The 62,400-nt window shown below is 53.5% G+C and overlaps 1 protein-coding gene across 1 annotated transcript; it reads right to left on the bottom strand.

Moving 5' to 3' along the window:
- Positions 1 to 17,521: 17,521 nt before the first annotated feature.
- Positions 17,522 to 54,590, bottom strand: SLC7A5 (solute carrier family 7 member 5). The gene is made up of 10 exons (XM_070397766.1): positions 53,989 to 54,590; positions 38,704 to 38,829; positions 27,793 to 27,898; positions 26,990 to 27,034; positions 26,423 to 26,546; positions 25,327 to 25,430; positions 24,838 to 24,934; positions 23,597 to 23,746; positions 21,593 to 21,770; positions 17,522 to 20,199 (listed from the first exon to the last, which is right to left on the bottom strand). The coding sequence occupies exons 1-10, from the start codon at positions 54,548 to 54,550 to the stop codon at positions 20,144 to 20,146; spliced, it is 1,548 nt and encodes a 515-aa protein (XP_070253867.1). The 5' UTR covers positions 54,551 to 54,590; the 3' UTR covers positions 17,522 to 20,143.
- Positions 54,591 to 62,400: the final 7,810 nt, after the last annotated feature.

Raw genomic sequence — 62,400 nt, 5'->3', positions numbered from 1 at the left:
CCTGAGTCTCCTGCTTCCGGTCCATTATGACTGATTTCCTGGGGATTTCTCAAACCCAGGGCAATCCATGACTCAATCAGCCGTTTTACCTCTTCTCACTATTGTACTCGTACTCTGTTTTTCTTCAAATTGACTCAGTTTACTTACTTAAAGGGAAAACCAGCCATTATTAGAAGGTAAGTGTAAAAACAAGTACAACATAAACGCATATTACACTCTAGCAGGCTTTGGTGATTTGTGAACGGATAGGGACTCCAGGTCAGCTGACAGGAAAAATCACCTGAGAGAGGCATTCCTGGCCCATGGGCCGCTGACTGGGACTTTCTCGACACCACCAAAGGGCTGAGAAGGGGTTGATGAGGACGGAAGGCTCTCACTACGCGATTCAGTGTTTTTCCCGCAGGGTCCTCAGATCCAAGTCTCCTCTGGGGATCGCCTCTGCCCACGCTTTGGGAAGGATGCCTGCACCCACCACACGGCTCACCAGGCTGGAGGGTGGGCGAGGCTCGCTTTCTCTCCAAGAGAGGCCGAGAGGAGTCTCAGGAGGCAGGTGGGGCCGGTAGCAATGAAAGTGGGGTCAGACCAAAGGAAAGCCAGGCGACTCAGAGATTCCACTCCCAGGTACCTGCCCCAAAGACATAAAAATGGCTGTTCGAATCAGCACTATTTGTGACGGCCAAAGTGGCGACAACTCAAATATCCATCTACTGGTGATGGATGAGCCAAGTTCGGCGTACGCACACAATGGCATATGGCTCAGCCACGGAGGAATGAAGCTCTGACACACACACGGATGAACTTGAAAACATTATGCTGAGTGAAAGAAGCCAGACACAAAGGACCACATCGCGCTGATTCCATGTCTATAAAATGCCCAGGATAAGCAAATCCATAGAGACAGAAAGGAGATGAGTATTTGCAAGGGGCTGGAAGGGGCTGGCCTGCTAATGGTTACGAGGCTTCCTTTCTGGGAGATGAAATGTCTTGGTTAAATAGAAGTGGTGGTTGCACAACATCGTGAATGCTCTAGATGCCACTGAATTGCACACTTTAAAATGGTTTATGATGTGTTATGTGAATTACATCTCAATTTAAAATATTTTTAAAAATAAAAATGCTTTTTTTTCGCCTGACCGGTTTGGCTCAGTGGATAGAGCATCGGCCTACGGACTGAAGGGTCTCGGGTTCGATTCCAGACAAGGGCATGTACCTTGGTTGCAGGCACATCCCAGTGGGGGTTGTGCAGGAGGCAGCTGATTGATGTTTCTAACTCTCTATCCCTCTCCCTTCCTCTCTGTAAAAAAATCAATAAAACAGATTAAAAAAATAAATAAAAATGCTTTTAAAAAGGAACTCTTGAAGAGAAGGGACCAAGATGGTGTAATGCCTGAAGCTGAGCTCAGAAAACTGAGCGACGAGAAGGTGGAACTCTGAGCAACAGGTACTGAAATCCCTTTTTCAGTTGGAAACCGTCTGTGCTTGACAAAGTGCACTGGTCCCGGGACATGGGATGTGGACACAGCCAGGAAACAGAGGGGCCCTGAGGTGCAGGGCACTGCACTTGGTGGAGAAAACCCCTCCTGTGTCCCCTCTTGCCCTGACCCCGGCCCCCAGCCCCGAGGATGTGGATGAGAGCCCTGGGACCAGGACTTTTTGCCACTTCCCACCCTTTCCTTGTCTGACCAGCAGCGTCACTCCAGCTCTGTGGCCCACATAGTGAAGAAACTGTGGGCAGAGGTCAGCGAGTCTCCAACCACAATGATGTGTCTGAAGTCATCGTCTAGAAGACTCACAGACGCCTGCAAAACCCGCCTGATATCAGTGAAGTGACAGCCATCTGCTGCATCATCTGAATATCAGAGCTCACTTAATCCTCCTGCCGGTCCGGATATTACCCAATTGGAAATAGTCACCCACATGGAACAGATGAAACAAGGAGGAGGCCCAGGCCCCACAGGGTCTGGGGCTGCCCTGGCCAAGGTTGGATTCAGCAGGGCTTTCCAGGGCTCAAGACTGACCTGGGGCTCCCCAGCGAGTGGACGGGACGACAGACATGCAGGGAGCTGGTGACAAATAGGAGTTATAGTCCTCTGCTGTGGGAAGACCAGTGTCCCTGACAAACTTACCTCCACCCAGAAACTCAGACCTTATGTGGACATGGAGTCTTTGCAGATGTAATTAGTTAGGTTTAGATGAGGTCTTTCTGGACTAGGGAGTCCCTAAATTCAGTGACTGGTGTCCTCATATGTGAGAGAGAAGGCTGTGTGAGGACTGAAGCCGAGGTTGGAGTAATGTGGCCACAAGCCGAGGAACGCCGGAAGGACGCAGGCGCCGCAAGAGGCAAAGGACCCTCCCCTAGAACCTTCGGGAGGAACATGGCCCGGTGACACCTTGACTTCAGACTCCTGAACATTTCTGTTGCTGTAAGCCCCGGGGCGTGGACACGAATGCACTCCTGCCCCAGGCCTATCTGTGGATACTCGGTGTCCTCAGGCCGTGGCATCTTTCATAGGCCTTTTGGCTGATGCTGAGAACTGCTCCAGGTTCACCACAACTTCCTCCAGCCCATCTCTCACATCCTCATGGGAACACCAGGTGTTTCCCCCCGCCCCCCATAGTGGCCACAGCCTGGCCCTTAAGTTTTCCCAAGACCACACAGCTGTGACAGGGACTCTAGTACTGGGGAAAGGCTGAGGGCAGGCCTGTCTGAGCACAGCCCCTCAGAGAAAATGCAGGATGGCCCAGGCCCACCTGCTTCAGGGGGATCAGAGAAAGGTCTGAAGTGGCCTAACTGCCCATGTCCACACTGAGCAGTGAGAGCATGGACAGGATTCAGAGGACCCTCCAACACGAAGGGGCGCCAGGGCAAGGGGGAGTGAGTTTTCCAGAACCTAGTGAGGAGGACTGCTATAGGAGTGTCCTGGGGCTGCCATAACAATGTGCCACAGATGGGGTGGCATTAAATAACAGACATTACCACCGTCCCAGTTCTGGAGGCCAGAAGTCCAAGGTCAAGGTGTCAGCAGGGCTGTGCTACTTTCCAAGGCTCTAGAGGAGGATCCTCCCTGCCTCCTCCAGCTCCCAGAGCCTCCAGGCATTCCTGGGCTCGTGGCCACATCACTCCAATCTCTGCCTCTGTCATCACATAGCATCCATGTGTCTATGTCTCAAATCCCCCTCTTCTTTTTAAAAAAAATATGGTTTATTGATTTTAGAGAGTGAGGAAGGGAGAAAGATAGATAGAAACATCCATCGGCTGCTTCCTGCACACCGCTACCTACTGGGGATGGAGCCCAAAACCTGGGCATGTACCCTGACAGGGAATTGAACCAGTGACCTCTTGGTTCACGGGTCAACACTCAACCACTGAGCCACACCAGCGGGTGAATCCCCCTCTTCTTATAAGGACATTTTGACACTGGATTTAGAGCCCACCTACGTAAGTATGATCTCATCTTAACTTGATGACATTAGATAAGGTCACATCTATAGGTACTAGGGATTAGGATGAGGCCATATTTTTAATTAATTAACTTAAATGTTGGGGTTTTTTTTTCCTTTAATATGTGTTATTTTATTTTATTTTAGAGAGAGGAAGGGAGAGGATGAGTGAGAGAAACAGCAATCAGCTGCCTCCTGCACACCGCTCGCTGGGGATCAAGCCCCATAATCCAGGCATGTGTCTGGACTGAGGAATCAAACCAGCAACCTCTTGGTGCATAGGACAATGCTCAACCAACTGAGCCACAGCAGCCAGGTGGGACGAGGCTGTATTTTTGGAGGACACAGTTCAGCTCATGACAGCAGTGAGGAGCATGGCCACCCGAAAGCTGTGGACAGGACAGTGGAGCATGGACTCCACCCCCTTTCTCTTCCTCCTTTGGGACACCCCCCCCCCCCCCATCTACCCCCGCCGGAGCTGTAGGACAGCTTTTGAGAGGGCAATGAAGGGAAGGGGCAACCCCCTCACACCAACCCCCTCTGGAGCCACCACGAACCAGCTCTCTCCTCTAACACCCGGCCCATCCTTGTATTTATCCTGGAGGTGAAACAGGAAAGGCCTGGACTAGATACGTTTGTCTGTGATGAAAGATGTGAGGATGCTTCAGTGGGATCAGAGAAAGGTCTGAAGTGGCCTAACTGCACACCTGATCTGTGGCCAACCCCAAGTGGCTGAGAGGTGGCAGGTGAAGGGAGACTTGGGGCAAAGCAAAATTCCCACCTGAGCCTGCTCTGCCCACACCACTGGGAGCTCGCAGGATGGGAAGCAGGACCTGGAGCCTGAGGGAGTGGGTTCTAGTACGGCAGAAAGCAGCACAGTGTGAGTGGCTGCACCTGGTCCTAGAGCGGAGTGTGGAACCATGCTCCCAGCTGTGGGGCCCGACACCCTCTGACCATGGGAGATGGTCCAGGATGGCCCAGGCCCACCTCAGGGTGACCTAGACCACGGGTTCTGTCTGGGTGTGTGGTTCTGTAATTAAGTGACCTAATTGGTACTAATCCAGAAATGGAAGCTGCTGAAATATTATTTGGATGCAAAGGTAAGCTGGGTGCCTCAAAGTTTCTGTTACTCTTCATCCACATGGTGGCCCCATGAGGTCACCCTCTTGTTGGGAGGACACAGAGGCTCAGAGGCTCAGAGGCTCAGTGCCGGGGCTGAGAGCCCATGATTAGCCCGGCTCAGCGCCCCTCCTCAGCCTCCTCCCTCTCTCCTTGGGATGTTCCTCTGGAAGTGGGGGTGGGGAGCCGAGAAGGGAGGCCCCCCATATCAGGATCCCCAGGGCCCCATTGGACCTGTCTGCTTTACTCACTGCTTCACATGAGCTGTTGTTTGCAGGGAGGGTCATTTGGCTCCAAAGTTTAAAGACTCTGGTTTAGATGGAGGCCCTTGTAGGTTCCTGAGGTCCCAGCTTCACCCCCCCCCCCCCCCGCCCCCCCAACGCACCAGCACATGGTTTGGTTCGAGTTTCTGGGTGGGACCCTCTCACTGGTGGGTATTTTACAAATGCCAGGATTTCTACAGGATTTCTGCCTTGGAAATGTTCACACTGGGAGAGAGGAGAGGTCGACGCCAGCAAGGAGTGCCATGGAGTCTCTAGTGGGTCTAATGGTGTCCTCTCCAGCAAGAAATAACTCATATCCCCCCTGAACCTCAGAACGTGACTTATTCAGAAGTAGGGACCTTGCAGATGTAATTAAGGTAAGGACCGAGAGGAGGGAGGGCATCCTGGATGAGGGTGGGACCTAAATCCAGCGAGAGAAGAGAAGGGGAAACACGCACAGACAAGGGGAGAGGCCGTGTGAAGACACAGACAGAAACTGGAGTGATGTGGCTTCGAGCCAAGAGGTCCTGGAGCCCCCAGGAGCTGAAAGAGCCTCCCCTAGAGCCTCCAGAGCGAACGCAGCCCTGTCCACACCTTGATCCCAGACTTCTGCCTCCAGAACCGTGAGAGGATAAACATCTGCTGTTTAAGCCCCACTGTCTGTGGTCCTTTGTTACAGCAGCGCAGGACACTGACACAGAAACCTTCAGAACGTATATGCTGTTTTCACTGAGAGTAAAAAAAATAAAATCTTAAGATGGTCACAGTGATGTGGCCTCGTCGCTTAAGAAAACCCTGAGTGCGGCCCCTGAGAGGAGCAGACTCTTCTGGGCAAGGGTTTGCCTCCAGAGCTTCCTCCTGGAGGGCCCACCACACACCAGGGAAAATGCCACCCCCTCAGGCTCCCTCAAGCAAAGGGTCCGCCTATAATGAATTCATTCAGTAGCATTTCCATTAGGCCAACTCCACCCACAGCCATGTGAGGGGGAGGCCCCGGACATCCTGGTTCAAGATGTATCCAAGGCCCCATTGCAATAAAGAGGGTGTTTATAAGCAACATAGTCCTGAATGTTCTTGCTGTACATAAAATATGGCAATATTTTCGCATCTTCTCGTAGGAAACACTTAAACATTTTGCAATAGCTTGAATCCAAACTTATAGCTTTCATCAGCCCCAATGTCCATGCATTGACATCATCCCCCGAGTTTCCCCCACACAGGGGATCAAGCAAATGTCCAGTAAGTTCCCATGGGAAGGCAGCTCTTTGTCCCCCTCTCTGCCCTCCCCCAACTCCCCTTTCTCCCCACACACAGGCCCGCTGGGCAGCAAGGCCGAGTGCTGACTAATCCGCCTGTGAGGAGGCCTCCAGGGATGAGAAGTGGTGGATTAGCCACTGACATTTCACCGGAGCCAGAGGCAGCAGAACCAGGTGATGAATGAGTTGAGGAAACAGGGAAAAGGACAGATGAATCCAGGAGAAAATCTCGTGCGGTGCCTCTGGTGCTAAGAGTGTCCCTTTGCCAGGGATCCTTCTCTTGCGTATCTCTGTCTGCCCCTGGGGGTGGCTGCCAGGCCTGTCAGGGCAGAAACATTGACTCCATGATGAAACCTCAGACTTGAGCCATCTTGGTGTGAAAGTTATGGGGCTAGAGAGTTTTCTATAATTTGAGACCTTGAATAGCACCCAACCCTCTTCTCTCTCTCTTTTTTTAAAATTAAATATATTTTATTGATTTTTTACAGAGAGGAAGGGAGAGGGATAGAGAGTTAGAAACATCAGTGAGAGAGAAACATCAATCAGCTGCCTCCTGCACACCTCCTACTGGGGATGTGCCCGAAACCAAGGTACATGCCCTTGACCAGAATTGAACCTGGGACCTTTCAGTCCGCAGGCCGATGCTCTATCCACTGAGCCAAACCAGTTAGGGCTCAACCCTCTTCTCTTTTGCACCAATCCTAGTCTCCAGGCTGCGGAACCATATAGTCATCTAACCAACAGTTGTGGCTGAAGGGAACGCTTGAATCTGGCCTGCAATCACCCAACCAAACTCCATGCTGCATCCTGGTTCTTAAAACCCACTGTGTCACCACCATTTCAATCCAAGCTACACCATATATCCCACCCCAAGATCCCCCAACGGTTGGGGACATATCCCAAGTGTCCACAGCTTGATGGAATGTCATTGTGGCCACTGCCAGGGAACCAGAACCAGAACACAATCAGCATGACGCAGAAGGCCCCTTGGGAACTCACCTCAGTCAGAACTCCTCTTCAAGTGTATATTGGATTGAATGGCACCCCCCCCAAAATTCACATGTCCTGGAACCTCAGAATGTCACCTTATTTGGTAATGGGGTCTTTGCAGACGTAACCAAGAAGAGATGAGGTTGTGATGGAGTAGGGTGGGCCCTAAATCCAATGACAATGTCCTCCTAAGGGCAGGGAGACTTGGACACAGACACACAGAGGAAAGGCCATGTGAGGACAGAGGCGGAGACCGGAGCGATGCAGCCACAAGCCAAGGCTTGCATAGAGTCGCAGAAGCTGGAAGAGGCAGGAAGGCTCCTCCCCGAGAGCCTCAGGGGGCATCCAGGCCTGCCCAAGCCTTGATCTCAAACTTCTGGTCTCTGAACTGTGAGGGGATAAATGTCTGTTGTTCAAGATCCAATTTGGTCCTAGCGGGTTTGGCTCAGTGGATAGAGTGTTGGCCTGCGGACCAAAGGGTCCCGGGTTCAATTCCAGTCAAGGTCACATACTTAGGTTACAGGCTCCTCCCTGGCCCAGGCCCTGGTCAGGGCGGGTGCAGGAGGCAACCAGTTGATGTGTTTCTCTCTCATTGATGTTTCTCTCTGTCTTTCCCTCTCTCTTCCACTCTCTCTAAAAATCAATGGAAAAATATCCTCGGGTGAGATTTAGAAGAAAAAAAAAGACCCAATTTGTGCTAAGTTGTTGCAACAGCCCCACTACCACCTGCTGTGTCACTCCACAGGTGTCCCCAGTGTTTTTGCTTTCTGGGAAGGTCATACAGCAGGCAGCCCTTGGTACAGGCTTCTCTCAGCCAACACGAGGTCTGTGGCATTCCTCCACATGGCCGTGCGTGCGTAGCCTCGTCATTCTCATCACTGATCACTATCCCGGCATGTGACCACAGAACAGTTTCTCCTTTCTTCAACTTATGAACGTCTGGGTAGCTCCTGACTTGGGCTGTTGTGAACAGCATGACTGTGCATATTCTCAGTGTTCTGGGGTGTGGGTGCACATATATTTCAGTTGGCTCCAACCCCGAAGTGGCATTGCTGAGTCCACTCACTGGATCTAATAAATGCTGCCTGACCGTTTCCAAAGGGGTTATGTAGCCGTGGAAATAGGATTCTTCCATGGAGTCATAGTTTCCTGTGACGTTTTTAAGAAAAGCTTTCAGGGACCCACGCATAGGAGGACATGAGCAATTGTGGTCAGGTTCTACGGAGCAAAGACAGAGGACTGCCCCCAGGTGCCCAGTGTCACATCCAGGTCAGGTGGCTCAGCTCTGTCCTGCTGTAGAAGTCCAGCCTCTGGGGCCACAAGCCCACACACGTGCTTATCAGGCCCAGGAGGGCCAGGACCCAGAGACGCACCACTTCTCTGTGTCTCATTTCCCCACCTGCACATCCATCCCCCAGGTCTGCGCTTGGGCCCAGACGCAGCAGCTACTGAGCGTGTGAACGAACAACGGAGGGACGGGAGGGCAAAGGAACCATTTTGTTAAGCTTTGAGTGCATCTCCTTGGGCTTGGAAAGGGACAAGCTTTCTTTCAAACTCACCAATCTCTTTCCTGGCCCTTTGAGGGCTTGCGCTGGGCCCTCCCCCTAACCAATCCCTTTTCTGTATCTTCTGGCTTTTGGGGTCCCTTATCCAATCCGATCCTTTTCACAGGCTAGGCACCTCCCCTTTAAGGTCACCATCTTGGCTCCTACTGCGTGCACGCCTCAAAGTTTTGCCTCATCAGGTGGTTTCTACTGGGCATGCACTTACCTCCCTCTATGCCATCTTGGTTTCTATTGTGCATGTGCTTACAAAGGAATTTGCCCCACTGTTTTCACTGTTTTATCCCTCCCTATGTTATCCCTACTACCAGGCCAGGTGTGTGTGTCCCCCCCCACCCCCACCCCCACCCCGCTCCGGGAGATAGGAAATGATTCTCCCTGCCTGCTCTGCTCGGGATAGCGTCCCTCAGCAGAGGATGCAGCAGTTCTCAGGGAGCCCGTGATGCCGCAACTTCCTAGTGAATCTGGCTGAATGTTCGATTCAGCTCCCTCATAGGTTAGGCCTAATGTCTAATTACATTTGCTCCCTTCCTTTATTAGTACTAACTAGGTACCTATGCTAATGGTTGAACTCTGAAAACTCAGAACTCTTACTATTGGACACCTCATGTTCTCTTGGCCATCAACCGAGCACAATTAGAGAGAATGGGATGAGAGAGGGCAGGAGATTGAGAAACGTGAGTGATTCAGGGGAGATTTATCCGAATGGAGTTTTGCAACCTGCAAGGTTCTGAAAAATATGCACGGAGCTGGATTAAACTGGTCCAGGTTGTGGAGATGAAAGAGTTTATTTCATTTCTCCTAGAAGAATAAATGATTGCCCACCACACCCTGACTTGCGGGCTTTGGGACTTTGGCAGAAACAAGCTCTGTTATCTGTGAGGTTCTTCGTGGTGGCCCTGAGCACCTCATTGTGATGAGAGATAGATGTTCCTTGAGGAGACACAGAGAGAAAGCAGGAGTGGACCACTGGCGACAGGAGGCTGGGTGCCAGCCCCAGCATCGGGAACTGCGGGCCATGGGAGCCGGGATTGGACGCCCTGTTTTACCAGCCCCATGTTCCCAGGTTTCCTCCAACTTCTGATATGACCTCTGTACAGGGGTTCCAGTGAAGACAGAGGAGAGAGACCCACCCCCTTTCTCCAGAGGCCTGGAGAGGTGTCTGCATGGCCTCTCTTGGGAGGGGAGGGCTGTCAGGAAGCAGATTCTGAGGCAGAGATGTGATGGGGGGCTTCCTGGGGTGGCCCTGAGGGACGGAGGTGGCACTGGGCAGAGGAGACCTTCAGCTGCATGTGGTCACAACTGAGGCTTCAGGCAACCCCACCCCCAGGGGCTCTGGGGCGAGAGGGCTCCAAGAATTGTCCTAAACTGGGGTGAAGGGGCCTCCACACACCAGTCATCATTAGATGCTGGCACCCCACAGAAAGGGGGTTAGCTATGGGCAAGGGGAAGTCCGGGAGGGCCACCGGGCTGGCCAGGCCCAGTCCTGAGGAGGCAGCTGGGCTGGACCTAACAGGGCTCATTCCAGAGGCCTGGACAGAGCCAGGGCCTCCACCTGCCATCCTGAGCAGCTCCTGGAGGGGACATGAGCTTTCTCAGCCATGATGATGACACTTATCTCAGTGTCCTAGGCACAGATGTCGTACTCAAAGCCACGCTAGGAACCTTGGTGCATGACAACTCTTTCCTTCACCCCCTGGCCTCCAGCAGGGCAAGTGGGCTGAAGGAGCTCGAGTAATCTCTGCAGCTGAAGATCCAGAAGGTCAGAGTGCTTCCAGTGACCTTTCCTCGGGCTGCCCTGGGCTCTGAGCCTTGTGTGTCAGCCTTTTTGTCAGCTGCAGCCAGGGCAGTATAGTGGTTTCAGGCCTCATGCTGAAAGAACACATCTCTTCCAGGAGCTTCCCCAGGGCTCAGCAAATGTTCCTCAGGGCTCACTGAGCCTTGCACCTGCAGCTGATAAAGCAGAGCTGCAAAGAGGCGTGCATTTGCCCGTGAGCCAATCTCCACCCTCGCAGCAGGCAGTGGGCCCAGGGTTTCGAGAGAAAGACGGATTCTGGAGTGAAGTTGGGTGTACTTGGTGTGAAGTCACTTCCCTGCACCCTCACCCACCTGGAAGATGGATGGGTCCTCCTGCCATACTCACTTCACGGGTGGGAGAACTGAGGCTTAGACAGGGAGCAACTTGCTCACATTCTCATGGCTGGAGGGTGGTGGGCTGAGATTTCACACAGAAAAGCCAATAGGTGACTCACAGCATTCTATAAACCTCGAGGGGGCGGAGGAGTCCCGTGCTCCTGGTGCCCAGAGAGAGGGGGAGCTCTGCAGTCCAGAGCAGCCACAGTGCCTACTGCAGGGGGAGCAGGGAAAGAGTGGCCAATGAAGAAACAGCATGTGCAAAGGGCCTGCGGGTGTGTCCCAGGCATGGAATGTTCTAACATCTAAAAGAAGGCCATCATGGGTTGACGTGCAGAAGGAAGGGGAGGGTGGCTCAGCGAGGGCTGGTACAGCATCTGGAAGCAAACATGCAAAGTCCTGGGAACATTTAAGGAGGTGGATCTTTGCCTCAAAAGCAACAGCCATTGCATTATGTCCTTCAAACGTTTGCTCCCGGCACCTTGTTTGTGTTTTTTCAAGTCCAGCCTAGAAACAGTGGACAAACAGGGCTGAGGACAGACGAACAGCAATTCATTCATTGGCCTCTGTGGGTGACCTTCCAGTGACCCAGTGGCTCACCTACCAGCCTGAAAGTGCCTTCCCATCGCCGCCAGCCTTTCTGTCTTTTGAGAACAAGGAGTTGTGAAACCTTACCTTTCTACATACAACCCACATACGGGCTGCAATTTTCTGGATCTGCCCATGGAACAAATCCCACAACCCCTACTCCCCAAGAAAATCCAGGCCAGCCTGACAGGTATTTCTAGAGGGCCACTGGCCCAGGGGATCATTGTCTCCTTTTGTAAACTCACACATGGTCCTTCCATGAATCCATTCTGATTGCTTCCCCGGCCGGAAACACCCCAGGTGGCACGGCACAAGGTCTCATCCTTCCCTTCGCAAAGAGCAGCTACAGAGGCTCCTGTCCGGGGCCTCCTGCCTTCCATAGGGGGTGGCATTTCTAGTTCTTTCTGTCCCCTAGGATGTAACTTGTCCAAGCCCAGTGCTTAAGCTCATACAGGCACTTCATTATTGTCCCCCAGTGCTCTGCACCCTTCTGAACAGGCCACAAGACCAGGGACCCTGTGAAGAGAGCTGGGAACCGGGGCAGGGGGCGGGGGGGGGGGGGGGGGGGGGGGGGCGGTTAGAAACCTGTGAACTTTGGGATTCATATCATGATCTATTCTAAAATATGTACTGAATGAAAACGAGGTCATTCTCTTTGATAAAGAAGGCAAAATTTGAACAGGAGTTCAGGCTTTGCACTCTTTTTATCTCATCCGTTGCTCATAGTCTTGCCCGGGACTGAGAGCCTTTCTGTCCCTCTCTCTGGGCCTCATTTTCTCCATCTGTACAACAAAGGTCTGGCCCTGATGATCCTGGTGCAGCCATGTGATCCCAGTTTGAGATTCTAACTCATGGTTGCCTGGAGACACACCTTGCCCTCTGGCAGTCATGTGGAATCTGTGAGTGAGCCCAGTCAGGGCCGGCCAGTCACTCAGCAGGAGCCCAGGGCAGGGAGGTGGGGCCCTGGGTGTGGAGCCCCAAAGGCCATTCCAGAGGGAGCTCCAGAGCTCTCTTTTCTGGGGTGATATCAGTAACGTCCCAAGAGGCCTCTGACACTCCCTCCCAGGGAGGCCTCGGCAAGATGGGAGCAGAGGCACAGAATCAATGAGTCTGGACTTTGGTGAATTCACACATTTGGGTTCCCTGGTTTCTCAGAGGTATCCGGGCCCAAAAGCCTCTTGCAGCTTGGACTTGAGGCTCCAACTGCCAGAGAGGCAGGTAACTCCGAGGGCCTGTGAATGCCCCCATGCTGGCCCAAGTTCCTCACCAGCCTGGGAGTCTTACCACACCAGAGAGTTCCTGGCCCCTCTCCCACCTTCCCCACACCTGGGACTCCTGGTTCGCAGTATGGCTCCTGATGAGCCAGGGGTCCCAGGCCAAAGTCAGACCAACACCCAAGGCTGGAGAGGAAGGGACGGCGAAACCCATCTTCAGATGGGCGTGTCTGCAGGGCACCTGGGAAAAACACAGCAAGATCAGGACAAAGGCCAGGCAGCCAAACAGCTAGTGCATACTTTCAGACACCCACGTAGAAGAGTGTGTAAGTCTTATGTGCACAGCGCAATGAATTCCCACCCGCCTAGATCACATTTCAGGACAGCGCCAGCATCCCAGAGAGCCTGCTGATATCTAAAAGCCAATTTTAAAAGTATGTTTTTTTTCTGAATGCGTGAATCATCCACCTGATTTAAATTCCAAGGGAACAGAAGGTTACAAGGTGAACATACTTTCCCTGCCCCAGGTACTCAGGATCCCTGCTCAGCTCACCTAACTGCGGGTCTGAGGTCAGCAGGAGGTCCAGGGGACAGAGGAAAGCAAGGCCGGGCTCTCCACATCTACAGCCCCGATGAAGGCTGTTCGTCAGTGGAGGGGTTGCAAGTGGCTGGAGTCGGGGCAGCGTGCCCAGGGACAGCAGAACAAACAACCCACATTCATTAGATGGTGCTGGACTTCACCGCACCCTGCCATCCTGGACAACGGTAAGGCTGAGAGCCCCTCCCTCATGTTCTGGGTCGAGCTCACTGCAGAGAAGCCCCTCCCCTTACCACTGCAGGACACTCACCTCCCCTCTGTGCCTCAGCAGTGATGAGCTCAACCACCTGTCCCCACCGATCCATCCAAACAAACTCTGGTTTGGCTTCTCTCCTTCCCCTCCCCGTGAACTTGGCCCCCTCAGCCTGAGCCAGCAGATAGCCCCTCCTGGAGCAGGCTGGCCTGTGAGAAAACCTCTACCCACCCCCTACCCTGTTCATTGCCCGTAGAAGAGAGAACTTCGTCAGCCCCTGAGGCGCTGCACATCTTGCATATCTCACGTCAGAGCATTGTTCTCCCAACGATGGCCCATCCCCTCTGCAACAATCTGTTCCAATAAGTCTCTCTTTACTCCGTCCAGATTTGGTTTACAGTTGACCATTCCCTCCCTGTGGAATTCGCAGCCTAACTCAGGGACTAAGTCGAGACCAGAAATACCAGTAAAACAGGAGCAGCTTCCATGGAACAAGTGGGAACTCCAGGCCTCAGCTCCGTGGCCCTGTGAGAGGGAGGCAGGGCTGTCTCAGGAGAAATGTTACTGCAACTAGAGGAGTGGGGTGGGGACAGCTGTCATGTTCAGGGACACCCAGGAGGACAGAGTGGGGCCCTTTGGACACATTAGGAAAACACTCACTCACTAGTCCAGTGATGGTGAACCTATGACACGCGTGTCAGAGGTGACACGTGAACTCATTTTTTTGGTTGATTTTTCTTTGTTAAATGGCATTTAAATATATATAATAAATATAAAAAATGTAAATCTTTGTTTTACTATGGTTGCAAATATCAAAAAATTTCTATATGTGACACGGCACCAGAGTTAAGTTAGGGTTTTTCAAAATGCTGACACGCTGAGCTCAAAAGGTTCGCCATCACTGCACTAGGGAAATCAGCTTTGTGGTTGTGCAAACACCCTCAAGGCGAAGAGCTGCCCCCTGCAACCTCGGCAGGGAGACCAAGTCCAACCTGAGTCTCCCACGTGCCTTTATCAACCTCCAGTCGGGCGGGAGCTGTCAAAGGGATGGAGGCCTCTCTGGGAGGTTCAGGGCTCCATCCAGCATGGCGCCACCACCGCCTGACAGAGCTTGGAAGGGTTGGGACCACGAGGTGAGCAGATAGGACCCATGCTCTGACTTTGGGTCCTGGAGCCCCACTTGGAGGGGTAAGAGCCCTCGTGGGGGTCACGTGTCATTCCACAGCAGCCTGCATAGAGGTCAGCGAGTGAGAGAAAACTTCCGGAACCTTCTGTGCCCCCTCTTTGACCTAGAGGATTTGTTCTCCAATAAAACTGGTCAACACAGATCTGCGAATGGCCTGTTCACCCAGGGGGTTTTATGTGATTTAAGCATTTAACTTTAATCACAGAGTTGCGTTCCTACTTGCAGGAAGGATTATGTCAGCCCTTGGCTGTGAGAGAAGCAACTGAGTCTTGCTGAAACTGGACCCAAGGGAATGGGCAACACACAGCCTGTTTGGTGTGGGCGTGCTCAGGGGGATTTAAAGTTTCTGGCAGGAGACTGGAAGTTTCAGCCAGGCTTCCTGGAGTTCCAGCAGAAAGTGGATGCCTAGGTAGCCCGAGATGCCACTAGCCTCGGACAGCCCCCACACCATGCGTGCGAACAGCAGCTCTTGGGGTGAGGATCTGCGGCTTCCACTGGGGATGGACCGATGATGACCTGGACTCCCACTGTCCATCTCTGGAGGTTGTGCAGAGATCGACAAGGACTTGTGAACTCTAGAGACTGGAGAAGTGTCATATGTTTAGGATGCATGGACGGGCCCAGAGGAGGGGCATGACCAGAGGAGCTCTCCAGGTGGAAGCATCGATTCCTCCCTGAGGCCCGGGACTTCCCAGGTTGCCGAGCTCTCCCTCTTGGTTGAGATGTCACTCCCACCCCCACAGCCTGCCCAATCCCACTCTCACTGTGGTTCTGGCTAATGCCGTGGGCAAGGGTGGCTTAGCAATGTCAGATGTCCCTGCCTCACTGTTGATGGATTGACCCCACCAACCCCCCTTCACCAGTTCCACACGCATACATGGCAAACTTGGTGAGCCTGGCAGAACTTTCTAAGAATTTGGGGATCACAAGGAGAAGCCTTGTCCTGTTGCAGCCAGCATTCCAGTCTTGCTCTCCCTTCCCTTCTCCTCCGAACACACATTCCTCTCCACTCACAGTGGTTGAGTAATTGCAGGCTGTTGCTTGAATGTGCCCTGGATCCCCACCCTGTGGACATTTTTGCCTCCCCCCACCCCAATCCCTTCCTCTCCACTGTCTCAAGCTCTCTCTGACCTCCATCTTCTCTCTCTACCCCCCTCAAAGAGCTGGAACGGACAGCCCTGCTCTGACCACACGTGTGGGGTCGTTTGTTCGGGTTGGTCCGAGAACTGTCCTTTCAAGTGTCCAGACCCTTTTCAGCAGCAGCAGCGGAGGGAGAGCTTGGCCCTGAGTTGGGGGAAGGGCCGGCTGCTGGGTCCAGCCAGGTCTGCAGAACATTCACGATGAGGTTTCTAATCTTTCACGCCTCTTTCATCATGTTTTCCAAATACTTCCATGCCAACGGAAGTAGAACTTTAACACACTTCTCAGTGCATTGTGACCTGAGAGTCATACAGAGCTACCCCTGGAAGTTTTGTGCAGCCAGGCTTCCTGGAGTTCAGGCAGAAAGTGGATGCTTAGGCAGCCTGGGCAGGAGTGAGAACCATCGTGGGCACATGACCCACTGGGGGCATGGGTGCAGCCAACACTGGCAAGCTTCGATCAGGCCTGCACAGGCAGCCGCCTGCCCACTAGGGCTATGCAGTCCCATCTCCCACCTGTGAGCTTCATCCCCCACCCAGCCTGCAGGAAGGGGGAGAACCCCCCATGAGCTCATTTGGGGGCCTGCTGGCTTTGGGGTTCAGTATGCAGGGTGTACCTGGTGATTGAGACCTGTGTACCATGGCGTTCTCACAAGTGGTGGCAGCACTGGTACTTGGCCCTCAAGGCCTCTCTGCACCTTCTGGGTGGCTCTAGGTCAGAGGTGGAGAACCTTTTTTTCTGCCAACGGCCATTTGGAGATACATATATGGTCAGTCCTCACCTGAGGACGTTTTCCTATTGATTTTTAGAGTGGGAGGGGTAGAGAAACATCAATTTGAGACACATCAATTGGTTGCCTCCCACACGCCCCCTGACCAGGGCCAAGGATTGAGCCTGCAACTGAGAGGCATGTGTCCTTGACCAGAATGGAACCCGAGACCCTCAGTTTGTGGGTTGACACTCTAACCACTGCTCAGCCAGAGCCCATTTGGATATTTATATCATTTTGGGGCCATACAAAATTACCAACTTAAAAGTTAGCCTGCTATCTTTGGTCAAACATTTAAGTAACTCACCCCTAATGCCTTAGCAGGGTCAGACCAAATGATTTCACAGGCTGTAATGGCCCATGGGCCGGACGTTTCCCACCCCTGCTCTAGATGGTACTTTTTGCCCCAAGCCCATCTGGTGGCCCCAATGCCTGGGAGTAGAAGGCCCGTTTGTGGGTACCCGAGGCCTCCAGGTCCAGCCTTCGTGTGCTGGAGCCCCTGGCCTGGAATCACGTGACAGTTACTGCGGTTGGACCACTCACCCTTGCTGTGCCACCCCAAGACACCCTTCCATACCCAGGTCCCGCCTGTCCTCAGGCCCTGGTCAAACACCAACATTCGGAATGGAGTTTGCTTGAATGAAGTGAGAGCTGTCCGTGGTAGAGCTGGTGTGGCACTCAGCCCAGTCCAGCTGGAGAGCAGATACTCAAAGTCCTGGAAATGAGGAAATGTGCTTGCCCCTTCCTCCCAGCCCAGCTGGCATATCTCCTCCCTGACCTCCTGGGACTGGTCTTGGCAGCAACCAGTCACCTGTGGGCCAGTGGCCAAGCTCTTCCCACCTCGGGGCTTGGCCTCGACTTCAGTGTCCCTTCTAAGAGGCAGACTGGATTCTCCCTCCCAGCTGTCACCAGTGAGCATGTTATCAGGGGCTCTGGCCACCTTGTTTGGCCTCCAGGAGGCTGAGTGAGTGAGTGAGTGAGTGAGTGAGATGGATCAACCCTCTCCAAGGGAGTCACACCCAGGCACATTCCTACTCCCAATATTCGGTGCTGAAGGAAAGAACAGGAAGGCCACCAGCAGTAATTATAATTCTGATCATTTTTCTTTAAAAACAAACAAAAGCCCCACCCCACAAGAAAAACAGAACTCCCTACCCCTAACCAGCAAATGTTACAGGTTAGCCATTAACACGAGAAGAGAAAGACATCGAAGCCGCGCGCGTCATTACAAGGTGGGGGTTTGTTGCTGGGCCAATGGCAATGTCACAGTGACAGCACTGCCGTGGCGGGGACACCGACAGGGACACAAAGACAGCAACAACATGCCGGAGAAGCCAGGCTGAACTGGACCTGCAAATAAATAAACACGGCGCCGACAGCATCCTTACGTTACTGAGACCTTAGGACAAACTCGAACAGCAGAACACCTGAACAAACGCTAGCTGGTTACGCCGGGGTTTGGATAAAAAATTAACCCTCCCAAATGCGAACACTCGAGACACTTGTCAGTAGAGTGGTCAGAAAGAGCAGAGACTCTGCCTTCCCAGATGCCAACGTGGCAGGGCCCGGGGTATCTGCAGGCAAGCACCTCAGGATGCAGCCCTGACCTCCCTGCCTCCCCAGGTGGGTCCCTGGGCGACACAGGCCCAGGAATCACAGAAGGGGCCCCCAAGCCACCCTCAGCAGAGGTGGGGAGAGCCACCCTCTAGAACTGCCTTTGACCTCTGTGGCTCCTCTAGCCCTCACCTCCACGTGGGAAGGGAACCCTGGGGCCCCAGTCTACCCCTGCAGGGGTGACTTGCCTTAATTGCCCATGACGCACTGGGGGTTCCCACCCGTTTGCAGGCTGCTGAAGCAGATCACTGTAGGGAGGCCACCCAAGGACCGTCTGGTTTCCCATAACCTGCAAGGCCATATCTACCCTCACAGCATCCCCAGTGCCCCCTGGAGCCCAGGTGGGTGGAAGCAGGCTGGATGGGCCATTCGAAGCTGAGCAATGAGGCCCGATGCCTGAGGGCTCAGTTCAACCTCCCCCTGGGAGGTGAGTAGTCAGAGGCCAAGGCAGAGCCCCAGCACCTACGATGGGGCCTAGAGGACCTGACCTTAGCTGATGGTGCTTCCCAGGATGGCTTTCTGGACAGAGTGACAGTTCAGGAAAGCCAGCCTCAGCTGCCTCCTGGGAGGCGGGGAGCCACCACAGGAGCCACAAGGACAAGGCCTGCTAGTAGCCTCTCTGGAGAGGAGGGCAGGCGTGCTGTGCTGCGAGCCAGACCCCTAGAGTCAGGCGGCCTCAGGAGCAGGTGCAGAGTTGGGGCACTGAGGAAGGCGTGGCTGTCCTCTGCTGACTGGGATCCAGTCTGGAGCAGGCCATGTTGGTGGCAGGAGGAGAGGAGGGCGCCCTGGCCAGGAGCTGGAAGCCAGCCCCAGACAGCCCCTGGGGGTTGCCATCTAGCCATGGAGGCCCATTCTTCGGACTCTGGGAGGGGCTGCCTTGGGGACCTGAATGGGAAGTCCATCAGGGGTCTTGGCATCTGCCTTCCTGTCACATCTCTTTCCAGGCCTCATGCCTGGGGCTTTGTCTGAGAGAACTAGAGCTGGATCCCAAATGATGCAGCACAGGGCGGGAGGCAGCATCTGTGGGAGGCCCTCTCCACCCGAGATGCCCAATCCTCCTGCCTTTGTGCCTTTGCTCAGGCTGCCATGCAGGGCAGGAAGCACACTCAGGAGCCCATGGCAGCCTGAATGACAAGGGCCTAGCCCAGAAACCGGCCCTGCTCTGCTCGTCCTGGCAGGACCTCTAGGATCGTCCAGATGCCCATGACCTCTACCAGGAGCTCCACTCAAACACCAGGCACAGGAACTGGCTCTTTCTGTGGAGCTGGGTATCAGACTCCTCTCAAGCCCTTTGCTCTCTAACAAACCTCTCCAAAGATGGCCGTTCCAGTAAGACTTTCTCTTCTTTTTAGGGGTCAGGGAGGGGGGGGGATTGACCTCAGGTCTTTAAGGCAGAGACATAAGCCCAAGGTTAGTTTTCCCAATGTCACTACATCTACTAACCAAAAAAACAAAACAAAACAAAAAAACTAAGGAAGCCAAGCACACATCTGTCAGTGCAAATCTGAGGCAGAGTCTCGGTAGCTTATTGGCAGCCGGAGTGTTCGGCTCTCAGAATCCCTCCTCTGCCTGAAGCTGGTGCTGGGGTCACACCCAACGACAGGACCTGGTCCCTGAGGCACATCATGCTGCTGGCAGTGTTAAGGGACACGATTCTCCCTACCTGCCCTCCCCCATTTCTTTAAAAAATAATCATCTTGGTGGTGTCAACTTGACCCCAAAATTTAAGTTAAAAAATAATACAAAAGAAAAGGAGGAAAAAAACACAAATAAACAAAGGTGGGAAAGGACAAGGCCCAACATGGAAAAAGTCCGCGGTCTGTCAGAAGGCGCAGCCTCTTCTCAGTTCAACATTCGTGCCTCGCACTCTGGAGGAGGTATCGATAGAAGTCCGTCTTCTGGGACTAAATTCGTACCAGTTTTCACAGTGGCCCTGGCACCTGACCTGGTGGAGGGACAGTGCGGGGCGCTCAGCTGAGCTGCCTGGATGATGGAACGGGTCGCCTTTTAGGTGGGTGAGTTGTTTTAAAATGATCTTTGTGTATTTTCCATCCGCCAGCTTCTCGGCTCCTCTCTCTTATGTCTCCTGGGGGACGACTTGCATGAGCTTCTGGCAAAGAACTGTCGTGGAGACTGCAGGGGAGGGGAGAGCAGAGTTACTCGGGGGTCGTGCTATCATGTGCCTGGGGGCCAGGGGCACCTGGGAGTGTCGAGAGCTGCAGGTCACCCAGCCTCATGGCACCAGACCCCCAAGGTTGCAAGAGAAGCCAGAGACCCAGAACTTTATGTAAAACCTCCTGATCTGAAAATGTATACACCAGGCTCAAGGGGCTCCCTCCTGGTGGGCACCAGCCTTCACTCCAGGTTGGCTGCAGAGGAACGCCTGCTTCTTTGTAAGTCACCCGGGGGGTGTGGCCAAGGAACTTGGCAATAGGTTGAGCACTGGCCCTGCCCATCACCCTGTTTCAGAACCCTGGGGTCATGGCAGCAGTAATCCTATATAATAAGAGAGGAACATGTTAAATAGCTGTTATGCCCTGAGGTGTAACGACCCAGTGCGTCAGGACCAGATCACGGATCAGCAGGAGGGTAGGCCAGCGAGGTACAAGCCAGCTGTGGAGAGCTACAGGAGTGGGCAGGGCAGCAAGCTATGAAGGGCGGGGTGGTGGGGGGGGGGGGGGGGGCGCGGAGAAGGGCGGCGAGAGGAGAGGGGCGGGAGGAGCTACAGGAGTGTGCAGGGCTACTAGTGGGATAATAAGTCCCGATGCTGAGGGCCCTTCCCGTGTATCCACACCCAGGCCACCGCCTGGCAGACACCCAGGGCCAGAATCAAGGCTGCCCCCACTGCCAGATGACAGCCACGTGCTGCAGTCCACAGAGGGAGTGGAGCAGGCGGGTGTGTGCCAGGGGCCCAGATGAACACTCTGTGGGGTGTGATTTCAGGACACAGGGCTTGCATTAGGGTCTGGTGTGTTCTGCAAGATGATTAGTAGGGAGTCTAGCCTGGCCTGGAGGCTAAGGCCTGCTGAAAATGACTGACGGTGTTTCACATGTTCAGATCAGGAGGTTTCACATAAAGTCACAGGGCAGGTAACAATCAGAATTTGGAGAGCCACCAGGACATGGTGATTGGGGTGCAGGTTTGCAAACACCAGCGAGTGTGCCAGGAGCCGGCCATATTAAGAGAGGCCTCAGTATGGGCTCCACAGTGCAGAGATCCTGCTTTCTCCGCCTCTGCCTTTCTGGGTCAGCCTTGTGCTTAGGCTGGCGACAGCACTGGGATTTTGTTACTTGGCAAAAGTGGCCTGGTTTTCTGGAATCCCTTGTTCTGAGATTAGCTGGTGCCAAGCTGAGCGTCTTATCCCTGAAATACATGGGCCAGACGTCACCGCTAGACACGCCAAGTGCCTGAACGCCTGGCTAAGGGATTAGATGAGACAGCAGACAGCGTGCTGGGGCGGGGCGCTGGTGGACTGGCAGGGAGGAGAGTGGCCCCAGCTGTCAGGCTGCATGAGGAGATACTCACAAATGCCCTGGAGGAGCCACTTGGGCTTGTTTTGCCACCGGACCCCGAGGAAGTAGACCGGGAGGCCGCTGAGGATTATGGCAAAGCCGATGCCACACTCAACGGGTGTCTTCCAGAAGGAGACGGCGATCAGGAACAGGCAGGCCAGGATGAAGAACACGGGGAGCGCCAGGTTCACCTGGGGACAGAGGGCGGAGCAATGGGCATCTGTTGCTCCCTTCCCACACCTCCCACGTCCTGTCATCACAGTCCTGTCCACTCCCCGGAAAGTGCTGTGTCCCCACCGCCCTCCTGACCTCGATGGAGTCATCTCCCCCATCAGGCCCACTTAGGCGCTCCCATGGGACCCCCCAGAGCATACCCTGTGCCTCCTGCTCCAAGCCCATTCCTCCCACCTGGTCCAAGAACGGCTCCGACCTCCTGGAGCCGTCACTCGGGCCTGTCTCCCACTTCAGCATTTACCAGTCTGACCTGCCGGCTGGGGACTCTGGAGACATGAAACCTTCCCCTGTTCTCCGTTTCCTCAGCACAAGGCGCCAGGCAGTAATTACCCAAAGCACAGACGGTGCCGACAGAAAACGCAAACAACCCTCGAGGCTTCCCAAGATCAGGGCATGTGGACCTTGCTGGCTCCCACATCACAGGGCAGAAACCCTGGCCCAGCACCCATTCACCAATGTCACCCAAGGTGGGGCATTTCTGGGAAGACCCTGGCACCCACTAATTAATAAGTGAGGGGCATCTGCCTTCTCAGAGAGCCTTTGTGAGGAGGCTGACTGCAGTCTGCACAGCACGGGCAGACCAGCCACAGAGGTGCCCCCGGCCCGGCCCAGCCCAGCCCGGCTCCAAGGACCATGTCCTGCTTCTGCATCTGGATGGGCTTGTCCACACACAGACTTGGCCATCTGCCCACACACTGCAGATGAAGGGCAAGCCAGGGCCCCACATGGTCAGCCCACACTGCATGCCCCTCCCCAGCTCAAGTTAACAGTGAAACAAAGCCCCATCATGTGCCCAGGATAACACAGGACAGAGCCCACCACAGGCACAGGTGACATGGAGGTAGAACCCACCATGTGCCCAGGATAGCATGGGGACGGAGCCCACTACAGTAGGGAGCAAGGTGCTCCAGGGCACTAAGGTTGCTCTGGTGCCCAAGAACCTCTTCAAGGCAGGGAAGCGGGCCCTGCTGCCTCTGTGGGGCAGCAAGGGTGTGGCCCATGGACAGGTGTCTCTAGGCCAAATGCCACTAGGGACTGGACAAGGGACAACAGCCAGTGGCCACCATGAGTTCCTCCCTCTCTCTCCCTGACATGCTCACAGCGACGTGCTCACTGGGCTTCTCCAGCAGAAGCGTGGCTTCACTGGCCCCGCTTTTTGAGAAACAAGGTCACCCTTGGGCAGCTGTCCCCCAAGAAGAGGGGCATTCACCTCAGGCCAGGCCCAGCTGGCACCTCAGCAGTCTAATGCTAAAACTCCTCCATTCAATGCGGCAGAGCTGGTCTTGGCCAGGTCTACACCCTACAGGCTCAGACGTCACTTCCCACCCAACACAAATGATCTCCCCCTCACACCCTTGGCAGCACCCCCTGAACACACATGGCCCCTACATCTCTGCCCACATGCCACCTTCTCAGGACCACCCAGCCATCCTGGTCAGCTGCCCCCTGGCCAGTTAGGCCCTCACCCTGCCCACCTGTCCACCCCACAGTGCTCATCACCTGCCCATTGGGCACTGAGGTTTCTTATTTATTGCCTCGTGCACCAGGACCCTCTACAGGAGGCATCTGACCCCTGGTTCAGAGGGGAAATGGCAACTCCGAGAGGGACGGTGGCTTGCCCAGGCACAGGCCGGGAGGGCAGAACCAAGAGGCTGTGCATAGCTGGCTCCTCACAAAGGCTGTCAGGGACACCTGGACCCCGTTTCTCCAGCGCATGACCCACCGAGCCCCCAGCTGCTGGGTGTGTGCCAGGCCTGGGCCACCCACGCGGCTGGGCCCTCACCTTGATGGGCCGCTCCAGCTCAGGCTTCTTGTATCGGAGCCACAGCATCCCGATGATGGCCAGGGCCACACACAGCCAGTTGAAGAAGCTGAAGAAGTTGATGACGGAGAAGATGTCGTTGGAGAAGGCGTATAGCAGGGTCATGAGGCACTGCAAGCAGAGAGAGGGGGGCAGCGTGAGCCAGGAACAGGACGGCCTGGAGGATGGAGGCCACCGGTGCTGGGACACGTCTGCAAGGGCTGACAGCACTTGCGCAATCTTGCTTTAAAGGAAGACCTAGTTTGAGCAACACACGCGTTCTCAGAAAGCAAAGGCCCCACTGAGAGCGGGAAGGGAACAAAGGCCTAAACCCTGTACTCACTGCAGTGTTACCTGTAGAAGCAATGACTGGGAACCAACTAAGTACCCATTACGGAGCTCTCCCAGAACCCCAGCCACCAGGCACCCACAGGAGTTTCAAAACTCTTCCTCTTGGCTCCCTCGCCCTGGCTTGCAGCCCTGTGGACAAGCCCCCGTCCTGAGGAACCGAGGCCTCATGCTCACAGCCACATGAGGGGCCATCCTGGAAGCGGCTCCTCCAGCCCCGGCCGAGCCTTCAGATGGGATGCAGCCCCGACCACCATCTTGTTACCACCTCATGAAGGACCCTGAACCAGGGGCACCCAGCTAAGCTGCCCGGAGTTCCTGACTCACGGACACAAAGGGACAGTGAATGCTTTCCGTTTCAGCTATTAAGTCCTGGGTGATCTGTTACAGAGCAATAGAGAACTAATAAGACGTTAGGCAAGCTGAAGAGAAGCGTGCACGATGTGACCTCACTAGAAATCGCACGTCTGTTAACATGCCACAGAGGTCCAGAGGCACGGAGCATGCAAAGCCGCCTGTGAACCGTGGCTCCCTGGGAGAACAGAGCAGAGCTTCTGCTCCACAGATGCTGGACTGTTTGAAGTTTTTTTTATAACTACCGTGTATTATTTTTGGGATTTAAAACTTAAACCAGTGCCCTTTGTTGTTCAGTGGAGCAGGCAGCCAAGGGCACAAGGAAACACTCTGCTAACTTATCTGCATCTCGGTCTCCGCCTTGGTCTGCTGTCCAGTTGACACCAGGCAAAGGTGGGAGGGTGTCATGCAGATGGACCCTAGAGCCTCCCCTTCCTCCCCAGGAACACCCCAACCTTGTACTTTAATCTACTTGTAATCCTTGCAGGGAAGAAGGGCATCAGATGGTGCTGCCAGCTTACCGTGAACAGGAGGGAGGGCATGGGCGTCAGGAGCTCCGGGTGAATCATGGAGAGTACCGAGGGCAGGTGGCCCTCCCTGGACCCCACAAAGAACAGCCTGTGGACAGAAAAGCCGGTGGTAGGCCTCATCACCGAGCACCCAGGCAAGGGCCTCTTGGTCTCCCTGACCCACTCAGCTGGCAATGGGGAGCTCAGAGGCTTGCTCACCTGCAGTCCCCCTCCCCCTGGGCAGGGCACACAATGAAGCCATGACAGTCTAGGACACAGCAGTTGTGTCACTTCTGGGCAGGGGAGAGTCCCTGGTTCCTTTACCTCTGTATTACATGGATGGTTTGACAGCCACATATTACTCAATATAACAAACAGACACAACCTTTAAAGCTCATATTATAAAGCAGCATGCAGCACTGGCCCCCAGCTCAGCCTCCCTTCCGGTCCTGCCCCGGCTCCCACAGAGCCGAGTGGGGAGCGTGGTCCTGGGGGGCTCACCTGGAGGACGTGAAGAGGGACCCATTGACGGAGCCGAAGCAGGACAGGCCCACGAAGACGGGGATGATCCAGGACATGACGCCCAGGTGGTAGTTCCCGAAGTCCTAGACAGATGCCCCACATAGTGAGCCCGGGCCCCTCGATGCCCAGCACGCGGCCCAGTCTGGCCCAGCCCCAGGCCACTTGTCTGCACGCATCCCGCACACTCATGAGGATTCTGCGCACGTGACCCCCAGGGTCTGGATGTGAGGGCTGCCCCAGGGACAGATCCTCTTTAGAACAACACTGGTGCCTGTTCCTCATCCCCACACACTGGCACCTCTCACCCTGGCATTACACCAGGTTGCCCAGGTGCCCGGCCTTTCCCGTCCGTGTCTGCTCTGCTAGGGAACACGGCTTTGTCTCTGGCTGGGCCCCCATCGCCTAACCCAGAGCAAGGCTCAGTGAGGATTTACTCAGAAGGTGGAATGGGTGGGCGCGCACCCTCACCCGCTGAAGTGGCTGTGAGGACACCATGGGAAGTGAGCCTACAGGGCCCGCAGGACATTCCAAAGCCCGCTCGTACTACTTAGGGCCCCACTGTGGTTTGGGAGGCTGATGAGCGCTCTGTGCTGCCAGCGTGGGGCCTGGGGATGCTGCTCTCCCTGCTCTGCACCCGTGTCCAGAACGCCCAGCAGAGGTGGCTCAGGATGCATGTGGGCAGCGGGGGGAGAAGGCCACCTGGCCTTTCATCCCAGTGCTGGGGTTCAGGCCTCACTTACAAGGACTGGACCTTCCAAATCACCATAATACCGCCCCCAGTACTTGACTTTTAAAATGACTGAGGCCCGGATGATCACAGGCTGATTTTTAAAACTGGCCCAGGGTGTGGCCTGGGCATCAATACTTTTAAAGGCCCCTGTGATCCTCACGGGCAGCCAGGGTTGTGAGTCAGCACCCTGCACTCTCTGGCTTGGCAGCACAGCTCAACCCCTCCACACAGGAGAGTGGTTTGCAGCCCGGGGGCCTGGTCTGCTCCATATCACAGGCTCAGGGCGGCAGGGCTGGGCCTTGGTCTCTCGGCAACCTGCGCAAACACTGGCAGGTGGCATCTTACCACGGCCACGGCCTCTGACGACAGCATCTGCTCAGTGGACAGCGTGGTGAAGTAGGCCAGGTTCGTCAGCACGTACACCAGGGTGACGATGGGGAGGGAGATGATGATGGCCAGGGGCAGGTTTCTGGAAGGAACGAAAGGGCACATCATCAAAGTGCAGCTCCAGGCGGAACCAGCCCCGATGGCTCTCTAATACACAGGTCTGGTCCTGGGCCTCACTGCGTGGGGGAGGTATGACAGAGAGGCTGTTGCCAGCACCGGTCCCTGGCACTGGAAGCTGGCACCTGGGGTTGGGCAGCTATGTGAACCTGGGTTAGTGACTCGACCCTGGTCTCAGCTCCCCATCTGTCAAATGGGCACTCCTGCTTATTCTAAGGGGAAATCTTGTTCAAGGTCACACAGTGCCCCCTCACCCCAGCCTGATCCTAACCCAGGGCCCCTCCCAAAAGGCCCTGCACTGCTTTCATCTGAGATCGGGCTGGGCCCCATGGATGAATTCTTAGGCAGAACCAACTTCTTCCTTCTCTCACATTAAAATAACAACAATGTCTCTGTTCACACACATACCTGTAGGGGTTGATCATCTCCTCTGTGACAAGATTCAAGTAATTCCTAGAAGTTAGAGGGCAGAGTTTAAGTATACATGTCCCCCACAGTTCTTAGGGGGAAAAGAACAGATTCCAGGGGAGCCCCTGCTGGCTGTTCTGGGCCAGTGGAGGAGGCCCCTCACCCACCACCTGGGGCCCTGCTAGTGAGCAAGCAGCTGGGGGCAAGCGCCCAATCCTGCTCCCGTCGGAAAATCCTAACCCCTGCAGGCCTGTCCTCTCAATTGGCTCTGTCCTCTCTCTGACCCGCCCGCCAGCACCTTCACCACCTGCCCACCCACCACACGGCAGCCATTCTTGCGGCCCAGTATAATCTGGCTGGAGAGTGGGGCCCAGCGGGGACCCAGCAGGAAGGAAAGTGCGTGCGTGCGTGCGTGCGTGTGTGTGTGTGTGTGTGTGTGTGTGTGGTGGTGGTGGTGGTGGTGGTAGGGAGGAGCGGGGAGGCGCGAAGTTGTAGGCAGGCACTCCGCTCCTGGTGAGGGGGAAGCTGAGAACCACCAGGCCCAGCCTTTTAAGCTCAAATGCTTCACTCTCCTCAGCAAAGGCTTATCTACAGGACCGCCTTCCCAGAAGCCCAGACACAGTGGAGAAAAGCCAGGCTGCTGCGCTGTCCTCTCTGTGCTTTCTCGGGATGCGTAGGGTTCGAGCAGCTCTGAGACTCTCTAAAACTGCCCAGGGGGTGGCCGAGAGATTCAGATTTCTGGACACCTCAGGGCCTGCTCCGTGTGCCCCAAGGCTCAGGGAACCAGACATTTTGAAACGTACCATCCCCCGTAGGCAAAGAGGCCGCTGTACAACGCCAACACGATGTTCCCCACGTTCAGTTTGGTGCCTTCAAATGAGAACTTGGGATCCAGATTAGACACATTACCTGGCAAAGGCCAAACAGACAGAAAGGTATGCTGTGTTAGAGAAGGCTGCACAGGGGTCATGCCGCAAGTTCCAGAACGTTCCTGGAGCAAATTGCAGTAACAAACAACAATACTGGGTTGAAAGCTTTCCACTGTTACAAATTAAATGCACCTGCTGAGCCACTGACGCACACATTCCTGACTCGCCCTGGGCCAGGAGCCCCAGCAAGGTGAGCATGATCTTGCCGTGACGTGGAGGAATGTCGTCTTTAAGGGGCCCCTAGTCCACCCGAAAGGGACAGCAGCCCAGGCAGATACAGGGACATGTCAGGAGGGAGGGGCTGACGAGCCCTGGCCACCTCAGAGTGCGGTCCCTGCAGGTCAGGGGGATTTGGGTTTGAGCTTCACTCTAGCCCTCAGTGCCCAGAGAATCAAGAGCTGCTGAACCCAAACCAGGCTTCTCGTGTGTGCGATGGGACTCTTGAATGCCACCTCCTCACGGTGTTGTCAGCACAAAAAGACCCGAAAACGATTTAAACCCTGGAACATGGCAGGGACTGAGCTGAACAAGAGGCCAGGGTGGACCCTCCCTGCCTCTTCCAGCTACCGGGGGCTCCAGGCATCCTTGGCTTGTGGCTACGTCACCAGTCTCTGCCTTTTTCCTCGCACGGCCTTCTCCTTGTGCATCCTCTTCCATCTCCTATAAGGATACTCGTTGGATTTAGAGCCCGCCCTAATCTAGGATGGTCTCATCTTAACCTTTACTTTGATTACATTTGAGTATTTTCCAAATAAAGGCACATTCGTAGGTTCCAGTGGACATGTGTTTTGGGGGTCACCATTCAGCCCAGTACAGTAGGCACTGTGAAATGTGGGTGCCTCAGAAAGGTCCCTAGGAAAGGCTACTAGGAAAGTTTCTGGCCCTTTCTGAGTCTCAGTTATATCATCTGTGAAATGGTCCAGGAACACTTAGGCCTGGAAAGACTCTGTGAGGAGGGGCCAGCCCATCAGCCGGTGCAGACAGACACATGCCAGGGGTCAGGTGGCTGGCTCTCCACTCTCCACTGATGAAGGTCACCTGGCCCATGGGTTTTTAGTGCCCGACTCCCCTGGCTCTGGGAGTGGGTGCGGCACAGGCATGCACCTCCCAGGAGGGCTTCAGACAACAGCAAAGGCGCCAATGGGATCGAAGGCACCAGCTTGCCTCCTGCCCACTGATGCTGAGGGAGCAAGTTGAACTCTTGGTTGGGTGCAGATGTTAGCTTGGGAACTGTTTCTGATCCAGTCCCGTGGCTTTACCTGTGAGGGTTTGTGTGTCTGTGTCCCCATCCTGCTGAGCACTCGCTGCCCAGGTCCCACTGGGCCAAGGCCCCAGGGGTGCTACGTGACTCAATGTCACCACTGCCCAGTGGTCAGCAGGTTCCTGGTGGGGCAAAGGGGTGAAGGGAGCTCATGGGGGCCCAAGGGAGCTCATGGGGGCCCATGAAACAGGACAGGGTGACAGCATGTGAGGTTTGCAAAGGGACCTGTGAAAGGGAGGTTTCGTAACACCTGTCATTTAGCTAATTGAAGCCTGCACTTCAAAGCTGCACTGATTTCCTGTGGAAAACACTGCGGGGGGGGGGGGGGGGGGGGGCGGTTATCTAAGGGTCCATCTTATCCTGGACACTGAATTCTGTCCCGGAGCTTATCTGTCCCAGCCCTGCAGGTATGCTCAGGACTTGAATCTCCTACTGATGTGGGGGATGGGCCTGGGATCCACAAGCTCCCCTCACCCTGCCCACAAGGCCATGGTCTTGTGACCAGAACAGGCTCCAGGGTAGTTGGCACTTCATCCCTTGAACTGCCTGCACATGATCTGTCTTGGAGGCCTGGTCCCAGGACTGTTTGGTCACAGGGTGGTCAGCAGGCCTGGCCCCAGGAAGGCCTGGTCCCGGGGTGGTCAGAGGCCTGGCCCAGCACTGCCTGGCCCCAGGTGATCAGCAGAGCAGGTGTGTGGTGCAGTGCTTGGACCCAGCTCAGGACAGGGCACCCTTCAAGAGCACCTCAGGAGAGCTCCCCTGTGCTCCCTCCGGTGCTCTCTCTGGAATGTGCGTTCCTTTGCGCCTGCAGAGTCCTGCCTATCCCAGGGCCTTGCCCACATACTTCTGTGGGGAGGGAGGATGAGCATTTGTCCTGTAGTCAGGGAAACTGGGGGTCAGGCCTCCTGCCCAGGGGTGGGGGAACCTGCTGGCATGCAGTTGGTCTGGGATCATGAGGACAGTCCCTGTGAATGCCCAGCCAGCTGACGGGCCTCACCTTCCCATGATGCTACAGGTGCCCCTAGAGTCTGAAGGAGCTGCCCAGGGTTGCTCCTATTGGCTTAGATCTCCAATAGTTTACATATCCCACCCCCAATTCCCCAACAGGTTGCTGCTGTGTCAGACTCTTATAACTACTTCTGCACCACTAAAGGTCTTTCATGATAAAGGTTCCTTACAAGTATGCAAGCTTGCCTTGAGTTTAAAATTTTCTCAGTTACCTGCCTCATTTTCCTATTAGGATATACTTTTATACCTCCTGTTTATTATTCAGATTAGATATTTCTTTTCCCATATTCTGGGATACAGATTTTGGTGCAATTGTGAAAGGTGGCTCCCACCTCAAAGACGATCCTGAATGCGTGTGCTGGAGACACTGCGGCACCGGCATGGCTGCCACACTTGCTAAGGATAAAATTCAAGGCTTGAAATACAGCCTGGGGCTTTCAGGCATGGACTGAATGTTTTCAGCCCCGAGGCCTGGGTGGCTTCAATGTTTTCATCAAGGGATTATCAGCTCAGTTCTGACAGGTAAAGGCGGACATCTCCCTGAGCCAGTCATGCTGGGGACTAGACTTCCTGCTGTGCGATGGTATTTCCCAGGACTTACAGCTCGATTTTGCAGCCTCTGAAACCCCAGGTAAATAAATACTACTACTAGCTGCTCTGACCAATGCAGATGGAAGCAGCTCACGGGGCTGGACCTGGGGCCTCAGCCAGGCCTCTCCCAACCAGCCCATGATGCTTTCATTCCTAGGACAGGTGTGGCTGGGGTAACCTGCCGGGACCTCCCTCAGTTGTCCACGGCCTCACTCCCAAAGCCCTTGGAGGAAAGCACACGTCCAGCACCTCCAGTCCCTACAACGTAAGCTTGGACAGCAGACCTCCCACTTCTCTCCTGGCATGGGGTGGGGTGGGTGGGGGGAGAACTGGCAAAGCTCAGTCAAGGATCAGCTAGTTGGGACCCCAATCAACCTGCTACAAGTTCCCGAGCTGCCCTCTGCCCTGTCACCTCACTGTTTCCCCCTCGCACGGGCACAGTGTACCGCACTGAGGACCAGGGACGGAGGGAATGATCCGAGAGTGAGCTGCTGCCCCGAGGCAGAGCTCCGGGTTTGCTCAGCCTGTCTCTGCTGGATCTGGCCCAAACCAGAGACCCACAGCTCTACCAGGCACCTGACCAATTGTTGGCTGAGCATGCTGCCCCTCTCACTGGGCGCCACAGAGAGGGCGCCAGGTCTGCTGGCTCCACTGGGCACCGGGCCTGGCCCCCACGGGGCTGGCACAGCCAGGAGCTCAGGGATGATGGCTCAGGAGTAGTGGCTCTGCCTGCTCTCGCCTTCGGGCCTGAGGACTGCCTGCCTGTTTCCAGGGGAGCAAGAAGCAAGTGAGGCAGTCAAACCTCCATTTAATGATGTGCATTAGCAGCTGCTCCATGTCCAGTGGCCCCCACAGGAGAGACCAGAGATGGCACCTTCTCAGGGGGAGGGCAGACTCCGGACTCTCGACAGCGGTTTTCAACTGCCCACCCACCCCAGCAACCAGGGCACATGCCGTGACGTGTGGAGACATTAGATGATGTCATGCTGAGACCCCACTCTAGATGATGCTGGGCAGATGCCTGGCCCATGTGCCACCACTCCCCAAGCCAGAGCAGATCCACTAACTGTTCCCAGTCCTCTTTCTCACGGACCCCAAACTGGGGTGCAATCTTTGTTTCAACACAGAGCTCCAGGCACAGGCAGACACAGATGAATGACTCACAGTCCCCCCACTTGAGTTCTACCCTCACGGCCCCCCTCCTGCCGTTGACTGGGAAGGCAGGACAGGAGCAGTTCAGGACCTCCCACAGGGACCAGAGGCATAGGGGTATGGGAACCCCAGGACCCCACAGTATGATGCTGATGGCTCCTGTCACACTACAGAGTGCCCTGTGCCACCACTTCTTTTCTGGGGGCTCTTCTGCAACCTCAAAGCCGCCTCTAACTTGCATTCCCCACCCTGGAGGCCCTTGCACCTCAGTCTGCCTTCCTCATCCTACAATGCAGCCATTAACAGCATCTCCCAGGAGGGCCACCAGGAATGAGAAAACTAACAGCCAGATTGGCAAGTTGCAATGTCACAGACTGTGCTGGGAACCAGAGTAATAGGGGTGGGAGCTTTCAAAAGGCCCTGGGGAACTGATTTTAGAGAAAACCAGCCTAAATTACTGTCACGCAGACATGGGAACCACCATTGACCCAGGAATGGGGAGGAAATCTCCCACGCTCAGAGAAGCTTCCTCAATAGAAGAAGCCTGGGAGGGCACCCATCGTCATGTGCATGTAGGGACAGGACCAGGATCCGTCCTTCCTCCACTACCCAGTTCCTGAAGCAGAGGACAAACAGCTGCCTACAGTCCCTGCATCCCTGAGGCCTCCCCTCGCCTCTGTGCACTGGGGAAGGCCTGGTCAAATGATCAGCAGGGCTCTGCCTGGGCCCCAGGCCTGAGAAACCCACACACGGCTGCTCACATCTCCGATCTGGGGAGGCATGTCCAGAGCCTCAGGGCCGACCAGGTCGGCCCCCACCCAGTGCTTCCCCTCCTGTGACAGCCTGAGGAGGGTGAGGGCTCAGCCAGCCAATGGGCACCCCTCCCAGGACCGGACTCAGGACCCCGACTATGAAGAAGTCATTCCTTTAACTGGGGGAGCACTCACCACTGGAACCTTTGGCCTTTGGTCCCACTTTTACCCTCTGGGGCCCCATGTGATGCGCATTTACATCATGGAGTGTGCTGAGCAGAATTCATGGCCCCTAGAACCCCAGAATGTTACTGATCGGGAAAAGGCTCTTTGCAAATGTAACTAAGGTTAAGAATTTCAAGATGAGATCATGGATCAGGGTGGGCCCGAGATCCCATGAAAGTGTCATTAAAAGACACGAAAAAGGAGACACAGGAAGAGGCCACGTGAGGATGAAGGCAGAGGTGAGCGATGATGCCACAAGCCAAGGAACCACTAGAAGCTGGAAGAGACCAAGAAGGACCCTCCTCTACAGGTTTCAGAGGGAGCACGGCCCTCGCTGTAGACGTCTGGCCTCCAGAATGTGGGAGGGAAATGTGTGTCTGGGCCCCCTGGTTTGTCATTTGCTACAGCAACGCCAAGCTCTCTGCAGAGACCAACCAGGCCTTGCTCCATTCAGGTCAGACCTCCTGGTTTCTACGCTGTGCTCACAGTCACCGTCGGGATGTGGTGGGACAGCCATGGCCTTGGATTCTGCTTCACAATCACAGGCCAAGCGAGCAGGTGCTTGGCCTCAGGATCACGCTCTGTAAAGTGGGCTGACCACACCAGGGGCTGTGGTGCCCGAGTCCCATCTGGTTAGACAGCTCTGTGTGTGCCCTTAGAAGGCTCGGAGAAAGCACAGACACCCGCACCCTCGGGGGGCCACACCCCCTGGCCGGCTCACTGGGGCTCCCGTTTTCCCATCCGTCTCCCCACCCTGGGCGGAGGGACTGGGTCCAGTGCCTGCTCTACTTTGGCTCTGCCTGACGTCTGGGAGCAGTGAATCCGGGTTTGGGGCGGCCGAGGGGAGGACAGCTCATTCACCATGGCCACCGCCCATCCGTGGTGTAGTCTTTTAAACGCTTGGTGGAGCCAGCCGCTTGGCCTCAGGATCATCTTCAAGCCTCAAATCCCAATTGGAAAGAACCCTCTTCTGAGGATCCTGGAGACCCCTGACAACCGTGCTAGCAAAAGGTTTTGTGGCTGCACCCCCATTCTTGCCTCAGCTCTGGCCCTAACTGCTCTGTCCATGCAGCTGACCGCCGAGGGCGCAGTGAGCTGAGGGCGGCAGTGGGAAAGAGCCCAACTTCCAGGCCTTTGATTTCATCCCAGAGGGCAGCACACAAACCATGTGACTGCAAATCTGTTATGATTCGGGATGCCAAATTAGCATGGGCTGTGCAGGCCCCATGGAAGGAGTCAATTAAAAATTATCGAAGAAAACCCACAGGAAAAGCAACCAACCCTCCCTCTATCGTGGCTTCACAGCCACAAGTGCTCTCACAGCAGCAGGAGGTGGTGGTGGGGCTCCCATATCTACCATCTGACCTCCACTGTGGGCACTTCAGAGGGGCAGACTGGCCCATGGTGGGGAGGGGCCTTGAGGCCCCATCCCTGTCTCCTGGGGCATAGGGCCTGGTGCAGAGAACAGAACCCTAGCCCTTCGCCCCACTGCTGTTACAGTGTCCACGGTCTCAGAGTCACCTTGATCCCCGATGGATTCTGTCACTGGTGGGACCCGGGAGCACTTGCTATGCTGATCTCCTCCCTGCAAGGGAGGACAGCCCTTCACTGGCCACTCAGGTGCCTCGAAACATTTCATAACAGCAAGAGATGGCCCCAGGTGTGCTGGGGGCTGCTGTTGCTAGTGTTGCCATTTCAGATTAGGAAACTGAGGCTCCAATAAATAAAGGGACCTGCCCAAGGGGGGCTGTCCCCAGACCCTCCCAGCCTGGCCTCTTTGTGTGGGCCTTTCCCACCACCTCCCCTGTGAAAGCTCACATCCCTGCACACGGTTCCCACCAATACGGGCCATGTGGGTCGCTGACACTGCTCTGTGGGACTGGACAGGCCACGGCTTCTCTGAGCCCTGACCCAATAACCTAAGATCCAAATGCAAACTGTAAAATGACTCAAAGACCAGTCTCTAGCCCTGGGAGCATGCTGTCATTCACAGGCCTGCCTGGGCCTTCCCTACTGCAAGGCTGCTCCCAGCCAGCAGCAGCTCCTGTGCTTTCACCCCCCCCCCCGCAGCTTTAGGGCAGTACTGGACACAGGAGACAATCAACTCAGGATCTAAAGTGCCTCCGTTCCTGGTGCTAACCACACCAGGTCTCCCGGCACTTGGGGACAATGTCCTAGTGGCTGGGCGAGCTCGTGTGAGCTGCCAGGGAAGCTGGAGGGCCAGGCCCTGGTGAAGGGGACAGGTCTCCTCCCGTCACTTCCTACCGGAGGGCATCCTGCTCAGACACAACGTGGGAGGGCAAGGCAGCGTTTTTGTGGAACCTTTTATCTGCACAATTATGCAATCTGTTGTGTAACTGCTCAAGGAGACACGAGTTGTTCTCCCACCGGATGCCACAGCCCGAGCAAACCCACAAGGGCCCCATTGTGTGTCCTCCAGAAGGGACCTGGGCATGAGGGATGAGCCTTCCGCACTCCACTCTCACCCTCCAGCCTTGGAAAACTGCTCCGCTTTGGGAATGGCCTGATCTCGGGGCTGGACCTTGGAGGGTGTCATAGGTAAGAGGCTGACAGACAAAAGAAAAAGGGCAAAAGCAGGTGGAGGCGGCTGGCAAGTATGTCCTGAGCTGAAAAGTGCCCGCTGCCTACCCTGTCCACCTGCTTCTCTCCATGGCTTCCCCATTCCAAGGCCCTCCCACCCACACTTCCTGCTCCAGCTACGTGGATCTGAAATGCCCACCTGAGCTGTTTCCCCTTCTGAAAAGGCTGGGAGTGAATCCAGACACCTTAGATGGCGCACGCAGGCCCAGGCCTGCTTACCCAGGCCGCTTACCCGCTTACCCAGCACTGTGGGGCCCCAACTCTAGCCACAGAGGTAGTCTGAGCTCCTCCCACATCCAAGATCTCAGCCCCGGGACCGAAGAGCTGTCTCTTTGTTACACTCTGTGCCTTCATCCACCACACTCTCCGGAGAGCCTCCTCTCCATCCCCATCAGCCCGTCTGCCGCTTTCCTGTTCTTGTGTGTCTGAAGTGCCTAAACAGAGTGAGCTTTGAATGGTAGGGCCGTGTCCTCATTGGGTCTCTGCACAGAGCCACACTCAGAACCTCAGAAGGTTCTGGTGAAGAAGGAGGGCAGGACGGCTCACGGGTCTATGGCAATGAGGACACAAGGCCAACAGAGGCCTGAGACTACCAAACAGTCAGCTGGACTTGAACCTGGGTGGGCTGGGCCCCATGCATGAGCCCCTTCTGCAGCTCCGGGCCCACCTGGGGGCCAGGCAGGCCAAGGAGGAAGACTGCTTTATTGCTGAGGGGAGTGAAGGAGAGAGTGCCTAGGCCGGTTGGCCAGACGACAGGTTGCACTCTTCAGGTGCAGGATGGCCAGCAGCCAATCTGAGCCCAGGGAGCTGAGCCCCTCCCTGCCAGAATGATTCAGCCCTCCTCCCATCAGCGCAGGGATCCACGGGATCGGGTCACTGCCCGAGGGGGAAACAGAGTCAGACAAATGTTGTGGGAGAAAGGGGTCAACAGTTTCAACAATGTGTCCTCTGGAAAGGAAGGCATTCCTCTGGGAACACAGTAAATCTCTTCAAGGAAAACAGGACACAGGAATTTTGCAGACCTTGCACTGTATCCCGAGTTCAGAAAGGAACTGCTTCGGGCGTGTGGTGGCGGGGTGGCTGCTTGCAACAGCAACAGAATTATAAACACATTATGTATTCAGGCTGAACAAAAGCTCTTTGCTCTCTCTACTGAAATTTGTTTTTACAAAAGTCAGGTTCCCCCTACATTCCTCATCTGTCTGTATTTAACCACACCAGCCAAGTAAATGCCTTCACAAGCAAGGCTTCTATCAAATGACCCATCTCCTAGCTGGACAAAGTGGTGGGTGCAGGATGGATTTTTCTTCCACCCATCAGTCCTAACCACTCTCCGGGACACTGGGGAGTTACTCAGCCCTGGCCAGGGTCCTTGAGACCCCAAAAATTAGAGGGTAAGAAATGTCTTTAGGAAGATGCCGGAACCTGAAGCCCCAGGAGGGCTCTCACAGTGGGAGCGCCCAGAGCAGCAGCAGCAGATTCTGTCTCATCCCAGCACTGTCTGGTGGGCTCACCCACAGGTCATGCTAAGGACTTCCTGGGAGGCTGGACATCACTGGTCAGACACATGCTCCCTAGAGGTCCAGCTTCTGAAGCAGTGATCTGCAAACCATAGAGTGACTGCAAACCAGGTGGAATTTTCCCTTCAAGGATGATAACGATTGTAGCTATGGGAGCTGGTTCTTTTTTTTTTTTTTTTTAATGTATTTTATTGATTTTTTTACAGAGAGGAAGGGAGAGGGATAGAGAGTTAGAAACATCGATGAGAGAGAAACATCGACCAGCTGCCTACTACACACCTCCTAGTGGGGATGTGCCCGCAACCAAAGTACATGCCCTTGACCGGAACTGAACCTGGGACCTTTCAGTCCACTGAGCCAAACCGGTTTGGCGGGAGCTGGTTCTTACTAGGTACCAGGTGCCATGCTAAAGACTTCGCATATATTAATGTATTTACTAAAGATGGTCTACCTGAGTGATCTGGATTCTTGCTTCGACTTTACTAGGTCAGCATATACTAGAACTGTGAGCTTCTCTCTACCCCAAGAGAGGACCAGTGAGAGCAGGCAATGTGGCAGCCACTGCAGCTCCACATGCACCCAATTCTCCTGAATCATGAGCATGCAACTTGCACATGGTCTCTGGACCCCGGATTCCTGTGCAGTGCCCCATGTGGCCAGTAGGGGGGAGGAAAGTCCAGAACTACAAGGATGGGTTTCTTGGTGTCACAGGCAGAAGCCCTGAGAACACAGATAATGGGGCCTTTAAGGGTTTTCCAGTCACACAATTCACAGCTAGCCAGCTCCAAAGTGTGAGAGAGGATGGGCTATGACAAGACGACAGCCACCGCCCACCCCAGAGGAACCGGTAAGTAATTCTGTTCACCAAGACACCTATAGGAATGCTCCTGACAGTACTTCCCATAGTCCTGAGCTGAAACATCCTTGCCCATAGAGTGATAAGCAAGTCATAGCATGTTTTTGAGGAATGAGGCCCAATAGTGAGAGATGCACTGCCACCAAACACCACGGCATGGGCGACCCACACGTGATGGAACAAAGTGCTGATCACAGGGGAGAGGTCAGCATGGTGGATGCTGGTGGGTGGGGGCATCCATGGGCACGAGGGCCCTACTGGGAACTGGGCAGTTCTGCATCCTCCCCTGGGGGGGCAGCTACAGCTTACCTGTAGGGCACCGGCAGTCTGTGTAGCTTCCTGTGTGCAAGATCTACCTCAAGAGACAAAACTAGCAATAGCTCCTCTCTGCCACACTCACAATGTGCTAGGCACCCATGACACTATCCTACCCATCCCCGCCCCCGACTGTGGATAGGAGAGTGGGGTTCAGAGGACAGGGTGAATCGGTTTCTCCCTGCCACTCTGGGGCAGATTTAACTTGTTGGGTTATGTTCAGTCTCTCTAACTCAATGTCAGTGGCCCTCCTGGGATGGTGTGACCCAGCTCACAGTGCCCAATTCAAATGATACCCTTCATGCCACGTGCCAGACCTGAGGGTTGGGGGCATTCAGAGCAGTGAACCCTCCCCCTCCACCGCCGCCATTAAGGCTGAGGATGCAGAGCAGGGGATGTGTCAGAGAACCTGGTGGGTCTGGTGGCACTCAGAGCAGGGGACCCCTCCACCCTGGCACAGCAGAGCCTCACAGGACCGCTGTGAGGCCCAGAGGCCACACTCACCCTTTCCGATCTGGATGAAGCCCAGCAGGATGATCAAGGCCAGTGCCAGGAGTTTGGCGGCAGCGAAGGCGTCCTGGACCCGGGTGGCAGCCTTCACGCTGTAACAGTTCACGGCCGTGAGCAGCACTGTGGAGACAGGGCAGAGTGAGTCCCACTGGACAGACGGTTGGCACTCGAGACGAGCAGGCCGAGCAGGAACCCAGACCCTTTGGTGGGGTCTCACCCTCTGGGACTTGTTTGGATGGACAGCTCTCCAGGCCCAAGGTCAAAGGTTGAGAACCACAGGCTCTTGAGATGTGGTCCCAGGTGCGCCTGGGCTATCACAAAGGATTTTTAAAAATGAATGAATTTCAATGTCCTAAGGAGCTGACCATCAAAGCAACTACCTTTCCTCCTTTCCCCCACCCTCCACACACCTGAGTCAAGCCTTGAGTTGGGCACATCTTGAATGCAGGTAAATAGCAAACCTGCCATTTGGAGGGGGACTGCATTCACTTTTCTCACCCACTCAACATTTAGCATAATTCATCAGGTTCACTCACAGTCTACTAAGCTTCTTGAAGGTGGGAAACCCTTTTTTTCAGAGAAAATCTTCTAGAACTCCACAGAGTTAACAGGTGAGGTATCCTATTACACAAATCCCATGTGACACGCCAAATGGTGGACCATGAGGGCAATTCTGACACCTGAAATGGGGGTGTTACAGCCCTGGGGTCAAGCAAGCAGCCTAGCCGGTACAGGAAACAACACAGGAGCTTCAGCTCTACTGTGGTTTTAACAGCGTACCTTGAAACTGAAAATCGGGGAAGCCACCAGTCACAGGTGGCTTCCCCCGACCTCGATGGGGACAGAGACAGAGACAGGGCAGCAGCTAAGCCAGGCTCAAGAAATGCGCCCGAAGCAGCCGCTGCCTGGGCGCCTGTAAGACCCCAGCCCTGCGCCGAGGGAGAGGTGGAGGCTGAGATGATACACAAGCTCAGGAGCCGAACTAAGTGTTTAGGGATCTTGAGAGCTGGCTGTTAGCACAGCCACTCCGTAAACTTACAATGAATCAAAATTATTAAATTTAAAACAAAGGAAACAAACACTCAAGACTGATCCCTTCCCATTTCTAAGTCATCTGCGCTCTTCGGTCTCTATGCTGCTGAGGTGCCACACTCTCAGGTGAGCGTGTCACGCTCGCAACCCAGCTCCCCACACACAAATGCTAGAAACCAGCCACCTGGGGAGCACCTACACTAGGCATTGGCAGGGGCACAGACGGGGGCCTTTTCTCCTTGGAGGGCTGGTCATTAAACATTAACCAGCGTGGCCAGGGCCTATGGGAAGAGCCTCTCTCCCCCGTCCCCCGCATACCTGTCACCTCCGCAGAAGGCTTCGGTAAGGTAAGAAAGGCTGAAAGGCCTTTTGCTTATCCTGCCTTTTCCAGACAGAACTAACCCGGGGCGGGGGACCCCAGGTGGCATCTTTCCCCAGCCAGAGTAATTACAGGTCGCTTTACTGTTTGAGGATTAGGCCCCAAAGAGATAAATCCACGCTAATTAACTGGATGAGACCCACCAGTTCAGGTAGAAGGAAAACAGGCAATCTTCCCAGTGTGCTCTGGATAGGATTAAGGCCTCACTGCTCTGCCTGCCTTTTCTCTTGGAAATTAACTGAGCTTAATAGCAACCCCTCCCCCTCGTTTTTCCTTCCCTGCTCTAAGCCCTGGCTGATGCAATGGCTGACAGAGACTGTATGTTATGTTTAGGCTAAAAATGTTTTGAAAGTATTTGCTTTAGGCTGCTATTCCTAATCTAAAGTACTCAGAAGTCCCCCTGTTCCGGGTATGACAGCCGAGAGTTGTGACACCTGGACCCGGTGTGGCGTTACTGGTGGGGATCCTGGTGGAGCCCCTTGGCTCCTGGGTTGTGGTTCCCCACCTGTCAGTCTTATAGTACGATGAGCTGCCTTGGGGTGGTGGGAGTTTCAATATGGCCATGACAATGTGGGGCTCCTAACAAGTGTCTATGACACAGTGCCGAAGCCACCTCTTGCAGCAGGAACTGAAAGGCTCAGAGGAGAGGGCCGATGGGTACGTGAGGCAAACAGCACTCGTGGCCTTTACTGTGTGGCTCTGGGATGGACACATGCTCAGTCCTAGCCATCAGGACTAATGGGGAGAGAGCTGTCCTGTATTAAGCATGCATGTCAGCACTGCCATTCCAAGCACAGAAGAGGAAACAGAGGCCCTGTCCAAGGTGTATGGGGAGACCCAGGACTGAGACCCAGGTCTCTGGGGCCCACAGGACTGGCAGTGTGGGTGGGGAGAGGGTAATTCCCTTTTTCTGGGCTTCCAGTCTAGTGCTCTCTGGTCCAACCTGCCCAGCGGCTGGGATCCAGGATGGAGAGGCCTTGGAGGGCAAGCCCAGGTTCTAATCTGTTCCTTCTTGCCCCCGGGGACCCAAGGCTTCCCTGAGACAGCCTGCCATTTCCTTATGTGAGAGACAATCCTGAACTAAGTGCCTCAGGCTCCTCCTCCAGCCTTCCGGCTGCAGCAAGAGGCTGGCAGATTGCATCACTCCTCCACTCACACTGCGGGAAGCGGGGCTGACAGGGAAGGTGTGGCCAAGCCCTCTGCATCCTGCGGTGGCTCTTCCGCTGCCGCCAGCCCTCAGACAAGCTGGTCCTCTCTTCCTATCTTCCCAGTGGGCACTTGGACCTGGCTCCAGACACCAGAGCAGCACTGCCACACCAAGTGCAGCCAGCTGGGCTGTCACCTCTGCTCGACTCACCCCAGTTGGGGTCTCTCCACTCGGTGGTGAGCAGGGGCAGCTCTGCATTTTACAGATGAGGACTCTGAAGCTACCCCTGAGCCCCCAGCCCCTGGGCTGTTCTACTGTGGTGGTCACTGATACTGAGGGGGCCTTAGTTGTCACTAGGGTGGGACAGAGGTCCCTCCTCTGACACCCCAAAGCCCCTCCATTGGTACCAAAGGGCACACACCAGTCCATTCCAAGATCCAACCCAGCTGTTCCCGGCCAAAATGTGCTGAGCCCTGCCCAGCAGGTGTCAGAGCCCCTCTGCACTGAGGCTCTCCCCTCAAATGCAGTACCAGCTCAGGACATTAAAAATGTCCAGATTGTGAGCAGGCGACCACTGTCTGGGAGGAGAAGGGACCGGATCACGGAATAAAGGGAACTTTATAATATTTGTTTCTTTGTAAAAAGAACCAAAACACATGATGAAATTTTACTTTTCATTGACTTTGGCTGATGAGAAAACAAGTACTTTATTGTTCTCATAGTGTTCCTTTGTAAAATTTCCTAAATGAAATATAATCTTAGGTAAATAGGCGAATCTACCAGGACTCAGTGTCTTTAACAGAAGTAGCCCCGGGAGGAGCTGATGGCTGGATTGCAGCCCAGCTTCCCTGCTTTAAACTCCACCACCTGGACAAGATGCCTGACTCTCTGAGCCTTAGTTTCCACACCTGCAGGATGGGGGCTCATGGGCACACTGGAAGGTTCCGGGTGTGCAGAGCGGCAAGAAGGGTTTGCTGCTGTTGTCACCATGAATACTAACTCGCAGCCCCTCCAGGAAGGGGATGAGGACAAAGTACTTGCGCTGCAGTGAGGCAGAGAATGGGATACACCAGGGCACAGGCCACCAACCCCTGATTCTAGTAAAGGTGGGTGGCTATCAGGAGGGCACTCTGGCTAGAAGCCAGCCCTCTTCAGGGCTCTCTGAACCAGCACTCCCAGATAAGCATGGCTGGCTGGTGACAGCTGGGGCAAAGGAGATAAAGCCCAAGGCCCCTTGGTGAGAAGACAGCTCTGGGCTGTATGCGCTGGCTCATTCCAATCCTCCTCCGGTTTGTCCCTTCCTGTCCTGCTGGAACATAACCCACCTAGCGGGCCACAGGGGACCCAGCTCCAGCTCAGCAAAGGGCCGGAATCCTAGGGCTGTGCTATAGTCACCATCCCTCTGCTGAGGGGCTCCTGCCCTCCTCCTCCTGTGGTGGCTCTGCTTTCCCCCCCATCCTCATGTCGGGGATGCCTCAAAGGTTGGAAGTGCTGCCCAGTGAAGAAAGACCCCTCGGCTGGGCCTCCTGCTCTCACCCCCTGGCCTCAGCGGTGAGGTCCAACTCCAGTGCTGGCCTATTTGGGTGGCTCGGTTCTGATCAGTCATCTGCAGACCGCAGGGCAGCACATCCCCCAAGGACCGCAAGAGTCGAGGACACTGGCTGGGCACAAGCTCGATGACACAGTGGCTCCTCCCCTCGATCTGTTATTTCTCGGGACACTGTTGGGTAACGCCTCTGGAACTCTCCCTGACCCTGAGCAGGATGTATTCTGGGGGGTCTCCACCCACCAGTCTGACTTGAGATACTCCACTCTCTCTGCTTCCCCATCTGGGTGGTGCTTTCTACACAGGTTTTAGGGTCCTTGATAAAAAGGGCCAATTCTTGGGGCAAAGGCAGTCTGAGACCTATGAGCAGTGCTGCCTCACACAGGTGGGGTCCGGCTGTCGGAAACTGCCCGGGAGGGGCCGAGTTGCCAGGCCCACAAGTATCATTTGACCCAGAGCTCTCCCATGGGCCCTGAGATAAAAAGGAAGTGGCCAGCAGGCTGTGCCAGTTCCAGGAAGCTGGTCCAACCCGGTCTCCTGGGCTTACCCAGGGCAGCAGCTGGCACCAGGCCAGAGAGCAGTGCCCGCTGACCACTGTGGCTGAGGCTGGTCTGAGACCTGAGCTTAGGCAGACAGCCAGCCTGCTGACTTAGAGCCAGACCCCCCCGCCCCCCCTACACACACACCTGTCAGACATCTCAGCACTCACTGGGCATCTGGACCCTGAGCCCTGGCTAGAGTTGGGCTGGCTCCTAGGATGACAGTGACTGCACAGGGGATAGTGTGACCCAGGTGATTGGGAGAACTGCCACCAACAGGGCTGACCACTAAAGGGGTGTCCAGTCCCTCTTGTGTTCCTGTCTTTCCTTTGCATCATTCATCCAAATCTACCTGGCACACACAGGGACCCAGGGTTTGGCAGGCGCTCACTGGACGTTGTAGCTTGTCATCAACTCTCCTCTCCAGACCCTTGAAGTCCAGATGTCCTCTGCTCCATGCAAGCCCCTGCCCACAGGCAGCCCCTCCTCCCCCTCCTAGCATTTCTTCATTTCTTGCCTTAACGCTCTCATCCCTCCTAATGACAGACGGGGGTCTCCCCTCCAGGGCGTGTCAGTCCCCTGGGGGCCTGAGAATCTGCCTTTCTGGCCCAAGGATACTAAGGCTCTTGTCTGGGGACCCCAGTTGGAGAACCAGGGGGTAACTCCCGATGCATAAATCACCTTTACTGGGCCCCAAGAAAACAAATGTGCGTGACCTGACAACCCAAACCATGTGCCCTCACTCCCAGGATGCACTAGAATTCTGAGCAGCTCAGGTTGATGGTGGCTCCAGACCTCATCCCTACTGCTGGCCACTGAGGGGAAATGAAGCCATTCGCAGGAGCAGGGACACCAGTCTCTCTAGGAGCAAAGAGAAGCACTCCAATCCAAGAGGCTGCCACCCGAGGGAGAGGCAGGACATGAAATCTGGAGTCCCAGGGGGCATACTGGTCCTCAAGCCCCTCCCCGGCTCCATTCACTAATTTCTGCAAAAATATATTACTAATAGGCCAGCATCACATTTTCAAATTGCCTGTGGCCAGCCCAAGAACACGTGTTTCCATATTTTTTCCATTTTTGATGAGGGCTGGGTTATGCCCAACCACAGAGTTCACCCCAGCCCAGGGTGGAGGTGTCAGTGAGCATCTGGAAAAGGCTGACACATAAATCTCAAAACACACCAAAAAGGCAGATTACTCACCTCTAGAATCTGCCGACACCCTGAGTCCGGGGCTAACCAGGAAACCCCACAAATAGCAACTTCTCTCTTTACTGGGCTCTTTGGAAGCAAGAGTCCTGGAGAACAGGGAGGTCCCCAAAGGGCCCCCGAAACTAAAATCTGAGGGAGTTCTGACCATGCTGTGTGACCCTGGGCAGGTTACTTAGCATGTCTGAGCCTGGTTCCTCATCCTCATCCTGCCGCCTGCTTGGTGGGTAAGCTATACAAACATGATGTCTGGCACCCCATCAAAAATTAGCGATAATTTGATTAGTCATGGCTGAGTGCAAAGATCTGCTGAGAATAGCCAAACGTGTATGTGCAGGGGTCTCAGTGTTAGAAGTCTCCATCACTGGCTAAATGCAGAGATACATGCATACATCTGTGGGTGGGAACCCCACCCTCCCCAAATGGTTCCTCCAGCAGTCGTGCTAATAAAGAAAAAGGAGGGAAAACCTGTAGGCACTGTACTTGAGGGGTGAGAGGGCATGTGCAGTATTCAACCCCCATGTGATAGTTGGGGTAGAGAGCTCAGAGAGGCTGTTCAACATGCTGAAAGTCACACAGCAGACACAGAGCAGGGTGAGTACGCCCAGGTCTCCTAAGTCCCACTCCTGTGCTATACCACTCACCCAGGATCTTCAACCCTGGCTGCCCCTGACAGGCTCCAGCATAGCTCCCTGACCTGTACTGTGCTTCACTGCTAGATCTCAGAGGAACTGGGCATCAGTCCTGATCAGGTGATTCTAAGCTGCAGGCCACCCCCATCAGGCCCCACCCAAAGTAAGCATGCCTGAGATGCACATCTACTGGGCACCCTCAAAGGAGAAGGGATGGGTGGGTGGGGGACTGTCCCACAGGTCTGAACCAGGCTATTGTTAGGGAGCAGGGCCTTGGACAGCTGTCTGCTGCTCTCTGGGCTGAGGGTTTATGTGGGACTTGCAGAGAGAAGTGCCCATGAGTGCCTGCCCCAAGCACCCTGGGCTGCAGGCCAGCCCCCACCCCCTGCACGCCCTTTTAGATACAGGGCCTGAATGAGCTATAGAACATGTGTTTCCATGTGTCTCCCTCCTACTGGGCTAGGCCACTCCAGAGCAGCGCCCAGTCCCTATTCTGCTCCATAGACCCCAGTCCAACACCCCAGTACAGGGTCTTTATATGGAGCTGACAGCAGTGGACTTCCTGAGCCCTGCCATCCTGGATTACAGTGAAGGCTGAGAGTCCCCTCCCTCGTGTTCTGGGTCGGGCTCACTGCAGAGAAGGCCCTCCCTCGACCACTGCAGGACACTCACAATGCTCCCATTTACCTTGAGGACAAAGCCAGGACCCCATTTAGGCCTTCTGCAGAGGCCCTGGCCTTCCAGCTGACCAGGCTGACAGGGTCCCCCAGAAGGAAACCAGATGAAGACAGCCCCGCACCCATGTGAGTGCTGAGGGCTGAATCCTGTGCTGGTCTTGGGCAACTCACATGGAGGGGACAAAGGGCTGGGCTGGCCACAGGGTCACAGTGGGCCACGGGGCTCACGTCTGCTGAGGAGTGGCCTCAGTTCGGTATCGGCTACTCTGAGTGACTTACAGATGATCAGGTCTCAGCAGCGACAGATGTCAGCCAGCAACCAAGGTCAGAGTGACTCAGAGCACAGATCAAGTTGCGTGTATCATGCTCCCAGAGCCCAAATGGGAAGTCAGTGCTAATTCTTCACATAGCGGGCGAAATCCACTGGGGAGAGGGGCGGGCTCGACCTCCAGAAATGTCCTGCATGGGATAGCTCACTCTCCAGCGCCAGAGCAAGAATCCAGCATCCTGCCTGGATCGAGGACAGAGCTGGGTGGGGTCCTCCTGCCATGATGTAGATGGGACCCCAACCATTAGAGCCAAAAAGCTGCTGGACTGGGCAGCAGTCCTATTGGTGGGGACAGGATGAAGCAAAGTCCGGGGTGGGAACAGGTGCATTCTGGGCAACTCCCTTGGCCATCATCCAGACAAGAGCCTGGAAGGTGACACCGACTAGGGGTGTAGAATCACATGCCCCACCCCAATAGTCCCCAGCACCTGCTGTGAATCATGGAAGGAGGGGACAGGAACTGGAGGCCAATCTGTGGCCACAGGACAGGACTTATGGCTGCTGGGCAGCTGGAACCCACAGGGTGGCTGTTGGCCCACCCTGCCCTACAAGCTCATTTACAAGGTGATTTTGATAGAAAGATGAAAAGTATATAAGATGTGTGGTGCCCACAGACAGGGGAGAAAGCACTTCCCAGGAATCCAGGATAAGGAACCTCAGATCCACATGTCCTTGCCCCGGCCAACCAGATGCCTGGATGTGGGATCTTACAGCATTCCTGATCCCTGGCGCCTGCCACCTTCACTGCCATAGACTCAGTCATGTGTCCCCACACACTGATGACAAAAGGAAGTTCAGTGTGGAGGAGGGTGCACAGCATTCCCAGCCCACCCCTGCCTCAGTTTCCCCAGCCATAAAAATGGGAATGACAACACTGATTACATAGGCTGAGGTGCAAAGCATATGGAAAGAGGGAATCCAAGGGCACCAGCTAGAAAATGTCGGATCTGTTTCTGCCCTGATCAGGGCCCCTCTCAGGGGTATGGGTGGCTTCCAACCTGGGCCAGGGCCTTAGGGGACCTGAACACCCTGGGGCAGTGGTCGGCAAACTGCGGCTTGCGAGCCACATGCGGCTCTTTGGCCCCTTGAGTGTGGCTCTTCCACAAAATACCACATGCGGGCACGCATGTACAGTGTTATTGAAACTTTGTGGCCCATGCGCAGAAGTCGGTATTTTGTGGAAGAGCCACACTCAAGGGGCCAAAGAGCCGCATGTGGCTCTCGAGCCGCAGTTTGCCGACCACTGCCCTAGGGCCACACAGTTTGTAGTGAACATGCCTGGTACCCATTTCTGTGCAGAGCCTGCGCATTCCATGGGATTATCAAAGGGGCTGTGATCCAGGGAAAAGGGTGAGAAATATTCGCCGGCATCTCCCACTCCCTGGGGTCAATGCTTCTGTGAAGGACCACACAGAATTTGGCCCCAGTCCTGACTGGGCCAGACTAGCTCCCGCGGCCGGACCACTTTCATGTCTGGAGGGCTAGTCGGATTTCAGGGCTAATTACTAGGCTGTCGTCTGCACTGAGCTCACAGCTTGCGATTCTAGGATCACCAGCTCCTTCGAAACACCCAGAAGCCTTTGCTTCACACATCAAGGAGCTTAGCCCTGGCAGCTGGCAGGTGGCCAATCACCCTAAATCAGGCTTCACTGTGACAGGCCTGGCTGGAGTCCTAGGGACACGGTATTGGACACATTGTAGGGGTTCCCACACCCCCAGAAGCAGGGTCACTGTCCGCAGGCACTAATGGAAACGAGCCAGGCAGCTAGAAGACTGGGGGATGGAAGGTGCTGTTATGGTCTGCCCTCCCCACTCTGGTCATCACCCCAACTGACCAACTTACCTGCAAGTCAGCTGGCCATGGCTCACCCCACAGACACCAAACCTACACTTCAACTATGCCCTTAACCCCGTCCTGGAGGAGCTGACAGCAGGTTAGCATTTACCACCACCGCTGCCGCCGCCACCAAGCTCCGGGCTTTTTCCTTCTCTCCACCCTCTCCTTCTCTTCTTCTTCTTTTTTAAAAATATATTTTTATTGATTGCAGAGGGAGAGGGAGAGATAAAAACATCAATGATGAGAGAGAATCATTGCTTGGCTGCCTCTTGCATGCCCCCTACTGGGAATTGAGCCTGAAATCCTGACATGTGCCCTGACCAAGAATTGAACCTGTAACCTCCTGGTTCATAGGTCGACGCTCAACAGCTGAGCCACACCAGCCGGGCCATCCTCTCTCTTCCTTCTTTTCCCTAAACCAGAGAAGAGAAAGCTCTAGGGCAGTCCAAGATGTTATAAGTGACAGAGGGCAGTGTGGAGAGTAAGTCACAGCCACAGTGTAACCGGATCCCTATGTGCCATCGTCAAATAGACCATGGCCTAGAGTCCTCAAAAACACCCAGGCAGAGCTGTGACAAATCCCTACTTCACATATGTGTAAATTGAGGCTTGGTATTCCCAGTGAATTCCTCAAAACAGAACCCAGGTCTGTCCACACGCACAGCATAGGCTCTTTACCTGACACCAGGTGGAAAATATTGCAGGCCAGAGGTCCCAGAGGACCAACAGCTGAGCATGCCCCACCCCCCATATGTGTGTCTGCCCAAGTCAGGGTCATGGTGGGGGCCTAACTCAGTCTAGGGGAGCCCTGGCCAATTGTCTGTCTCCATGAGAAGGCAGAATGTGCTCTTCAGACCTCAAGAGGGGCCACCATGCAGGAAGGGGACCCAGTGACCCAGAGTCCCATTCTCAGCCACCAGTTGACCAACCTAAGTTCCTCAAGTAACCAGCAAGTCCAAGTGTGGGGGCTGTCCCAGCGGGTACAGTCCTACCCTCACCCAACTAGGAGAGGGAGAGAGGAGGGTGGGCAACAGCAGTCTGCTGTGGCCACTTCCCTGACAGCTACGCGTCCTGGGTAGGAGTGACCAGACTCAGATAGGCTCCAAGTCCTTTTCATAATTCAGCATACGAAGAAGGGGACCTGTTCAGATCCCTTCTTCTGAGAGCGCCTCCCTTGAGATAAAGGACCAATGAGGCCACCGCTGTGTCTCTGAACCACAGCTGCTCTCACATACAAGACCCTGTCCTTGTCCTTGGCCGGCCCTCGTGAGCCCCTAGCCGGGCCGCTCCAGACATTTTACAAAACAGTGGCCCAGGAAGGGAGGATAAACCGCCCAAGCAAACCCAGCTGGCAAGAACTCAACTCCAACCTGAGTGACTCCGTCACACACACGGAACCCAGACTCATCTGATTTCAGCAGCCACTAACAAGTTTTCATTAAGCAGTAAATAACCCATATAAACCCAGTCTTATATCAAATTCCACATGGTCACCAAGAAAGAGTTAGAACCCAGTTTTTGTGCAATAATTAAAGAGCAACCAGGAACTCTGTGGCTTTTCTGTGGGAACTTTCACTGCCTTCTCAGAAGTCCCCTTCTTGAACAGCCATGACCTTTCACTGTATAGTGGAACTTCGGTTCTCAAACTTAATGCGTTCCTGAAGGCTGTTTGAGAAGCAATTTGTTCGAAAACCGAACCATTTCTTTCCATTAGAAATAATGTAAATTGAATTAATTCGTTCCAGACCCATGATTCCCTGTTTTAACCTTTCTTATGTACAGTACATGTCTAATGTGCTGTTTAATCTGTAAACAAACACTTCTTAAATTTATCGACCACACCCTTCTAGCCTTAAACTAATCACTTCCAGCATTCATTCCAGGGGTGCAGCATCCTTGCTTTTTCACTTATCACTGCCTCGGAAATGCGGTCACCACTGGCTGACTGCTTTTTTTTATCCAAACCAACAACAGTTTTTCTACCCCTTCAATTCCTGTGATCGGTGTTTTATGAGCACTTTCACACCCTTAGCAACACCAGCACACTTGATGGCCTCTGCATGTTTTAAAATTGTGCTAAACATCCATTTTACCAGCAACAACAAAAAAAAAAAAAAAAGGAGAAAATATTCACAGCACTGACTCGCCCCCCCTCCTTTATTTGTGGCCTGAGAGACACTTTTTGTTATGCTGATGTATCAGCATGAAGGGGTCATCAGGTTGAGAACTGAAGTCTTTTTCTAAAATGGAGACATTTTCTGTGTGACAGCATTGTTCCAGATCAGAGGTGTCCCGGAACTGAGCTTTAACTGTTCTAGGTGAGAACAGCCAGGCCAGTTCAGCAGGCTGTCAGCCTTGGACAAGCCATGTTCCTATCCCCGCCAAGTAAGGCTCTAGACTAGCGCTTGCTCTTGCAGGCAGTACATCCCTCTGTGTCACTGAAAATCCTCTTTGCATCAGAAAAAGCCACACACACACACACACACACACACACGTATCACATTCATACAGGAGGTTCCAAGAAAAAGGGCTACGAAAGCTGCCCTCACTCTTAGGGGGAGGGGTGCTACTGGCATGACCTACTCCACTAGGCCGGCAATGCCAGAACAGAAGTGAGCTGGAGCACTGGCCAGAGCGTATCCACTGTAGCCCACTAGAATCTGAGGATTTACCTACGTAAACCCAAAAGTTTAAGAAAGTAAGGGATCCATTTTTAAAGACTAGAGTGGGGGCCCTTTAACGATACTATCTAATTCATTATGTACATGCTGGGCCCAAACATATCATATCTAGCAATGAAAATTGGACAATTAAACTTCTCCTAATGACCAAACAACTCAACAAAGGCTTCCTGCCTTCAATATATTTTTATTGATTTGAGAGGAAGGGAGAGAAAGATAGAAACACCAATGATGAGAGAGAATCATTGATTGGCTGCCTCCTGCATGCCCCCTACTGGGGATCAAGCCCACAACCCGGGCATGAGCCCTTGATGGGAATCAAACCCCAGGCCCTTCAGTCCAAAGGCCATGACACTCTCCACTGAGCCAAACCAGCTAGGGCTTATTTTGCCTTTAGAGCGGCGGTTCTCAACCTGTGGGTCGTGACCCCTTTGGGGGGTCGAACGACCCTTTCACAGGGGTCGCCTAAGACCATCGGAAAACACATATATAGTTACATATTGTTTTTGTGATTAATCACTATGCTTTAATTATGTTCAATTTGTAACAATGAAAATACATCCTGCATATCAGATATTTACATTATGATTCATAACAGTAGCAAAATTACAGTTATGAAGTAGCAACGAAAATAATTTTATGGTTTGGGGGTTACCACAACATGAGGAACTGTATTAAAGGGTTGCGGCATTAGGAAGGTTGAGAACCACTGCTTTAGAGGGGCTTTTCCTTAGCCAGTCCAATGCATCACCCCATAAAACCCTCATCTCAAAGTCCACCAGAAGCCAGAGGCTTTCCTGTTCTCAGGCACATAGACTATTGCTATGACTATTCCTAGATTTAGACCAAAGTTTTTAAAGCTGAGATTCATATCACTGAGACCCTCTGCCCCTAAAAGACTGTGGACGAAAGGGGCCACATGCTAACCTGACAAGCTCAGGGGAGGCCTGCATGGCAGTCTTGCAAACTCAGAGACCTAAAGTAACCACAAAGGATGGTCTGAAAATTAAATATTTAACTACAAACAGGTTGTAGTGGGTAGTCATGTCCTAGGCCAGTATTTTCCCTGACAAAGATCAACTTAGATCTTTACTGAGCCCATTTGTCTTTTTGCCTCTAAGATAACATATCTTCGAAATGTATGGATAACTTGTAACTTCCCTTTTTTCCGGACCCCCCAGGGCACCAGGACAGTCCCTCATTGTTATTGTTATCAAGTTAATTGTCAACTGTTAATTATGTAAAATTATCCTGTAACCATCTATGTAAAAGAAGCACATGTCCGTCATTTCTCTTTTTATCCTACCCCAGAGGTTTCCCTGCTTTGCTTTATCCCACCTCCTTAATCTACCACCAATGAATTTCATGTAACCCACCTACATCCCTTTCCTTTGATTGCAATGTGTAAATACAGATATAACCCGCCATGCTCCAGAGCATTATCTCAATTCGTTGAGGTTCTGCTTCCTGGCATATGTTGACAGTTTGGCTCAAATAAACTCACAAAATTCTTTACAGGTTTCAATGTTTTTTTACATTAACAAGGCAAGTACTGTCCCTTCGCCCCCGTGTGACTGCCTACCTGTTCAGGTTCTCAGGAAAGCAGGTGATCCCAGCAGCCAAACAGAGCTGCACTGAGTTCTGCCTTCAGGACACGCCTCGTTCCGGAGCATGTCTCAGAGTTCTAAAATACCTGCCCCTGTGGCACAGTGACACAGGCAGGAAACTCGGGCCACAGGCTCTACAAGCCCAATAAGACCAGCAGGCATGGCCAGGCAGAAGCCACTTCAAGTAACGGCACAGTCCCTGAGTTTCACGCTCCGATCTGAAACCAGGAATGTACCCTGCCACCTCTGTACTTATATACACGACTGAGATTTGGGCAAATGCTCAAGGTGGCAACTCTGAAAGCAGGACACTTCCATTCGCAAGCCTCCCTAGAGGTTGGCCAATAGATAGGCGGAAAAACTGCCGACGGCCTTTAAGAAAAGTCACATTACATTTGGTATACATTAATTTTTTCGGAAATCCCATAAGAAAACTGTTTTTGCAAAGCAGCAATTTTCTCCAGCCTGGTTTACTCTTAGGTGAAGAACATACCAGGAACATGCCTACCAACCTACCAGGACCACGCCCGTCAACATACTAACACTGTAGTGTGGAAGAGAGACTATTCCATGAAGGGGACCCTGGCCTGACGGATGCTGGACCTTCATGCTAGATCCAGCTAGATCTAGGGAGAAGAGATTACTTTCCATAAATCCCCTCATAGACCCTCGGATCCCTTTCCTATGTTCCAAATGTGCTGGTTCCTGGAACCGGTCCTTGCTCTGCCCGGGGCAAGTATGTAATAAGGTGTTTTCCCCTTATCAGGGGCAGGTCATACCCCAGTACCCCTTTCCACCCTGCCCTGTCCTATGTCATTCTTTAGCACCTGCCACATGGCGGAGATGATAGCTGTGTTGTCTTGCCAACGCCCAAGATGTGCCTCCTATGTAAGTTCTCAATGTAATGATGTTGTCAGCCTTTCTTTGGTCTCTGGCCCCCAGGAAATTTTGTATAACAAATTTAAAACCAAATTTTAAATTGGACCATGCTCACCAATATACTAACAGTGTGTCCACCAACATACTAGGACCACGTCTACCAATATACTAGCACAGTGCCCACCAACTTAGGACTATGGCCATTGACTGTCAGCACAACTTGGGAGTCCCTGCACCCAAATTTAATTTTCAGCCAAGCACCCTTCTTTTACTACTTATGGTAATCTTCAGGGGATTCAGACACTGCTCCCTACACAGAATTTTATCACTATGTTTTTTGTATGAGTCAGCCTCTGCTGGTTCCTAATAAGCTGGTCTGGAAAGGAGCTATGAGTGAAATTTTTTTAAACCACAATTTGTCTCCATAAAACAGAACTGGGGAGCTCAAACAGCAAGCAGGAAATTCGCGTTTCACTCCACGTGGGTGCCTCCCCAGAGAAAGGGGATATTGCTCAGCTCCACCGGATCTGAATGGACCAGGTGGGGAAGCGGACCGCCCACACGCGGCAGGGTGCAAGAACCACGCTGTCTGTCGCTGCGGAATTCCCAAGGTGATGTGTAAACGAATGAATGAGACGCACGTGGGTTCCAGACCTTAGCCTAGAACCGCAGCGATGGCCTGGGGATTCCAAATGGCCCGGGGTTTTGAAGATGGCCGGGGGCTCGGGGATGAGGGATGGCCCGGGGTCCCCCCACCCCACCCAGGCGGGTCCCGCGGTGGTACTCACGCACGCAGAGGCAGGCCACGAGCTTGGCGGCCTCATCGGGCACCGGGCAGGTAGGGAAGAGCGGTTTGAGAAGGTAGGTGGCGAAGACCAGCGCCACGATGTACTGCGAGGAGGGTCGGATGATGAGCAGCTCGATCCAGAGCTTGAGGAAGGCGGGCAGCGAGCCGTAGACCTCGAGCATATAGGCATAGTCCCCGCCCGACTTGGAGATGGTGGTGCCCAGTTCAGCGTAACAGAGCGCGCCCACGATAGAGAAGACGCCGCAGACGGCCCAGATCACCAGCGCCAGCCCGGGCGAGCCCGCCTCCTTGAGCACACCAGTGGGTGTCACGAAGATGCCCGAGCCGATGATGGTGCCCACGATGATGGCCACGCCGTTGAGCAGCGTGATGTTGCGCTGCAGGGCCACACCCTCGCCCCCCGCGCCCCCCGCGCCCCCCGCGCCCTCCGCGCCCTCCGCGCGCTTCGCCGCTAGCATCCGCTCGCGAGCCTGCAGCTCCTCCTCCTCGGCGGCCGCCGCACGGGCCGACGACGAGCGCCGCTTGGGGCCCGCGCCCGCCATGCTGCTGCCGCGCCGCGGGGGTCGGGCAGACACGAGGTGCGCGCTGCGGAGCAGAGAAGAGCGGCCCTCCCTCTCCGCCGCCGCTTTTCTACGCCAGGCCCCGCCCTGGCCCCGCCCCTCCCCCCCGCCCCCTACCCCGCTCCACCTCCAGGGCCCGCACCGCTTCTAATACCTGCCTTAATCCTGCCGGGCTCGGCTTCCCGGCCGGCACCGCCCCGCGCCGCTAGCACCGCAGCCCGCACACCAGGCCCCGCCTTCCCCTCCGCGCTGGTGCAATCGGCCGAGCACTTCCCGCCCAGGGCGCCCCGCCCCGCCCCTCGCCCTCCACTGGAGTTCCCGCGTTGTCCGGGCCTGGACCCCGCCGCCCACGTGGCCCAAACGCGACTCGGTGGTCGGGCGACCCACCTTTGCAAAGCCCAGGCTGGAAGCAGGCGGGGTAGTCGGGCGGGCCTGAGGCCAAAGCTAGGAAGGGTGGGATTTAGGGGGACACTGGGGCTCAGAGGAGGCCTGCCTGTTCCCTCAGAGCGTCCAGGCCCGGTGGGCGCGGGTTTCTGTCCCCGATGGGCTGCGGTAATAGAGTCCCCGCAGTCTGCTCATCCTGGACCTGAGAGGTATGAAGAGGATCGAAACGGCCCCTCCTGGGAGAAGCTCGGGATCCAGCTGGGGTTCTGGGTACTGAATCACTGGGCCGAGTGAACGGAAGAAATTCCCATTTTATCCCAACAGGAATTTCCTTGCCAGTGTTCAGGGCATACAATTTTGAAAAGCAATGACACAAGTTTTGGGAAACCTGATATTTGCATAAGCTCAGTTAAATTAGCAAAATGGGGGATTCCCGAAGAAGCACCCTGAAAACTGTACCCCCAAATCGCGGTTGGAAATTCAACGAAGTTAAAGGCGGACTGCAGGTGAAAGGGCTTTATCCTGTTATTCTTGAAGAACGCAAGAGGCATCTTAGGTGAGAAGGGCTGCCAGGTAGCCAGAGCGAGGTCAGAAGTCAGAGGGAGTGCAGGATGACGGGTCACTCAGGCCTGGGAGCAAGAAAGACGTACTTGCTGATTAAATTGACATGTGAACTGGAAAAGAACTTGAGTCCCTTCTGGGGGAGTTTAGCCAAGGCGTGTCATTCTGGACCTTCCGCACCCTGATAGAGCCCCCCACCCCCACCCCCAGCATGCCAGTTATTCATCTGCAGTGTTAGAGCCGAGTGAAATATTGACAGCCAGGAGGTCACACAACACAAATATTAACTTGCAAGATGTTGTCTAAATGGGTGGCTTGGGATAATAAAAAAACAATCTCTTCATTCTTGTTCTTTCCACTGTTCCTTCAGAGGGTGCTGCTTGGCAGGAGGCGAGGTTGCAATGGCCAAGCAAACTTACAGAGTCCTTATTGGGTACCAGGCACTGTGCTGAGCCCTTGGAATGCAAATTCTTGCTTAATAGAGTAGGTGCTATCATTAGAGCCATTTTATAGATGAGGAAACACGCTTAGTGGAGTGATTTAATTTTGACCAGTAAGTGAGCTGGAACTCCATCCTTCTATGTGTACTTTTAGTCATTCTGCCACCCTTCTTCCTGTGGCTTATTCACCTCCAGACTGTTGTTAAGTTTTTGTCATTTATAGCAGCTAAGATTTGAAAATCTCAGGATGGATTTTGGTTTCAAAAGGAAGGGCACCATTTGGCAAAGCTCTAAGGCCAGGTCCCAAGACCTCTGCCTGGATTCATGCGGCTGACACGTGCAGGGGCCACTGCACTGGGCTCCAGTGAATGCCACCTCCAGCAACAGAGAGAAGCAATCAGTAATCACACATGGAAGTGGTAAGCTAAGGGCCCAGAAAGCTGGTCAGAAGGAACCAGGATGGCCCAATCCTGCTTTCCTGGAGTAAAAATTAACAAGGAAAGTGGAGAGAACGCATGTGCACCTTAAATGTTGGTGCCTCCCCTGTGGGGTTCTTGGGAAGTTGCAGGAGATTTTAATAGTTGGAAGGGCGACAACATTCCAGAGTGTTTTTAAGGTCTCACAGGATCCCAAGATCCCACTGTTGATTGGTTTTTATATAACATCCTAGATTTCCTTCTGCAAATTTGCTTTGAAATGCATCTGACTTTACTGATGCAAATTGAATCAAGTACTGAGAGCCTTGCCTGAAATCCAAGACTTAAAATCTTAGCAACGGGTGCCATCTACTGGAAGAATTATCGAGGAGCTTTTTGTTCATACACTAGTCAGTAATTTATTGAAAATCATGTCACTGATTCTCACCGAGGCTAAAGGGGAGAATACCTTGAACATTTCTGTAGGGGGAAGTTTGAGAGTTTCCATCAAAAGCCTTAAAATCGTGTGTTCTGTCTAACCAGTAATTTCACTTTTAGGAATTTCTCTAAGGAAATAAAGGGTGTTCTGTGTTTTGGCTATGTACATGGTTGCTTATTACAACTTTAAAATAGTCAATAATGGATATAAGCCAAACGGATTTGGTTTGGTAAATGTTGCTATATCCGCATGGTGAGATACAGTATGATCATTAAAAATCATCTTTGCTGGAAAACTATGTTCGTGATAGATCATGAATGAAACAATGGGGTATAACACTCCAAGGCCCCACTTGGTGCTCTGGCTGAGCTGGGACCCCCAGTGCATTTCTGAGATCTGGGAAGCTGCCGTTTTGTGGGAGCAAGCCGTTCCTCTTGCTCGGGCGTGACTTGGCCTTCTGGGGAGGAACGTTTCCTCTTGGAACAGGAAGGATTGGTTTTGGAGAAGCTGAACTGCCCTGGAGGAAAACGTCATGGCACTCGGTCAGGCAGACCTGCATCTGCTGTAGGTTATAACCCCCTGAGGAAGCCTCTTTCTCCCGTTTGGAGTCTTAGAGGCTTTGGGGCCGCCTTAGGAGAAAAGAACCTGTCACAGGCCCTCCACTTGCCAGGAGACAGGTTGGAGGTTAGGCCAATGTAGTAGCTGCCCTTCAAGCTTGTTTTGCCCACTTTCTGAACTCTTTTTTTTTTTTTTAATTTTTAAAAATTTATTAAAAAATAAATCATTTTATATTTATTTATTTTTGTTTTGTTTTTGTTAATTTCCACCCCGGCATATTTTTCCATTGATTTTTAGAGAGAATGGAAGGGAGAAGGAGAGACAGAGAAAGAGAAGCAGTGATGTGAGAGAGGCAGATGGATTGGTTGCCTTGCACATGAGCCCCGACCAGGGCTGGGGATGAGATTGAGCCTGCAACCGAGGTACATGCCCTTAATCGGAATCGAGCCCATGACCCTTCAGTCAGTAGGCCGATGCTCTACCCACTGAGCCAAACCAGCTAGGGCTGAACTCTCAACTGTTATCTCCAAACGTTCAGGGGACTTCAGTTTCCTGATGGCAAAATGTGGGCTATAGAAAATGGGGAGTGGGGAAAATGGTGAAGGTGGTCAAAAGGTACAAACTCCCAGTTAGAGCCCTAACCGGTTTGGCTCAGTGGATAGAGCGTCGGCCTGTGGACCGAAGGGTCCCAGGTTCGATTCCGGTCAAGGGCACGTACCTTGGTTGCGGGCACACCCCCAGTAGGAGGTGTGCGGGAGGCAGCTGATCGATGTTTGTTTCCCATCGATGTTTCTAACTCTCTATCCCTCTCCCTTCCTCTCTGTAAAAAATCAATAAAATATAAAAAAAAACAACCACCTCCCAGTTAGAGATAAATAAGTCCTGGGATGTAATGTACAGCGTGGTGACCATGCTGTTAGCAATACTGTAGTGTATGTTGAAAGTTGCTAAGAGGGTATATCTAAAAGTTTTCATTACAAGAAAAAAAAGGTAACTGTGAAGTGATAGATGGTAACTACACTTATTAAACAAATATGAAATCATTAGGTTGTACACCTTAAATTAATACAATGTTTTAAAAATATGTTTTTATTGATTTTGAGAGAGAGAGGAAGGGAGAGAGAGAGTTAGAAACATCGATGAGAGAGGAACATCATCAACCAGCTGCCTTCTGCATGCATCCCTGCTGGGGATCGAGCCTGCAAACTAGGCATGTGCCCTGACCAGGAATCAAACCTGTGGCCTCTTGGTTCCTGGGACGAAGCTCAACTGCTGAGCCACACTGGCTGGGCTAAACGAATACAATTTTATATGTTAATTATATCTCAATAAAACTGGGAGGAAAGGAAATGGGGAGGGGTTTTATGGCAGCAGTATAAACCATGGGCTTGGAGAGAGGTTTTCTGAGTTCTCACCTGGGTCCCACTGCACACCAGCTGAAGGAACTTGGGCAAATCCTACCCCTTTTTGGGCCCTGGGTTGCTTGTTTTGAATGGGAATAGTAGCACCTACTGTAAATGAACTAGTATGTGTAAAGCAGTTAGAACAGCATGTGTCACAAAAGAACTCAATAAATAGTAGCCACTAGTGGTAGTAATCTATATATATAAAAGCCAAGCAACGGAAACAACCGAAACAACCAGTCACAGTGACGCGCACTGTGGCCCGCCAACCCACCTGATCGGGGGCGGGGCCAGCCAGCCAACCTCCCCCTGGCCGGCCTGGCCTGGATCAGCCCCCATCGGCCCCCATCAGGGTGGGCTGGCCAGACCCCACCAGTACACGAATTTGTACAGCTGGCCTCTAGTAGTGTCTATGAAATGGATACAGAATTGATTAAATATGTATCAAAATGGTAACAGCAGCCATCTTCAGGTGGAGGGGAGGTTCCATACAGCTGGTCCTCCAATAACTTTGTTTCCTTATAGCATTGATGAGTTAAGGAACTTAACTCTTGTTTATATCAATTAGCCTCAGATAAAACTGGGTTTGCTTCAAGTCACAGAACCTTTTGACGATGATGATAAGTGAGGACTTAATTGTAAGATGTTTTTCTTTTTATAGTTCCCTATTGTTTATAAAATTTCTATGAGTATATACTCCCTTTACATTGTTAATCTGAAAGGAAATTTACCCACAGAACACAAGAGCAGCCTCATGGTCTGTCCCCCCTTCCATTCGAGCTGCACATTATTCCCACGTTGGTCTGCAACTCTTACTTAGGGAGAGTAGAACTCCACAGAAAATCTCCCTCCTGGTCATCTGGCTTCGTCTCTGACAGCTATTTGTAGGCGGGGGGGGAAATTCTGATGTTTTTGGCCTTGGGAAAGAAAAAAGTTTGGCCCCCTTGCCTAAGGAATGCTGAATAGCCCTAGAAATCTTTAATCAGCAGAAGTAGATTGAGTTCCACAAATATTCCAAACAAAACCATCTCCAGGTGTGTTTCACTTAAAGCAAGCCCATTGTTTCTGTAGGTAAATAAAAGTTACAAAACACGTTTAGAGTGATTTTCTGCCTTGCAGCCAGACCCTTTGCTCTATTAGAAAGTGGGATCACTTTATCTCACACAGTTTAAAAGCCTTGCTTCCCACCCCACGTTATACTGGTCAACCTTGAAAATAAAATAGCTAGTTATTTTACCAGCAAAAACAAGTTTATTCGGGAATAACGAATGCAATTCAGGACATACAAACTATGGCAAAACACAGGCAAGCCCACCGAACAAAGAAGGGGAACATTTTTTAATTGAAGAAAAGGAGGAAGTTAGATGGGGTGAGTATGAGCAAAAGTCCATTGGAGAAAACCAAGAGTTCAGGGTGGTGGTGGCTTCTCATTAGCTGAGTATGGTGGTTTCTCATTGGCTGGGCTGTTGCTGGGCAAGAAGAAAATCTTCCTTCCTCCACCCCGTTTATGTGAAGTAAGCTTCTTGTCCCAGTTTGTAAAGTGAGTTGCAATGGGTGCTACATGTGTAAGAGCTCCCCGTTCAGGGGACTCCACTTTGAGTGAGGTTTTTCTTTATTTTTTTTCACATACTCCTCAGTAACCCTGCTTTTACAGCTAACTCAGAATTGCACTTACTTAAATGCATGCAGAACGGCGAGCGGCCTGGCCTTAGAAGGAAGCTTGAGCAGTGGATGGTGTGTCAACCTGTGCTTCAGCTTCCACATCTGTGCAATGGGAAGTAATAGTACTTGCTTGAGGTTTAAATGAGATAAGGCTGATACAGTACCTCACAGAGCGCCAGAACAGAGAGGTTCACAGCTTGCCCTCTCCGACTGGGTTAACCTGTGTCATTGTCCTGTCTCCTTGTAAGCACCCACAATAGAGCAGCAAGGTGGTAGAGAGTTGAAAAGGGAGGAGAGTAGACAATTCTTTGCTTTTGCAGAATGAGTTTTCTTGATGCTCAAGGTTGTGGTTTTAATCCCCCTGCAGAATTCAAGAGCGATGGCCTTAGTATTTATAGCCCTATTAGATCTTTGCTCTTCTTTTGAACTCATTCTTTTCCCCAGAAAGTATGTACCTGATGAATCATTGAAGTGGAAGCCTGTCCCCCTTGTCCCCATTGTGTGGCTGCCCTGCTAGGTTTGTCCTCAGCCATGTGGGAGAAATGTTTGTGTTCCTTTCACGTAGCAAGTGTCTTTTTTTTCTTCTGGAAATTTGTTTTTAAAAGCCATGCTTTTATTGTGCTCAGCTGTTCGTTTTTCCTGTCTGCATGCTTGAAAAGGTGGGACCGCCCTTAGCAATATCCCAAATTAGGTTCTGTTTCCCAGCAGATGTTAGTGCATAGTTGAGGGTCGGGAGCAAGTGTTCCCAGAATGTGCCACCGTGGCATGCGAATTATTTCAAACTGAAATCAGTTAAAGCCCAACACACTGAAGCAGAATGTTTTTTACCTCCCGCTTTTCTTAAAGCCATTCAGATAGGAAAACCTGCTTCAGGAGGGGAACCTAGTCAGTCGCCCTAAGCGTTTTCACCCTAGCGTTAGTCAGGAAACCTCCAAGTTTCCAAGTTGCCTAGCAAAAGTTTACCTGCCATGTGTGTTCAGCTCTCCCTCAAGTAGCTGTCAACTGCCCGTTCTCACTCTTGAAATCTAAGGCCACTTTCCTCCCTTTTCTCCATTGTCCAAAATTTCGTATATACCCTATGTTGCCTCACTGTCTTTGGAATTTTCATGCTTACGTGAATTCCCTGTGTGCACGTATTAAAAATTTGATTTTCTCCTGTTAATCTGCTGTATGTTGTTTGACTCATTCAACCAGCCAGCAGAACTAAAGGGAACGTTTCCTCAGCCGCGGCAATTGGCCGAGCCTGGCTGGCTCCGGGGCCTGCTGATCCTGAGCGGTCACAGAAGGCTGCCGCGGAGGGGAGCGTTGCTTTCGTTTGCCTGGTCACCCTCTCTGGTCTTTTTCTGCAGGGTTCCATAGAAGTTAGAAGTGGGGAGAGTCCTTTTTCTCTCTTCTAAACTTAGATTGGCAGGAAATATTTATGAAGGTTTTCTTTATTGATCCTTTTCTCCGAGAGATGGTCTCCCCCGGGTCTGGGTTGTTTGGCATCAGAAGGAAATACGATGGGAATAGAACATAAGCAGTGGCTCCCTGTCAGCTGTCGTTCCAGCCGGCCTCGCAGGCCGGGGCGTTAAGCGGTTCTCTCCAGACAGGTGCCTTTCAGACAACCTTTGCTGTGGGTCCTGATATAAAAACCAATGAGATTTTCCTTTCATTTTGTTCTATGTCCTAAGACCTTGGCTTAGTGACCAGTGAATGTATTTTCTCTGGTCTCACCATCCAGAAGGTCTGCTTACAGGGTGCACCTGGTGGCTGTGGACTCGGGTCTCTTTGTCCAGCCGTGCCAGCTCTCAGGGGAGTGTGTCATAAGGGATGCCAGGCCACAGGGGCCTGTGTTGTCTAAACCTTTGTTAATTGTTAGTGCTGGAAAAAGCTCATTTTAGTAGAGCCTGCCCAGTGCCACAAATTAGCAGTTTGTGGCCAGAGGCTTCTCACATTTTGTGGGCGACCCGAGATACCTTATCTACTA

Source organism: Myotis yumanensis, unplaced genomic scaffold (genome assembly GCF_028538775.1).
Source record: "Myotis yumanensis isolate MYYU_CA2020_CCGP unplaced genomic scaffold, mMyoYum1.0.hap1 SCAF_18, whole genome shotgun sequence".
NCBI classification, from domain to species: Eukaryota; Metazoa; Chordata; class Mammalia; order Chiroptera; family Vespertilionidae; genus Myotis; species Myotis yumanensis.
Note: the sequence above shows the minus strand (reverse complement) of the source record. Positions and strands in the feature narration are given on the sequence as shown.

Bases quoted from the DNA above. Each gene is read 5' to 3' on its own strand.
- SLC7A5 (XM_070397766.1), bottom strand. From the start codon at position 54,550: ATGGCGGGCGCGGGCCCCAAGCGGCGCTCGTCGTCGGCCCGTGCGGCG. The intron at 24,935-25,326 runs GTGAGCCCCCCA...TTCTGTCCACAG, and splicing joins TCCCTCTTCACGTCCTCCAG to GCTGTTCTTTGTGGGGTCCA. The intron at 21,771-23,596 runs GTGAGGGCCCAG...CTCTGTCCCCAG, and splicing joins AGCTGGAGCGGCCCATCAAG to GTGAACCTGGCGCTCCCCGT.